The 72,089-nt window shown below is 35.6% G+C and overlaps 3 protein-coding genes and 2 long non-coding RNA genes across 6 annotated transcripts in view; all 5 read right to left on the bottom strand.

Moving 5' to 3' along the window:
• LOC102807781 (uncharacterized) overlaps positions 1-7,649 on the bottom strand; it is a 16,300-nt gene extending 8,651 nt beyond the window's left edge. Inside the window, exons 1-2 of the mRNA XM_085501651.1 lie at positions 7,522-7,649; positions 5,949-6,030 (exon numbers count right to left, since the gene is read on the bottom strand). Coding sequence (XP_085357777.1) covers positions 5,949-5,968 — 20 coding nt within the window. The 5' untranslated portion in view covers positions 5,969-6,030; positions 7,522-7,649. The remainder of the gene's footprint in view (positions 1-5,948; positions 6,031-7,521) is intronic.
• Positions 7,650-12,144: 4,495 nt separating this feature from the next.
• LOC102807670 (uncharacterized) lies at positions 12,145-18,572 on the bottom strand. Its single transcript, XM_006811564.3, has 2 exons — positions 18,413-18,572; positions 12,145-13,722 (listed from the first exon to the last, which is right to left on the bottom strand). Exon 2 carries the CDS (start codon positions 13,708-13,710, stop codon positions 12,970-12,972), a length of 741 nt encoding a protein of 246 aa, XP_006811627.1. The 5' UTR covers positions 13,711-13,722; positions 18,413-18,572; the 3' UTR covers positions 12,145-12,969.
• Positions 18,573-29,058: 10,486 nt separating this feature from the next.
• LOC146740222 (uncharacterized) lies at positions 29,059-34,155 on the bottom strand. Its single transcript, XR_014929969.1, has 2 exons — positions 34,063-34,155; positions 29,059-29,894 (listed from the first exon to the last, which is right to left on the bottom strand). It is a non-coding gene; the product is annotated as an uncharacterized LOC146740222 (long non-coding RNA).
• A 2,433-nt stretch (positions 34,156-36,588) lies between these two features.
• LOC146740221 (uncharacterized) lies at positions 36,589-51,897 on the bottom strand. The gene is made up of 3 exons (XR_014929968.1): positions 51,837-51,897; positions 51,657-51,736; positions 36,589-37,834 (listed from the first exon to the last, which is right to left on the bottom strand). It is a non-coding gene; the product is annotated as an uncharacterized LOC146740221 (long non-coding RNA).
• A 666-nt stretch (positions 51,898-52,563) lies between these two features.
• On the bottom strand, positions 52,564-71,396 carry LOC102810121 (uncharacterized). 2 transcript variants are annotated; one of them, XM_085501035.1, is made up of 11 exons: positions 71,241-71,396; positions 68,724-68,829; positions 68,007-68,287; positions 67,595-67,808; positions 67,057-67,163; positions 64,616-64,711; positions 64,112-64,282; positions 63,693-63,823; positions 63,458-63,607; positions 60,357-60,488; positions 52,564-55,879 (listed from the first exon to the last, which is right to left on the bottom strand). In XM_085501035.1, the coding sequence occupies exons 2-11, from the start codon at positions 68,817-68,819 to the stop codon at positions 54,732-54,734; spliced, it is 2,526 nt and encodes an 841-aa protein (XP_085357161.1). In that variant the 5' UTR covers positions 68,820-68,829; positions 71,241-71,396; the 3' UTR covers positions 52,564-54,731. The 2 variants fall into 2 exon arrangements, with proteins under 2 accessions (XP_085357161.1, XP_085357160.1); XM_085501034.1 differs by having other exon boundaries at positions 68,724-68,826.
• Positions 71,397-72,089: the final 693 nt, after the last annotated feature.

Below are 72,089 nucleotides of genomic sequence, written 5' to 3'. Positions count from 1 at the left end.
TAACAAGCCATGCATGGCACAGTCCCCGTTAGTTATCAAATTTAAGTTATACAGTTTTGTTTATAGTAATATACCTGGAATATAACCATGTCAGGAATATGATTTTTTAACATTAAAATGATTGACATTTGTACCTGATCGTCAAACAAGTACTTGTCCATATTGAGAGATATTGCTCTGGCACAGCATTCAAAATCAGCCATTTTGAATACATATATATATACATATATACATGATGTATAACGAATATATAAAATTTGAACATAATCAGTCAAAGCATGTAAGAGATATGGCTCTCGAAGCCCAATCATTAAAAGAAAAATGGCCGCCAGTCAGCTATTTTGAATCCAATCTGAAAAATAAAATGACGTGCATCAGGAACCTGTAATGTCTAATGTATCACTATGTTATACGTTTGAACAAAATCCATCCATAAATGCAAGAAATGCTTGATATTAGAGAATTTTTTTAGCACAAAAATAGCCACCATTTGTCCACTTTGAAAAGGATCGTCAAACCAATGTATTCGTATATCTATGACATGATGTATAATGAATATTAAAAATTTGAACATAATCAGTCAAAACAAGTCAGACATACATGTATGGGTCTAGAAACCCATTCATTAAAACAAAATGGCTGCCAGACAGCCATTTTGAATCTGATCTGACAAATAAAATGATGTGCATCAGGAACCCGTAATGTCTAATGTATGTACCCAGTTTGAACGAAATCCATCCATAAATGCCAGAAATGCTTGATATTTGATGATTTTTTAGCACAAAAATGACCACCATTCGGCCATTTTGAATAGGATCGTCAAACTAATATATCTGTCTATCTATGACATGATGTATAATGAATATTTAAAATTTGAACATAATCGGTCAAAACAAGTCGGAGATATGGCTCTATAAGCCCATTCATTAAAACAAAATGGCCACCAGACAGCCATTTTGAATCTGATCTGAAAAATAAAATGATGTGCATCAGAAACCTGTAATGTCTAATATATGTACCAAGTTTGAACGAAATCCATGCATAAATGCCAGAAATGCTTGATATTTGATGATTTTTTAGCACAAAAGTGGCCACCATTCGGTCATTGGGCCATTCCAGTTTATATCTGCACCCCACACACCCCCCTGTTGATGTGGTCGGATTTCCAGCACTGTATGATGGGGAAAATACCCAGGAATTCCAACTGTATATGGAGAAACAGAATTTGGAAATCCAGACGAGTATAGAAACAAAATTCCTGGAAATCCAGGCAGTTATGGCTACTAAATAAAATATGGCCTTGTTTATCTCGCCACATACCGGTTGATGAGGTTGGATTTCCAACAGTATGACTGAAAAAATTTGGAATTCTGACTGTATATGGTAAAAAAATTGGGCCAGTATGAAATAGTTATAACTGAAATTAGATAAAGATGGTGGCACTAATGAGCTCATCAACACAGTGAATCAGGACTAGTTTGGATTTCCATTATCAAATATAAAATTTTGAACTTGGTAAATTAGCATATGATGAGAGTTATATTCGGAAATCCTACTCTGTATGGTGGCAAAAAAGAACTCATCAACACCATAAGTAAGAACTATAGTTTTGGATTTCCATTACTGTATGGTGAATGGTGATTTGGAAATAAAACTTTGTATGACTTAGACACCCATGGAAATTATACCCTGTATGAATTAAACACACAAGCTCATCAACAGGGGGGGTGCAGATATAAACTGGAATGGCCCATTTTGAATAGGATCGTCAAACCAATATATCCGTCTATCTATGACATGATGTATAATGAATATTTAAAATTTGAAAGAACTCATCAACACCATAAGTAAGAACTATAGTTTTGGATTTCCATTACTGTATGGTGAATGGTGATTTGGAAATAAAACTTTGTATGACTTATACACCCATGGAAATTATACCCTGTATGAATTAAACACACAAGCTCATCAACAGGGGGGGTGCAGATATAAACTGGAATGGCCCATTTTGAATAGGATCATCAAACCAATATATCCGTCTATCTATGACATGATGTATAATGAATATTTAAAATTTGAAAGAACTCATCAACACCATAAGTAAGAACTATAGTTTTGGATTTCCATTACTGTATGGTGAATGGTGATTTGGAAATAAAACTTTGTATGACTTATACACCCATGGAAATTATACCCTGTATGAATTAAACACACAAGCTCATCAACAAGGGGGGTGCAGATATAAACTGGAATGGCCCATTTTGAATAGGATCGTCAAACCAATATATCCGTCTATCTATGACATGATGTATAATGAATATTTAAAATTTGAACATAATCAGTGAAAGCAAGTCAGACAAATGGCACGAGAACCATATTCATTAAAACAAAATGGCTACCAGTCGGCCATTTTGAATCTAATCTGAAAAACAAAATTATTTGCATCAAGGTCCCATAATGTCTAATGTATACACCAAGTTTGAACAAAATCCATCTGTAAATAGCCGAGAAATGCTTGATTTTTATAATTTTTTAGCATACAAATGGCCGCCATTCGGCCATCTTGAATCAGGTTGTAAAACAAAATAATGTGCATCAAGGTCCTATAATGTCCAACGTATATACCAATTTTGAACAAAATCCATCTGTAAACAGCCGAAAAATGCTTGATTTTGATGATTTTTAGCACAAAAATGGCCGCCATTCGGCCATCTTGAATCAGATCGTGAAACAAATTGACGTGTATATGTATAATATCATGTATGATGTATGTGTGAAGTTTGATTGTGGTTGGTCCAGGCATTTCTATGATACAGGTCTGGACGCATGCATGCACGCACACACGCACACACGCACACACACACACGCACAGACACGGAGACGAATAAGCAGGGATATTAACCCAAAACTTATCAAATGCATTGTCTTATGACATCTATGTACCAGGTTTTATTCTAATGTGACGATTAGTACTTGAGATATCAATGGAAAAGCCAAAAATTGACTAATCATTATTCAAATTAGGTAATTAATATGCATTTTATCTAAAACTAATCTATGCAGCAAGTTTCATTAAAAACTAACATATGGTTCTTGAGATCTCAGTGAAACAGTCGGACACGCATGCATACACACACACACACGTCTTACCATCGTTGTGACGACACCATTGGATTAACTTTTAATACAGTTGAATTAACTTTTAATATAGTTGCATTATGTTTAGATTAAAATGCAACTCTATATAGGGTCTTCATTTAATTGGAGTTTTATGTTTGGATTATGTTTGGAAAATGGAGTGTTATGCTTGGATTAATATGCAACTCTATATAGAGTTTAATTAAACTCAATTACATTGCAATTCAATATAAAATTGTGTTTTAATTCAAGTTTAATTAAACAAGTCATTGTCAATTAAAAACAATGACAGATGTAGATTATAATTAAATGAGTATTCAGCATGTTAATGTGATACTAACAGTTATTTTTTTTATTTTTGGCCTAACATAACAATTCATAGTGATGCATAAAAAATGCATGAATATAAATTATAAACCCTACAACAAACTGTCTGATATGTGATGTATTCATGCAATGGCCAGGCACAGTGGGAGTTTTCAGAACATCAAACTAAATCACTAAAATAAGGTGAATTTATTGGGAATAATTCTCCATATAATTTTGTACTGTAATTGAGCTGAAAACATCATCAACAGACCTAACAATTCAATTTACCACCATAAAAACAATCGAGTATGCAAGCTAATGCAAAAGATGGCGCTGTTGGCAAAATAAAATGGCGACCATATAAATTAGTGATCCCTTCATCGAGCAAATTTTGACACTACACAGAGTCTTTTATTGCAGCCATGAGACACTTCAAATCGTCTTGTAATACCAAATGTATAAATAATTTTCTGAATGCTGAATAGGTGTCAGGTACATGTAATTCATGAACCAAAACTTTAAAATTGGTTACACCAGCTAAAGACGTACAAACTTTCCAGACGCAAGTCGTCGTCATTGTTATTTTCGAACAAGGTACTATAACAAGAACGAACACAAATCTTTTTATTAATATTCACAAACATGTAAATGAAAGAAAATTTATAAAATATTACGGCCACAATCATGTCTCGAAAAGTAATTATTTCATTAATTGCTAGACTAATCCAGGAATAATATATTACTTTGTGTGTACTAGCTTCGAATATCCAGATGATAAAGAATTGAGCTATTCAAATATGAATGTAAATGAAAGAAAATATTACGGCCACAATCAAGTCTCGAAAAGTAATTATTTCATTAATTGCTAGACTAGGTGCTAGATTAGGAAAAATCCAGGAATAATGTATTATTGCGTGTGTACTACTTTCGATTATCCAGATGATAAAGAATTGAGCTATTCAAATATGAAACCAGCATTAGCGTTGATCACAAAACTTTACTAGAGGGCGAAATTTGTTTGAATCACACACAAAAAGTGATGTGCACATGTTATCAATGTTATCAAAATTAACTGTTGGCCGACCAAATTGATCACAAAAATGTATCTGGTGCTGATGTATCTTCATTTATACTATTTATGTAGTAACAGTGAATAAATCTGTAAAAGTGTATCGGGGGAAAAAGGGGGGAAATATATAAAAACAATGGGCGGCGAAATTTATTCAAATCACAAAAAAAATGATGTGCACCTGTAACCTAATATGTATGATCATCGCACCAACTATGATCAAAATCATACTGGTCATTTCTGAAGAAACACCTGCTGACAATCAAAAAATAGAAAATTTTACATCTAAAATGACCACCAGTCAGTCATTTTTGTTCTGATCTTCAAAAAAAAGTCTGTAAAATATGATGTACTGTCTTTATGTTAGATTTGAATGAGATTGGTCAAAGAGTGTCTGAGATATGACTCTGGTCGGACAGACCCTAAATTAATAGTCCTCGATTTCGGATTTTGTTTGAAACTGGGACAAATAAAAATGCAACAAATTAGAAATAACATCATACATCCTTAATATAGAAATGTTTGCGAAACTTAGGGTTAGTAAAGGGGGTAGGTATGGTACAATTATAAAGTGTACCATATCTTGTCATTTTACTAACCCTAAGATACAAAATTAAATTAAATATTAATATAAATTATGAAAAATAGTGAGGGTCATCACTTGGTAGGTTTGTCATAACTTGGTAGGTGTATGGTTGAATGGAAGTCATGACAATGTTGTTACTGAGACAAACACACATACATACAGACAAACTAACTTCAAAAACTTACATTGTGTGTTTCGTAAACACGAGTCAAAAACTTTTCATCAACTATAAAGTAACTGTTGACAGAATCACTCAGGATGTTAACAGTGTACCTTAATTGGGCAGCTCAAAGAACAGATAATCTCAATGGACCAAAAAGCAAATGTGCATTATATGAAGTCTGAAATTTTGTGATAAAAAAATAATTGATGTTTCATCAGCTATTGTTATACATCTAGCACCAAAAACAATAGAATTTGTTGTTCTATAAAAACCTGTACCAAAACATATCGGCACTCATTAAAATTATCCTTTATATGTGGTAAATAAATAACCTCACACTTATTCAAACATTCAGGGATAATGATGTTAGTTTCAAACACTTTTCGGTGTATACATCAAATACAGAATCACAAAACGAGTGACAGAATAAGAATCCTGACACTGAGTGCAACAGTTTGCACAGTGCAAAAAGTTTTCCATTGCTTTCTGGGCTATAATCTTTAAATAATTAAATTATTATTACAAGCATGTAAAAGATGTAGAATAATAATTCAAGTTATCAAAAATAATATCATAAAGTATGCACTCTGGCAGCACACAAGGTGTGTCAGTTTATACAATTTTCATACTGTGTTCATGCATACTTTGTGGTATTCTTGTCTGCTAATATTGTTTTACATTACCAATTCAAGGACATATCCATCTTGAAATATACTCTTGCTAGTCACTTAGAACTGCACACTTGCTTGAATTGTAAGCGAAATACTACAGAAAAAAAAAGTTTAAAAAGCTTTGGATTATTGGCTTGTAGAAACATTCAAAGAATTAAAATCTCAAAAACCCTGGTATGATGTCACACCAGAAAAAGTGGGCAGGCTTATATGATGTGTGCAAATTAAATTAAATTACAACTACCTGTAGCTTTACCGTGAAAGGCAGAATACTGTACATTAGTTATAAACATATTTATAACAATTTTTTAATTACCAGATCAATAGGTTTCATTTAAATTCAAATCTTGATTGGCTCAAGAATGTCTATGTCCATAATGTGACAATCTGATTAATACATGTACCAGATATTTGGTGTTTTTTTTAATTATATATAGATTTTCTCATTTCAATTTTTTTTTTTTTTTTTTTAACTGTGAATGGCCAAAGATCTAAACATCCTTCATAGAAGATCTTGTTTGCAAGATCTCAAAAAAAAAAGATTAGTCAACCAATCAAAGAAAGCCTTGTATGAGGTGATTATTTCATTTGTGCACAAGCGTCAAAGTCCAACCATGAAGTTTTAAGTTTGTGAGAGTTGATCAAGATCTCTTATGGCGGTTGTTCAGATCTTTGGAATTTTGCAATCAGACAATTACAAAGAATTAAAGTTAGGGAAATAATCACACTAAAAAAATGAATAATTAGATCTGATTTTAATCAGATTGATAATGTGTGTATGTGTGTGTGTGTGTATGTGTATGCCTTTACTTGACATAGCAACTAAAACCGCCCACTTATTTAAAATGAAGTACTTGCTGATCGGATAATGTTCAACTTAAAGTAATTATTTTTAATCAGAACGAATGATGATGCAATACTATTTCTGCATTGGTAAATTTAAATTCCACTATACGTTTTTATTTATGAAATTTATATATGGATACAATTCATCAACTTTAAAAGACTTGAAAAGTTATATTCATTAAATGCATGTGCTTTATGGTGTGTTATACATGCATATGGTGACTTCATATATATTCATATGGTTAAATTACATAACAGAATCTGGTAATACATCTGACCATCTTGTATTTAAATTGAGAATATGAACGCCAAACATCAGATCGAGTAAAACAAAGAATTTCTGCTTTTCATTTATTTGTATCAGAGATTCTAAAAAAAATACCCCAATGTCAGAAAATTTTACAATATGAATTTGCGTCGCACTTCGGGTTTTGAAAGCTGTTGCGACTCAATATCTCGTGTCATGGCAAGTCTAAAAGTTGAGACAATGGTGTTTCAAGTAATGCTAAATTGTTGCAGCTTTTCATCTCCGTCGGAACTCTAAACAGTGCAATAAAGTGCTATTTAAAGCTGCATAGCGGTTTATATTAGTAAGTCGAAATCGCATGTCAATCAATGCAGCGCAATGAAATGAAACAGACTACATAATGAATAAAATGATGCACAGTGACATGATACATTCACTCATGTAATTACTCTACTATCGCAGACATTAAAGCGGCAGTTGCATATTACTTACCAAACAGCAAAGATGACCAAGTCTCTAGTTGACAGATATCAGTGGCAAATTCATCTAAATACGATGCAGACTACATTTTCTCTTTTGACGCCATCTTGAAAGTGACGTCACAAAAGTTACATCCAAAGTGCATTGCGCGCTCCACTTAGGAGTTTATAAGCATTGACGCCGCAGTTCGGCGTCTTCTACACCGATGCTGGGACAGCGCTTCCAGTGACGACACAACGAGTTTATAAGTTTTCAAACAACTTTTTTTTTCGTTTCACGCTGCACCACAGTCAGTTGAAATGTTTATTGCTGCGCACTAAAGTAAGGGGAAGTTTTACAACGTGACCGAGTTTTTCATAAAATCGAAAGCAATAGGTAACAATTTATCATAAACGTTGATTTAGCAGTAAAATTGGGACGGCGTGCCGAGTGAGGTCGTTTTTCCTTTCGACCAATGAGCGAACCGCTTAGTTTCATTATGCAGCCTCTACAGCGAAAGGTACAAAGCTAGCAGTTTGCTTATGAACGTGTTTATACAAAATTGTAAATGCCGATCATCAACTTTCTTTCAAATTTAAATATTAAATACTGATGAAATAGCTACATATCATTTTAACGAATTTGACACAATACAGAAATTAATAGAACAGCCACTGGTGGCGCTGTGTACAATCAAAACCTAATTATGCTTGCCAACGCTCATGCCGGCATCAGTATAAAAAGCAGAAATACTTGTTAAATTTAGTGACCAGTTTAGAAAGCGTTTACAGTCTTCAAATAACCACAATAGACAGAGTGGGGTCAAGACCATACATAGGTGATTCCGGCGTTTCATAATAAATGCTTTCTATTAATGATTGCACATTAAAATAATTTTCATAAGATATGACTACATCAGTCATACCCTCGTTGAAGTTATCTAAGTTATTCCAATGCGCATGCGTCATCTCAGTGAGGTCAATTGCAATTTACGATTTATGCAGGTAACGTTCAGCACCGTCAATGAGGTTTGTCAATCAACATACGCAACGCTACCAAATATATATATACCTAAGCTAACAAGCCACACCAACCCAACGACTTCTGAGATTGCAAAGGATTTGTACTCACTCCCACCATGCCATACGCTGTAATATGCACGTTTTCACGTGACCTAGCAACTGCGTCCGTCTACGTATTCGAAATGAGATGCTTGCTGATTGATTAATATTAATTAGAACTATCAATGATGTCATTTCTCGACTGATTAATTTTGAATTCTAACATCCATTATAATTGATGAATATGTATATTATAAAACGTTTATAGCGACCACAGATTTATGCTTTTCTCTGTTATTTCTGAATGTTTTATATATAAATATTTCATATATTTCAGAAGACGACTGTGAATCGGTCAATAATTGAAAAACAGTCTCGTGGGTAACGGACATTGCCAAATGGTTTCTATTTTTAGAACCAACGATTCGAGTGAAGCGTGGGGGTCGTCTGAGTGAATGTTTTATAAATATTGCATGAATTTCCATAAAAAGTACATTCATACCTTCGTGACAAACCGATTTTATTGTTTATGCACGTAGCATTTTAGAACGTGGATAGCTTCTAGGCTGAATGCCAACTAAATTCACAATTTAATTTACAATACCAAAATGAGACCTCTAATTAAGGTGGCTCTCAACAATATGCCAGAGTTGCTGGACTCATATCCACATGCCCCAAATTTTGAAAAATAAAAGGCGTAAACTCTCCTTTTTTTTATGAATTCGGATACTGTTATTAATATTCTGAAAATATTCATTCAATCCTGGACCAGTGAGACTTTTTACCGTAGTGGTAATTTTAATGTATTTGTTTTATCTATAGACAAATACAGATACGTCGGGGTTACCTGACCTCCGGATTGGGTCTTTATTTAATTTCGTTAAATCAAACGAAAATGAGCACGCATTTTCAAAAACAAAGTATTGTAATAAAACATTCTCATCACGCACAATAAGAACGTTTTGTGAATCTGTAATTGATTAATATCAATGACAAGCCGGTAGGCTGGTTGGCGATCCGCTCCGCTCAAAAACAAGCACCATGTTTTTGGCTGTTTCCATGGTGTGACATAAACGTGAAGCTAACGTCGGTTTATAACTAATACGAAGTTCGCAAACACCATTCAGTTTTTGGAAGTCACTTAGTTTATTACTAGGACCACAATCACTCTCCTAGTCGAGTGACTGTGCTAGGACGTATTCTGCTGTTACATTTATTATTTCCAACAGTTTTGCGATAGCATTTTCTAGAATGAAGCGTTTCCTGTAAATGCTGGAAAGCAAATAATGAAATAACGAGATGGTAAATATTTACCTAAAGTACAGTGTGTTGACCTTCATAAAAATATACTTCATAATGCAAAACATTAGTCACAGTGAGTTATTTAAATATACGACTCCTAATCGAAAAATATGACCACAGTCCAGAATTTCAGACGGATATTAAGAAACCTAAGAGCATATCAAAAGCATTTACTCTAAAATATAAAAAAGAACTGCAGTCAAAAGTCAAGAATGCCAGCAAATAAAGGACTCTGTCCCACAATCCTTTGTGCGCGTTATTACGGACACGCGCAAAAAACTGTACCACGCTTGTCAAATCTGGGTCAAATATACAGTACGCTACTATCTTGCCACAGTGGAGTGTTCAGTGACCATTGTATTAGCCCGTGATTCATATTTTATCTGTATTAATTTATTCATCAATTTTCGTGACTGACAGTACTGCCCAAATTTTAGCCAAAAAACGCAACTGGTGAAACGGAAGAGCATTGCCAGGCGATGGACGCGAGGCTCTTTGGCGACGACCGCATAGAGGTCAAAATACGCGTTCTATTTTTACGCGTTAAATATGGCTCTTCCATTTCGCCCCCTCCGGAATGTTCTACTTTCACAGCCTAATGGCAGGTTTTTCGAAAAACGTCGAAAAAACACAAGAATTAGTAGAAATGTTCCTGTTTTGGGCGGATTATTGATGGAGAATAATGTCTTTATTACAAAAATGCTGAAAAACCGTGAGTTGTTGCCTTAGTTATTTTTTTATTGGCGAAAAACTGCGAACTCGGCAAATTTGGTTGCACAACTTCCCTTTATCATATACACCCAGCGACACCGATAAAACTGGTAGGAGGTAATACATTTGGGGTGAAAGTATTCAAAAATCAGTTTTTGGATGTTGCAATGGCAATGGTGGGCCAGGATTGTTTTCCAATTAGTGACGGCACGACCTACCTGTGAAGTATGAACAAAACCGGCCGAGCCGAAACAATCACAGAGGAGTTAAAAGCCGTTGCTGGTGAAAAGTTACCCCAACTTTAGGGTCAAATTTCTCGGTAATGAAAACAGATATCAAAAATTCAAATGGTAACTTTGTGCCCACACTCAAGCTGAGTAGAATGAGCTATGTCTGAAGTGTTTTATCACAAATTTGTAGGAGAAGATACATTTGGCGCGAAGCTATCCAAAAATCAGTTTTTTGGCTGTTGCTATGGCAACGGTGGGCCAAAAAAATTTTTCAGATTTTTCCTTATAACTAGGGTTAAGGTGTGACCTACCTGCCAAGTTTGAACAAAATCGGCCAAGCCAAAAAAATCACAGAAGAAATAATAGTGAACACTGGAAATGTACACACACAGACACACACACACACAAAACGACAAAAGTGATTATAAGGGCAATCCTAGCGGAGCGGATCGCCAACATACAATCAATGAGAGTAACTCGAAACGGTTCTTCTAGTCAAGCCTGCAGCGGTCGCTGGTACAGTAATATGATAAGGTTAATATTCATTCTCAGTTATTTTTGTTAATGACAGTTCTAAACTTACGTGAAAAGCAATATTTCAAAACTTGTAATATTTAAATGCGATTGGTTCCTTTCCTTTTATCACTATTAATTTATGTCCCCAAATTCACGAACATAATTGTATGACATTATCAAGTATTTCTGGATATGTCTTCAGAGCGAAAACGTCGATCGATCTCACGAAACTCGATCTTGGGTTGAACAGAATATAACAATACTAGCGTCAGGTTATATTGAATAATTTCCAAAGACTGTGATTATCTGATACAATTTTTCATATATCCGCGGTTTAGTGGATATCGGTGACAAATCGCGTCCTTTTGTTACCTGATCAGAATGGTACTTTTATTTTCATCACATTATCCAGATTTACGATGATTGCCAGATGCGATGAGGGCATTATTTTTGTGAATTGTGATCAAATCGCCCAGACATTCAGTATTTAAGGCGACGATTGGGCCAGATTTTAAAATTAATCAGATGCAGAACCTCGACAGCTCTTGTTCGATATATAATGTAGTCGTTATAAGACGCTCTTTTTCTGGTGTGCAGCGTTCAAGGAAACGGCTGTTATCCCTCATTAAACAGCGCCATCGGCGACAAGTATCTGAGTGAGTGGATGGGTGTGTAGTTTGAAGGTTGGTCGGGTGGGTAGGTATCTATGGGTGGTATGGTGGGTGACAATTCCATGAGTGCAATACTAATGATATGCTAAATAAAATGCACAGAATTGACCAATTATTATGATGATTAAATAAAAAAAACAGATAAACACTAAAAACAAATCAATATTAGCATCTTCATTCCATCCAGTATGTGCGAGTCAATTTATTTGTCTCTAGGCAGAAATTTCACAAAGATCATGTGAGGGCGCCACCACCCAGGAGTAGCATGATTTCAGGGAAATGTGTGGTCGCCAACTTCAGAGAAAAGGGTGTCTGTACATATATCGTGCAATATTACTAACAAAGTCACAATAGATGGATTGGTATTTGATTCACCTGCTTTTTTCGGAAATTTGTTACAAATAACCAGCATACAACATTTTTCGAATATTTCTTATTCTCGACCGAGAGACGTTAGGATGAAAATTACAACATGTCGGTTATAATATTCTTGCTGAATGTTCATTTCAGATTTACAACATTCCCAAACAATATAAGCAAATACCTGTGTCCTTATAATAAAATTCGAATGAACACCTTATCCAATCGTGTTCCATCCACGAGTTTACCGCACTTTCCTCCTGAACGCCGCTTTGACTTTGATGGTCTAGTTGAAAAGTGGTGACATTATGCCATAGTGAAGAATAAGGTGGGTTTTACGATCTCTTTCAAGTTTCCCGGCTAGAAATGTTTGCGGATATTTTGAGATCATTTACGCGGTAGCTTTATTTGGTTTCACTAAAAATTACATGACTTAAACTTGTTTCAATTCGGGTGAGGAAAAAGTAAATAAAACTGCTCTCACAAACAAAGTTCGCCCACTACGCCGAACATTGTTGTTTTTAACAGGACTGTTATAGAGGGTGCACTTTAAGTTGTACAGGTACTTGAAACACCAGTACCATGGCAGGTATCACGGTGTTATGTCTTTTCGTGGTAAACATTTTACAGTTAAATATCTTGTTCTGTGACTTGAAATTCTTGACTCAGTTCTCGTTTACACATGAATATGCCTTTATTTTCAAATTGTACTCTGCATGAAGATCTATCCTCAGACGTGCATCGAAAACCTTCCAAACTACCGAATATTTCTGGCGCTTCCCCTTCAACGTTTGTGTTGCGTTTATCTCTAATTATAGCCTTAACCGTCCCTTTAACTCGGTATCGAATAGTATAATTGGCAACGTAATCTTCCTCAATGGTTTTTAAATGCACACTGACTTTCTTTTTGGGTTTGACTGTGATTTCCGAGTCAAGTGTACTTGATCTGATTTTCTCGAAAACTCTTTCGTCCCTAGTTTCTTCATGTTTCTGTTTGTCCAGCTGGAACCCAGCCTCCACGCAGTCCCCTGGTGGTTTTAAACTGATTCCTCCCATCGCACCAAACGTGTGTCCGCTCGTCAAACTCCATGAGTACGAAGATCGCATGCTCCTTTGGGTGGTTATTCGGTGTTTTTGTTCACTGCTCGTGTTGTTAACGAAAGTCGTCACGTGGTCCACTTCCCTAGCTTCGGAAGCAGAGTCTTGTATTCGATGGTATTCAATATCTCCAATTTGGGTGAATTTCAAGTCATTTCTAACAATATCTACTTCGCATTTATCACGGGGATGATCTGCGAGAACCCATCTTGTTATGATGTCATCAATATCTTCAATGATGTGAGGAACTGTCATATTATTGTTAGTTGCCATGGTGATGGGTTTCTGTAGAAAATAATAATTAAAAATTATAAATGTGTATACATTCTAAATGCCATGGGATCACTTGATTTGTACAAACATTACTATGATTTGTTTGACGACTTTGCTGAAATAGAAGCTTTAAACACTTAATGGTTATCATGATTTTTTTCTCGCGCGCATTCATTTAAGGCAGAACGCCAAACAGAAAAAAAATATTTTCATTTTCGTCATTTTTACATATTGATATTTCATGCCACAAGGATGAAGAAAATTGAATAAAAATATGCGGTCACCGTACTCGGTTTGGAGAAAATTATGTACAAAATAGAGTGTGATTGGTAGGATCTAGATTGAGCGATATCGTCATTGGTTAATAATGATCGTGATTGAACAAAACAAGTCTGATTAACTGATTATTATGGTGCATCAGTGATCAGTGTTGATGTGTGAAGTGCGCCCTCGAACAGGGCTCGTTCTGTGAAATGAATAATTGGCATAGAGGGCGGGCTTTTGCTCGGAGGAGTAATTAACGTTGCACTCTCAGACGATACTTATCGCATCCAAACCCTTCTCCGAATCTAACATGATGCTATGATGATTCATTCTTGTTTTCATAAATAACCACCATCATAATTAAACAATGCGACTTTTTTGTTGATTTGAATTGCCAATAGAGGTTTACATTACCGTGTGATAATGTAAAGCTGTGACGTCACAAAAACCTCTAATTCTGATAGTTGTGATTTATAATAGTGTTATCTCTCTATTGTGTAACATGTATCGGATGATGGCAGTGTGGGCGTTGGGAATATTTAGTTGTCAATGTGAGTTTCTCCACAATGCAATGTATACAATGTACACTCCATTAGAGTTGAATATTTCGTCTGCAACTCTAATGATTTATTTTATTATTATTACATCCATGTTTGTGACGTTTTCACATGACAATCACGTGACAACTCGGTGCATCTTAAATTTAACAAAAAATCAGCGATCATTTTATTTATTTATTTTATATTATTTTTATTTTATTTTATTTTATTTCGAGAAATCGATGTTCTCGTGATATAGAGATCCTTTCAGCAATATATTTTTTTATATTTCAAATTTCATAATGGTTTATTTTTGCCATCGAGTCCAGTGTATTAACTGCGTCAAAAACACACAATTTTCTTGTAAACGAGATCGATGACTACGCTTTCATTTGTTAATATCTTGTATGCGTAAAATGTCTCCATATGTGTAAACAATAACCCAAAGTTCTCGCGAAAATGGCATTTAGATGCATAAATATAGGCGATATTTGTTTAAATTTGTAATGGAAATTTTGGAACTATTTCTATGGTAAGCCATTTTTCTATAACACACAGATAAGTTATTAATCGATATTTCCTGATAATTCTTGACGTCAGTGTTCATTTGATACCTACAAGTTTGACTATTCCAAACTATCGTCGTAAAACTCCCGACCACTATGCGGCAACTGGTTGTTACCACGAGAAAGCTGTGGTAAATACGCCTATACGCCTTAGTATTCAGTAGCCTCTAGAAATTCACCAATCAACGTGCCCTTCCTTTTCAAAAAAGGTCACATTTGCTCGTGAACTAGAATATGCAAATCATAGCTCCCAAATACAGGCCTTGTCGATAAGTACGTGTGCAGTGGAACAATAGTATAGGGCACGCATGTACCACTCGTAATAGACCATTTTCCGTTTACTGCGAGAATCACGCGTTGAGCGTGAAATCGAACGTAAAAACAGGACAAACAAAGGTCATAGCGTCGTAGTGGCGTCAAACATTGCGTGGGATTCGACAAACGCGAAGTATTTTAGGGGGCATTTCCATGCTTAATAATGTGCTGTTCACATTTCATGATAGGCAATTTCGATTAAGTAAGGGTATTCGAAAGCAATATTCCTCTGTCGAAGATCGGCCGGTCGGTGTGAGTTATGAAATAAAGAAATTCTAGTTCAAAATCAAATCGTTCGACTTTTGCGGCAGACGTTCGACGCGCGTCTTTCATACATCTCGCGAGATCTCGCAATTGTACGGAAAATCACCTATTGTTTGGCAATACGATATATACGATACTGCATCAAACTTGGCAATTCAATCACTGGCAGAAGACTTTACGAGATAACGTAGTCACTTTCCTACTAGAGCTGAACCATTGACCCCCTTGACCTATCATGATTTGACAGAGTAAATAAATACTTCCAATGCATATGATATATGTGATCGAAGCACGCCCCTGGAGACAACGATTACTATTGCCGGCGGAGACAATGCACTTTAATGTCGGATTAGTTACCACATTTCAGACTATGTTATTATCATGGTAATGAGAGTGGGCTTATTACTAACCTTTTAAATTGAGAAGAACAACATTTCCTTTGGGAATTTTCAAATTTGGTTATTTGTCACAGTACCATGCTAGTGCATGTACTGGCCCGTGCGTCCGTGTCTACAGTATGTTGTCAGTTTCCACTGGAGCAGTACCCCCGCGTGAAGTGAAAATCTGCTCTTATTACTAAGTATATAGTGCGTCAGTGTGATTGTCGTGTGTTCGCATTTCCTTCTCCGCGACCACGCGTATATCGAACAGTGCCCAGATACAGAAATCCTCTCTCTCAATCATGTACTGGTTGCCGAATAGAGATAATGGAATAGTACAATATTGAATAGAAATTCACTGATAAAATGAAATTCCCTTTATCCTGTACGCATATGAGAATACATGTACTGGCGTGAAGAATATTACAAGTATCGATATTATTGTTTCGAGAAATTTTTAGTTATAGTATAAAGTTTAGACCTGAAGTATTGTCAAAATGTAGAGATAGATGTAGAGATGTTTTGAGATAGATTAATTATGGAGTAACTGTAATTTTTTACGTAATATTTGGCCCATCTGTGTGGAAAAAAACACAAAAAAAACACAATATTGTTCATTGTTGGACTACTTCCCAAATAAATAGTTATTTACTAAAACTCTTAAAACTTTAAAAATATCGTCTTTACCATTTTCCCTGAGATTTGTGAGTAGAACTCAACACTGTACCTTAAAAAACAAGATTCCTTAGGTTTTGTTAAAACCAGCCTGAGTAAAGGCAATTTGGTTGATGATAAAAATGTATCGCATTTATAAAGTTATCCTCAAATAATGGCGATACGATCAATTGTAACTACATGCTTCACTTTTTTTTCTCGTCGGAGACATACCAGTTGTTATCGTTAATATTTTTAATATGTGACACGTGACACGCTGGCTGCTATTCGAAGCATCGACAACGCAGATGTTGTTGCTAATAATAGCCGCCATTTTACCGTTCACTGTCAGACTTACCACGTGCACAATGGCAATTATAATTATATGTAGTTTTTTATATCATACATGAAAACATGATAATATTACTGGATAATATACGTTAAACTTGTGGATGACACATAGTATCACGTCGTAATGACCAATTGTTGCGGCCACGTGCGATGTTTGACTTATTGATCGATCATGATTTCAAATATATAAAAACATGTACACGTGGCGAACATAGTTATGTGTGTCTAATAATATTTTCATTCTCATCGGGCTACAGTTACCGACAAGATGAAAATATTGAATTGATTTGAATCAGAATACTATGTTGTTATCACTCATCGAGAACTACATCGAACATCGCGGCGAGACCAGGGAACACCGCGGCGAGACCCGGGAACACCGCGGCGACTTACTTGAAGTGGCTGACCGTGCAAAGCAATAAAAGCATTCACAAACAGGAATCACATGGGTGCATATAAAACGCTTCAAAATGACTAAGTATCTGATATGTACTGAATAACTAGTCTGTTATACACGTCATATATTAATATATATGATCACGTATACAGCGTGGTCAATTATAATTTGTGTGATGCGTAACTCGCACCATTAAAACAACTGCACCAGCAATCCGATGATAATTTGAACTATTGTAAATAGAATGAAATCTAGATCGGTAGACATGCTAAAAATATTAACAATTTCAAAAATAGATCATTAACAAGTTCATAACAAGCTTAATAGACATGTAGTGATAATTTGCATACATGAATTATTGTCGTGCGCAGGCGTGCCTTCGTCGCGATTATCACACATACCACGGAATCTTTACATTTTTCATCGAAATTCTCGAGATAATTTCGACATATTTTTTCACTATGAGCTATCACATTAGGCAGAACATCAGTATCAATGGCATATACACATAAATATTGGATGTACTATTCAATCAGCCAATGGAGTGTTTTTTTCTCGTCGATCTCGTTGAAACTGGTCATTGCAACTCGATTTATAGCCAAAATATCACGCGTTCTCCAACGAAATATCAACGTAAAGAGCCCCAGCATGATTTTCACGGCGTCCTATTGTTATATGGCTCGAAATAAATCGAAAATATCCCATTGTCGGGTGGATCCATCGATATACAATATTAAAATCCATATATATGTAAATTAGATGAATGAAATGAAAGCTAAAAATAGCCGTGGAGATACCAGGAATATTAAAGTAGATCGTGTACAATGGATATAGCTTAAAATATGACGCAAGTTAATCTTTGTCTGTACTTTATCCTCTAGCTCAGATGAAAATTCAGAACCCTTCCCAATTCATCTAATAAAAAGCGTAAAAATGAGCTAATTGCGTCAAAATATCAGAGTTTTTACTAACCTCGCCAATACTGCGGCTTTCACGTCGTTTTGTCACCGTAATATTATATGATGAAACATGAACTTGTCTATAATTATGAAACTTGCATCCCCTGGAAACGTTTTTCGTTTGAAATGGTAAGAAATATCCCTGGCCTTAACACTCCGTTCCGTAAAATGTTGGACTGCAAGAAGCATATGAGCTTGTCTGTGATTGGTTGTCAGAAACCACGTGATGTGCGCAGGCAGTAGTGCACCGGCATAATGCAGTACAAAATGTAATTATTTTCTTCATTTTTGCCATTCCTGAAAAACATAATTAATATAACATTTTTTCGCCATTTCTCCATATTTTATTTTGCTGATGTTCAACTTCTTGAGGGATATTGACAAAATTCGGCTTCTAGTTTATTCGCATTTTACCATAACGTTACATATAGCACTATCAAGTTGTTTTAATTCACGTGTTACTCCTTTTTCAATGTGTTTCAATTATGCAAATTAGTTATGCCATGGCAAGCGAGCTGACGCATTGAAAGCCCTGTTCACACTTGCCACAAAATAGGCCCGGGCTATGTCGCTGTATAGAAACCACGTGGATGAGTAATATCGCTCGGTTCAAGTATTTGTATTCGGTTCGTGTTATTTTGAATGAATATGAAATGTTGATTTTTGCTGAAATCCATATTTATTTATTCATATTTAATTAATTCAGAAAATACGACGACACCACTGTCTCACTGATTAATTGAGACTGTCAACATTGTTTTCCCGCCAGGCAACGCAACTATGTGTGAATACGCTATTGTATAACATTATTTTAACGCAATTAAACAAAAGTAGGTTCTAAGGTTAATATTTGACCACGCCCCGTCACGGATTGGAAGAGTAGTGAGTGTAAATACGGGTTGAAAAATATACGGATGTAAAACGGGTTTCAGCCGACAACATTCGGAAATATATGTGCAAAATTTACCCTATTTCTTTTTATTTCTGATAATTGGACAAACTGTCGAGTTGATTGAAAATTACAGATCTATGGTCAACGTTCGACTTGCACTATGAAACAAGAATGCAATACGCAGACGGACACAGTAAACATACTCATATTTGTTTCTGTAGAATGTTTTTCCGTGTGATCGTCGCTGTTTATTTATTCACATCATGAAAAAATTAACAAAATAACAGTTTCCCATCACGCAATATCGTCTTATTATCACAATATTTCTTTATAGAATAAAATGGTGATATATAATACCCAAAACAACGAAAAACAATACTGCTAAATATTTCAACGCATTTCCATAGTGTTCACTAAGCATCATCATAGTAGCCACCCAGTTCTGAGTTCTGATCTTTCTTCAAATTTGTTTACGGGTTAAAACGAAAAATCGCGAACTTTAAACCAAATTCGCAGGTCTTTTAAACCACCGACGTACATGAACACTTTATATCGTTTTCATTATTTCACCATGTTTTCTGCCAACACGTCGTTTTTAGCTTGCTAGAAATTGAACTGTACATGACATTCTACTATTTTTTTAAGCTTTCATTTGTAAGTGTTTTTTTTTCGACATCCACTTTCTCCCATGCTCTTTCAATTATGCTGATAACAATAATGAAGAATACAAAGTATATCAATACAACTAATAGTGAGCTAATGAAGTTCAATACAACTAATAGTTAACTAATGAAGTTCAATACAAAATTGACGTAAGAGGTGAAGAATGTGCATGGAAACCAGAAAACGTAATTCTGATTCTAACAATTTTTCTTTGTGATCTAAGAAGAGGGCGGAGAAATGTGAGATTTTCCCCAGATTTCAATGCAATATGTTAGTATCAATGTATTGTATAACAATATTCGGGCTGATCGTTTCACATAGTGGTAGATGCGTAAAATTATGCCAAATTGTGGGCTAATAGCCTTTTATTTTTTTTAAATATTATTAATATTTTGGTCCGAATATTACTATATGTTTTATATTTATTTGCTAGTTCAGCGTTAATAGCGGGCGCCTTTTCATTTCAGCGAGTGTTTTGATTTGTTGTTCTTTTCTTGCAGAAGTTACTAATCCTTTTGGTATCCATGGTTTCCGGATACGGGATCTTGCTTGTACTTTTATAATGGGAGATATGTTTCAAGGCAACATTAGAAACAGATACAAAGCAATAAAACCTCTACGTGATAAATACAAATGTCGACGTATTAGTTTGAAAAGTTAAGTCTGGAGAATTCTGTGTTTTGATCGACGATATTTTTGTTTGTATTTGAAAATGTGGAATAATGGTTACTAATATCAACCACATTCAATAAAGTCGTCAGCGTCCTTTAAGCTAAGAAAGTAAAATGTAATAATAAAATATTTAAAAAGATTTGTATCCTTTTCTTTCTATCCCTCGCCCTTACTTTTTATCACGAAACCTTTTACTTCTATGTTACCAAAGCTTGTTATCAGCAGTTAAACAAAGTTATAGATTTACATCTAACGAAATAGCCAATAATTATGTTCACAGGATTTTAGAGCAATTACGTGCAAACATGATAGGACATATGATTCGATAGCGGGCATTTCAATATGTAATGTAATGTAATGTAATGTAATGTAATGTAATGTAATGTAATGTAATGTAATGTGATTTTTGATTTACGGATAACTAAAACGAAATTACATTAACGTATGTGACTGATAACTTTTACTATGAAAACCTTAGCATCCCGTGGGCAGGCCAGTCACGTTGGTTCTCACTACAACTTGAAGAGGTTACGATCCCCCCTTTCAAATACTAAGGAAAACTGAAACATATATAATGTACATATTTACATGAAATATTGTCCACCTATGCGGATCTGTTTGTGCAGGAATTTTACGACCGTATGCCCTTACTGACGTCAGCCAAACTTATTACGTGGGAAGTTGGCACCCAAGGCTGACAGGTACTACACCTTGCCCAAGAGTGACCTGGAGGTAGTTGTGGCAAAGGGTAACCTCATTCTCCCAAGTCCATAGACTCCACAACCGGATGTAGTTTAAAATCTTATCCAGGACAAATATATACAAATATAAATAAACGTAAACGTTGCCATTACCGGGTACTACCTCACATGTGAGGTTGAGTTGACGTCAACCAAACTTATGTGGGAAGTTGGCACCCAGGGCTAACAGGTGCTGCACTTTGCCCAAAGGTGACCTAGATGTAGTTGTGGCAAAGGGTAACCTCATTCTCCCAAGTACAAAAACTCCACAACCGGATGCAGTTTTAACGTCGTACCCAGGACATAAAAATATGTTTTAAAGCTGAAAACCGACACGACTAAGTCTTGAGGCCAAACCTGTAATAATTCGGGGAGCGCTGAAAAGCACCGCGTTCACCCGCGCGTTCAGTGTGTTGAGGAAAATGAAAAGCCAAGAGGGTGGCAATTCAGTGTTTGTGTGTGTAGTGTTTGTGTGTGTAGACTGATATCCACCATGAGAACAAAATCCTCTGACACGACTAATGTCACGAAACCAGGGATTAACACAACAATTACCAATTTAAAGCGGATAAATAAAGACCAGATATGACTCAATAGAGCAAAAGCCCTAAACAGCGAAGTGGACAAGTATAACCAAGGTGGCAGATTACAAATGAATTTGAAGTGCTGGAACCTTTTTTCTGCCTCTTGTTTCGACGACTGGTGTGTGGTGTGAATTGCAGCTTTCACCAAAACATTTGTTGTGCCTGTCGGGAAAGAAAACCCTTAAAACGACGCGGTGGCAGAATTAAAAACCACCAGATTGGCATACGAAAGCCTGTTTGAAGCAGACCAGACATGATTATTTTAAATGTATGTAATAGTTCATTATTAGATGGGCATTCTATAAAGTTGTGTTCAAGTGTATCCACCTCGCCACAGAAAATACACTTATCCGACCTTCATAACCGAGCTTTGAAAAGGAAACTACCAGTTACAAAGGCGCCATGGGATATGCGCCACTGCATATCTCCGTTATACGTCGTAATTGATGTTGCATAACAGTCCTGAAAATTGCGTTTAGTTGTTTCAGGCAGACTAAGTATGTCACACCATACGTTTCTTGGTTGTTGTTGACGACCACTAGTACTGGGAACTTCAATTAATTATTTATATATTGCACCCTTTTCAAGTTTATAAAGCGCTAGATTCAGCTCATCAGAAAAGTGTAGCTGAAAACTGAGATGAGAGAGAGCATGAACACGCTTGTTTTTTCTTTTGAAATAATTGTTCACAGTATCCTTCCATTTGGTAGGCATGGAATCATGAATAACCTTGAGACTGAGCTGCAGAATGCGTTCAGAATGTATATGAAAATGTAATGTAATGTCACTTCCACTTCAAAGTATTTTTGTGGTAACATGGGAACAATGTGGGTGGCTATGACAGTCGAGACCCCCCCCCCCCAACCCCCATTGACGCTGCAACCGGTTTCTGTCTTCTTTTTGCACATGCCGGTCAGTCTCCGAAACCTTAATTGGCCGGAATATCATGGCTTGGATGGGTTTCCTAAGGTGATTAAATGTCTAAAACATATTTCAATCCTCGGAACAACCCATGGTGACAGTACATGGTAGTTTTGTTTTTTAATACGCGATAATTAGCGTAATAAGACAACTGTAAAATGTTGACATTCATATTGGGGATATTTGCTACGTTTACACGGCACCATTTTCCCGGAGCTCTACGACTCGAGTCAGTAACAATGGCCGTGTATAGAATGCTGTCGTGTAAACTTAGCAATTTATACTAAATTGCAATTTCAGAACTCAAAGACATTTCAATTCTCAAAGCAAAAAAGTTGTTCAAATTAACCTCACAACTTAGCATATAAGTTACTAATCTCTGAAAAACCTTGACAGTTTTGCAAAACTCACTCACTAAATTCTTGACCATGAAACTGAATCTCATGCAGCTAGGGATGATAAATTACATTATTATAGCAAACTAGGGAGGATTCATGATGTCTATTGTCGAGATTATATATATTGTAAATCATTTAACTAAATTTTACAACATCTTGTTTACAAGCCTCGGGATCCGATATATTTAAAATTTATAAATTACTTTACTTTATAAATTACTTAATTCTCCCCCGACCTCTTATCCGTTCCGCTTAACTTCACTCAACTATTCACTCTCCTATTCTCTCCTCCCTTATGCAATACACATATGGTATAGTTCTCGGCATAGACCTTAGAATGAGATATCATTAAAAAATCTACGTCCTCATATATAATTATCCCAATATATATACGTATATGGTTGGAGTTTTTTAGCTGATATGTTCGCTTCTACGTCATGGTACATTGGACATCAATTCACACAGCCAGTCTGCCAGAAACGGTGTACTCGGGCATGGTGACCGCAGCTGACCCAGTCATCGTAACAACTTTCCTAAATATAACAGGTAGCACAGAGTACACGTCATTTAATAACACACTCGATTGCATGTCCAATAAAAGACGGTTGTTGTGAAGCAACTTTAACCTATCGTAGCTATGCCAACAGCTTAGTCTACTATTCGGCCGAGTAATACCAACAACAACGCACAGAGGACTGCTTCAACTATCAGGTAAGAATACTGTTTATTCTTTTCTAGCGCCAATTTGTCAAGATGACGCCATACACCATGATTACACCATGATCCAGTCAATATACGCATTCATTTTATCCGAGTCGATAACGACGGTTAATTTCAGAGGCTACGTGTTAGAGCACATAGTACTTGTAATTACGGACATAAATTTTCAGAATCTACCAACAAGTGTTACGTGCTCACAGGTGTTTAGCCATATGGGTTATATTTGAAATGGCACTTTTATGTAATTGCAGAAACAATATATGTCGGAACTTTGTTTTCAAAATTACAAAAACCTACGTTTTGCGCACGTGCACACAAGTGTGCCAAATTTTCCAGTTTTCAATAGCATAATTAAATCAAGAATGAAATCTCTCCGTCGTTGTATAGTTGTTGCGGTAGATGTCCCAAGACCCAAACACATTTGTGTCGCTTGTTTATTTCTACATCTGAAATATCTGTCATATACAAGCCGACATAAAAAAGTAACCTGTGCTGTTGGATTGTTTTGATTAGTGATTGATTGCAATTCCCCATCGACCCACTCCAATGCCCACGTCGATAACAGGACGGTTTACAATTGTGCTGAAATGCGTTTATTGTATCGTTTGGTACATTTCTCGTTCATAAAGTCCTTAACAGCACGTGATGTCATCCTCTTTATTACGCCATTTGCCACTTTGTCTCTAGCTCAGACAAATAATGTTAGTCCGAGTCTCTAGGAAGCGCAGCTCATTGACAGATCTGTATATCCGTTGTGTCGTATTGTAACTATAGCATTATCAGCAAATGTGGTGAAACGATATTGGAATCCAAATAAATTAGAAAACAAATTTCACTAATAATTACCATTGTATTATACCCATTTGAACATTACATATATATTTCGTTTTTAGAATTTTGCGTTGGAAAACGACGACATTACAACTCCATCTCTGTGTCGCGTTACTGAGTGATTACAATGGAGGTTTCCATGCCAGCTAGGTGCCTTGTGGTAATCGTCATGTGGTTACTCCCCAGTGTTGCTCTAGCAACAGCACAAAACGAAACTTTTCTGCGATGCAATAAAGATTCGGACTTCCTTTTCAATGATGTCACCACTTCCTCTGCTAACGTTTCCATAGCAAGTGAAGACCAGCTCATACCTGAGAACGCGACTTTTCTAAACTACCTAGTAGAATACAATGCCACTTATCGTAACATTTTTAGAGATAATGGGATGCTTTCAGTGAACAATACAACTTGGCACGAGTTCAAAGACCTTTATCCGTGGCCGGCCCAGTACAAACTTTGTCTCGAGATTGAGTACTCCACCAACAACGGAACAGTGAGAGTTAGAGGCAAACACAATTGTGGATACCTGTGTACCAAACTGGACACGTGGGATTACTTTGCGATCACTGCCGGCGCATGCGCGGGAATGATATTATTTTTCCTCGTTTGTAGCAACGCATGCATGGCTGTATGTGGAGATGTGTTTGTAATGGACAAAGACGAGATTGTGAGAATGAACACTGACATTAAACGTGAACGAAAACGACGTAAAAGAAAAGCGAACGCCAGAAATGCATAACATAATAAAATCACAGACTCTATAGATCTCTGGAGGTCTATGATGGAATGTGACATTTAAAGTCGGTTTAAAATTGATTGAAATACTGTACATTACATATTATATATGAAATGTGTTTCAATAATTATAACACATGGTAGCTCACGGAAGTGATGAAAATCAAAGTTTAAACGTTCACACTGATGAGATGATTTATAGATTATTGGCCCGGATGTGGGTACTCCCTTACTTATCACTGTTTTTGTTCCACTTTCACGACGATCATTTTGGATCCTTTTTTAATTGGCTACTGAGCACTCCCACCAAAAATCAATGTATGTATTCTTCAGGGGTCATTGGCTACGAATGAGACAGCAGATTAGATAACAATACAATACCACCTGGTACTGGATCTCACGAGCATAACCCCGGGCGGCCCATTCCAGCGTTGCCCTGGGTCGTTTCTAACATACTCCCGGGACGATTCTAATACTCCCGGTCCAATTCTAACATATTCCCGGTCCAATTCTAACATATTCCCGGTCCAATTCTAGCATATTCACCGGCCAATTCTAACATATTTCCGGTCCAATTATAACATAATCCCGGTCCGATTCTAACATATTCCGGGTTCAATTCTAACATGTTCCCGGTCCAATTCTAGCATATTCACCGGCCAATTCTAACATATTTTCGGTCCAATTATAACATATTCCCGGGCCAATTCTAATATATTCCCGTTCGTATTTTAACATTCAGGCCCATTCAAAGTCAATATTGATTACATACTAATTCAACATGTTTAACCAGTTGTACGTGAATTTAGCGCCTCGGTTTTCTGTCATGTTCTGACTCAAACATTTATAGTATTGTGCTTATATATATCTTGTACGTATTAATAACAGAACAGTGTAAACCCAACATCGAACGAACATTTTGCCACTTTATATTATCATGTTAGACATCGAACAAACCAACTTCAAATGGACTTAAAATCAGTGACGCCAATGTACACGATTTCATTACAGTGCTGTTGATATTTCTTTATTGTATGATTCTATGTTGCTGTGAGTGTTGCATTTATATATTGCTTGACTTGGTCATAAAGTACAATTATAGTACTACATAGTATCATTCAAGATTATGTTCAGAGCGTACTTTGTACAATACATCTGTAGCACAATTGTTTTCACCTTGAGACAGATTAACGTACGAGTGTAATAAAGTTGTGAGTGATACAGGTCGTATGATTAACACAAGTGTTTTCTCGATGTATGTTTACCAGAGCCATTCCCCATTTACCGACACCAGAGGTGCATGTGTGGAACCGGAATTTGAAGACACGAGGATTTTCCACGACAGCTTGATAAAATTACTGTGAATTCGCCCCCACAATACGTCATCACAGAATACATAGTGTGCCATGACAAAATATATACATGCACCTTGATCAGAACAAATCTTTTTCGTAAAGCAGGAAAGCAAAACAACAAGCTACGAATGATGGATACTTCATATGCAACGTTATAATGTAATAAGTTACTTATTGCTGAGCAAGTGTATCCAAGCAACCGACGTTAGCAACGCAGAGTGTATACCTTTAGTGTTGCATTATGGGTAGTTTGTTACAAAGATACTGTGGAACGTACGGCGTACGTTTCAAACAATGGCTTAGTTAGTGTTTAAACAAAGTTAGAATCTGCATTATTAATATGTAATTGTGACAGTGAAGCATTACAAAACGAGTTTAGTCAACCCCGTACCTAATTTAGGCTACAATTTAGTGGACGAACAACTAACGGAATAACTGATCAAAACGACTTCAATTATGTGTCTCACAATAAAACTTAAATTTTAGGGCATAATTGATTTTATGAATTTTTAAATATGAAGATAGTATAATTTAACGTATATATAATAACATCTTCATCTACTTCGTCACATTGATAGTAGTATTTTTCACAGTTCAGCACCCTTCCCCCTTCACCATCTGCTGCGCCGTCCATTCAGGAAACTTGACAACTCGAAATAGGAGCTCCACCACTTGTTTACAAAATTCTATACAGACACCGAACGGTAGGCATATGACGAAAACGATCGACACAAAGAAAGCAACAGGCCAGGAAATAAAGATGAGACAGAGGAACCAAAGGATTGTCCAGAGTGCGTTACCCATGGTTAAGTCGAAGTCGGTGTGTATTCAACTGTAAAAACAAATATGAATATGAAAATAAAATGACTAGCATCACGATCACTGTCCTCCCGAGTCTTTAGGTTTTGTTTTAACAGTGTCTTCAAATGACAATACTCGTCTCATTGAGGTTGATATGATTTTACTTATAAAGCCAATGAAAAACAACAGTTTGGGAGAACAAGAAGCATATCTTCACAATTATATTGTAAATAAAATAATAAGACGAATTTGAAGAAGAAGTAAACGCTTTGTATTTCTAAATGATGCACCAACTTCCTGTTTTGTAAATAACTGCACGTAATATAGTTTGCCTCCAATCGCACCTTGCGCGTTTATCCTTACAATACATTATACCAATTTCCGTATCCACTATGATAATCTCAAAACATCAAATCAAAATGCAGAACGAATACACTAGAACTACTACAATTTACTTCCTTATACGGGTACTTTTAACAATTCTTTTTTACAAAATGTTGCTAAGAGTTATTTGTAGACGTCTGCAGAGTATTATATGGGCATTTTCCTGTCAGAAAAAAAAATATTTTTCGATGATTGAATAACTTGTTTTAAGTTTGTTTCTTTTTATAAGTTCAACAACAAGTTTTGTACATCCTTTTAATATTGAATGTTGAAAATCCTCTCAGTATTTACCGTACAGAATCGATATTATAAAAATAGGACAAACATCATTACGTGTCCAACTGGGTGCAGCGCGTTGTACACAACCGCTGCACTCGAGGGCGTGCTCAAGTCCAAAGTGCACGCCAATTTTGAAAATAAACCAAATCATTATTCAGTCTGATATGTTGCTAGATCTACCCATATTTGAATTAAACCAGCACTACACTATGTATGTATGGTCGCAATCATCATGTCCGGCATGTCCCACCGCAATTTGTCGGCACGGCTTGTCCCTGTGATTCTAGCAATGTTATCGCTATGAGATCTGGGGTTATGAACTGTGACAACGAATTTGGAGGAAGTATTAGTTAATTCTAAAAAGAAAAAAATCATCAGAATAATTTCGTGTTTTTGCACTGTTACCATATATACACCACTCACCTGTACTAAACAGTGAACTTGAACTTTTAGATACGTGTATCTAAAGCATCAAACTTGCTGGTGTCAGGTGTAGTAACGAGCCGGCCACGTTCGTTCGGGTTAGTTATAATAAGCCAGACATCAAGTAATGATAAATTGGCCACACTGAATGTGTCATTGCGCATAAATACATACCCCATTGTACAACACCCACCACCAGAGGGCGTCATGTAAACATTCCAGATACCTTTTATTTTTCTAGAAGTAGCAGTACTCATTAAATGTCATACTAATATAATTTTATTTTTATTACTTACTGAGATGTGTACATTGCAATGTGTATATGATATGTTTGTGAAAACTAAGATAAATAATAAAGATGAGTCAATACGTGATTGATTTCATGACTGTACGGGTCCAATGAGTGCAATCAGTTCCCGATCGCTCCTAAAATGACAATTTTTTCACCTAATAATTTGCGAATTTATATTTGTTATTTATTCGTGAGAATGATAAAAGTACGCCTATGCGCAAACATATAATTCATCAACATGCCTACTGATCATTTTTGAAGTTGACACTAGATACAAATAAATTATTTACCCTTAATTATTAGGAAAATATTATTAATTTAACACTTATAACTAAATGCCCCAATAAATGTAAAAGTTTACTATTAAAGCGGGAGGGTCGTCACCTGCGCATGCGCATGAATTGAGTCCCAGGCGACGATAACACACATTAAAAACGCAAAGGCTCACGGGTAGACGCTTGTTTGTAAACAATGACACACTACGGCCATATGACGCATGCGCAGGCGACGACTCCCCCCGCTTTAACTTCACGAATATCGTCCAAGTAGTTGTTACTATAGAAACCAGCGATTGCCTTTTAAGAACATCCTTCTCCTTTAACAATCTTCTTTGCCGTCCATTCGGGAAACTGCACCGCTTTCAGTAAAAGTTCACACAATTTCTTGCATAGGTCTATGCAAACACCGAACGGCAAACACAGTACGTATGCCCAGGCTACAAAGGAAGCGACGGGCCAAGCGACGAATATCAAACACATAACCCATAGTATGGACCACATTATTTGTTTTCCCTCCATTTTTAAAACTGTGGACAAGAAACATGATTGTTTTATATGAAAGAGCAAGAAAATATTTACGAATAACAATGATACTACAGAATTGTAAACATCACAAGGTACAAAACGAAATATTAATCGACATGTCAAGTTTCATGGTGTAGGGGTACTCGGTTTCTCCTGACCATTGGTCCAAAACTAGCTAGAAATTTCGATTATACGCCAAACTAAAAATGTTTTTAAGGTAGCGAGAAGGTTTTGTGACGTTTTTAAATAAAACATTCTCTGTCTGTTGTCTCGTTCAGAACAGTAATTTAGGTTATATATATCAAAAGACTAAGTATAGAGGTGCAAGTTCGCACAAACTGGACAGACATTGTTTACATAATTATCACGTGACATCAAAAATGGCGAACCTTGTAAAAATGACTAAGTACGCGATTGCGAGAGCACACTGCGGAATTTCCTGGTGAAATTTAAGTTATGCATTGTCCGTAATCAAGTCCATTGAAATGCGTCTCCGATTTCTATGCAGGTTTGTTTTTTTGTCCCCAAATTATTTCATACTTGGCACCTTTAACAGACTATTATTCTGTGACAAAGCATTTTCTTTAAAAACCCAGACATATTTTGCACCATCATTATCTTTTGAACGATAACTGCGAGTTTGAATGTCCTAGTCCGAACGCACTTGATTTGGCGGCGGTCCCAATGAGTCGTTCTCGATCAAAACTTCAACTCGAGAAAAACGCGAAAAACAGTTTTGGTTAATAAAACACTGTAGATTTGCTGCATTATTATAAATATATACTAAACATGGCCAAACATATTACCCACTGATATCATAGAACTCATAAAGAGTGTCAGATAATGAATAATTTCAAGCTCGAGCGTGAAAAATGAAGAAAACTGCTGGCATTTGAGTCCGTACTCCAGGAACGTTCGGGTTTTCCATTGTTATGCAAACGAACAACGAGGGATAATCCTCTGACAAACATTACTGTCCCACTGTACACGCTGACAGTTTACAAACAAGCTAATCCTTCAAGTGTCTCAGATAAGACATCTAATAAAACGGTTTTCATGGTGAAACAAAATGGCCGATGTTTGAAAAAAAATTGCTGTGTCAGAGTGCGACACTGAGTGGCAGATTTTTCTTTGCCTCGTCTGTCAACGCTTTCTTTCTTTTCTTCGCCATTGCGTTAGAAAAAAATGTATTAGTAAAATAGAATATTGACTTGGAAAATAAAACGATTTAAAAGAAAGTTGTGCAAAGTTACAGTACTCCTTTCGCACAACCACCGTCCCTCAACACCGGGACGGTGGCACAACCTCCCGCCCGCTTCCGCTTTCCAATCACCTTTTTCTCTCGCTTTTGCGACCGCTTGTTGAATTCAACCGGACAATTTCCGCTTTTTTTCGACCGCGCAAACCCCGAAATATCACCGCCCACCTGCTCGCTCGCGCGCATTTAAAATTCGGACTAACAGAATAATTTCCGAGATTCACATTGTCCTTTAATTGTCTTTCTGGTTTTTATAGATGTTGAGCAGCTGACAAAAGTTCAAATACTTTTTGTTTTAACTGTATATAATTATATGCACGCAATCTGACCCTTTGACCTCGATTTGGCGTGGACTGAATATTTTATTTTAAACAATATTCTGACGTGAAATACAAAATGTATTTCAACACAAGTACGACATGGTTGTCTGGGGTTTCTTTCCTGATTGTTGAGTCTTCGCAATGTGTTTTGTATAATTATTGTTGTTTTCCCCCGATGCTGAAGGACCGTAAAGCTAAATGGCAGTTACATGCATGGGCTGAGTGAAAGAAAATATTTCTAAGCCTAAAATAAAACCTAATATTACACCTCTTTGTGTATTTGTTAATTTTACATATGTTTGTCATGACAGTATGTTTGTAAATATCTAGAAAAATCTCGTCTTTCGTTGATAATTTCGATTGTTTGTTTGGAATGTCGATCCCCATTGGTTTCTCCATACTGAGTTTAGGAAGGGCGTCGATCAACACCGTGACAATCAGCCGAGAGAAGACAAACATTGACCGTAATTCATGGAGATCATGTCCGTAATTTGTGGGCTGAAACCCCAAATAATTAATCAAGTATTATTATTTTAATATATATTTTATTTTACATTGCAAAACTAAACCATGCCCAAAACAGAGCTAGAGTTGTTCGCGGTGAAACAACCGCATTGAAGACGATGCAACTTCAACTAGCCATTTCTTACCTTGAAATAAAAAAAATAAAAATTCGGAGAGCATCGGGAAAAATATTAATAATCATCCTTATCAATCGCTTGCTTTATTTTATTCGAATCCATGAAATTCACGATTTTTTTTACATTTGTTGGCAACTTCCGCGCTAAAAAAGATTGAAAATGTGGGTGTGGTTATCTTGCAAAGTCCTGTTGATAATACGGACAAATATGGTTCTGTGACCCAGTTCGTGCTCCGATCAGGTGACTCTCAGCCAATCAATGATGTTGTAACAAAGCATATTTGACGCTAATTGAAGGGTCGTCGTACAATCCAATCACCGGCGTCGATTCACATAGTTGTTTGTGCTGTGACAGGCTTCAAAATTATTCGCTGAAAAACATATATTTTGACAAACTGATGGAATTTGACCTTAGTTCAAAAAGAAAATACTAGGCTAAGATACATTAGAGCTCACGCGAATCAGTTTTCTCTGCAAGTTGTGAAATAAAGTAAACCAGAGTAGCGTCGATGATTTTCAGCCCTGAAGGACATTGAATTGTTCATCGACTGGCCACCAAATAGTTATGGCTATAACTAAATTTGACACGTTTTTCTTTTAAGCCCAATACATTATTCATACATGTCAAACTCTGTTCGATTTTTTCAGGGCATGTGGCCGTTTTTAGTCGAAAATATTTTTTGTGGGAACACTTTTGCGGTACGTATACAGTATAGACCGAGCTCATTCAATGATCGTGACTTAATTTTAAAAATTGAATGTCAAATTTTACCAGACGTGGACCGATGTGGATTCGATATCGTTATTTTTGGAATTAATCACTAACATTTCCTCGTTTCTCTGCTCTGTCAAAAGGAGTTACCTAGGCTTTTTTCACGTAACTGTCTCATTAAAATAAAAATAAAAATATTACATCTAGAACAAGCACCCAAAACACGTAACAAGAGGTCCCAGTTCAGTTGCTTTCACGATACAAGTGTAATACAGCTATTAGATTTGAAGTGTCGTTCAGAATGTAATAATAGTTAATACTAGTTGTATGTTCACACTTCACTATCAAAACCACCATTTCGACCACCCATGTGCCAGTTTTCAGTGTTTGGGCGAGCGGTCAATGTTTTCAATAAGCGAGCGAGCGAAAAAAAAAAACGCGATTAAAATGCGGTCGGTTTCCGGTCGAACAAGACCGCGTGGTCGGAAATTAAGCGATAAGCGGTCGATGTAAAAGCGGAAGGTTGGGCGAAATGAGTACTGTATGACCATGATTCTCCGACGAAGTCTCGACTGACAATAATGCTGACAATGGACGTTAGATAAACTGGAAGCTTATCACCCGTTATATCAGAATCGTCAACAACAGAGTATACAGATAAGATTTTATCATTTAATTCCTTCCAAAGATAAACACTATGCAAATATCCACGAAACTGCAGTTGTAGTCTTTTCTGCTAGTGTTTTAAAACACTAATTTGAGCAACGTTATTTCGCAATTTCGATCTTTTGTAAACCTGGGGTGATGTATCAAGGTCTAAAGTAACCGTTTTATCAATTTTTGAAAAATCAAGAAAAAAGTGAAAATTTCCCTTCTCGCTACCTTAACTTGAATTTTGATGAATTAAAATTCAGTAAACATATCCATACAATTATATCATTGGGTGGGAGAACGTCTCCACAGAGTGCTGCGTCACAGAAAATATTCAACTTTTCCAAATTCAGAATTATCAAAAACGTAGTTTCAATTCACAAGTCATCGCTAGTATAGAAGAATATTTATACATCCGGGTATTATCACGGTATGGGCAATGTCACCTATATTATCAAAAATCAGAAAATTTTGAATATTGTGAATAATTTAAAGTATAACCCTCTTTTCTCCCAGGTACGTCCGGCAACTCTACCCAGTTGTCGAATGCAGTACGGTAGTAGACATGTTAATGTTGAAATCAACTCACATTGATGACGCTATTGGAGAATGCGACAATCCGACAAGATTCACCGACACTTAAGGTTATGAACGGCTGAGCCTTCACAGGTTTTAACAGAATAAATGCAGTGGAATATTTATATATGTATATTTTGCATGTTTAGTGAGGATTAGTGAAAAACAGTCTGTTTATAGACAAATATCTTCTGCACACGTGTTATTCTGCCGGTACGAGTTATCGTGGCCAAGCATTGTGCACGCAAATCATTTTTCACTGGGCAACCGCTGTTGCTAAGAATGGAGTTACTTTAATACACGTAAAAAATAAGACCAATTCAGTACTCAACACGGCGGGTTCTGGATAAGAAATCTACATTTCAAAATAAAAATAATATGGAGTCACCCACCATGTGATCTGCAGTTCTTCTTGTTCAATAAACCAGGATATCTAAATGTAAATTTCACCCTGTATTTAAACTAAAAATAGAATTTCATGCCGCCAGCCATATTGCTGATTTCAACTAGAGTTTAAAAACATGTTGTGGAGTGATTCGGTAGTCCCTTGAATAAAGAATAGAATATTGTATTTGACTCGAAATAATGTAAGAAATTACATAATTTATGGCGAACAAAGTAAAACGAACAAAATAACACACATTGTCACAGACAACAGTAATACATAAAACAAGAAACACATTTAACAATTAGCATTAATTTCTAAAATTTTGTAAATAAAGACTCTTAGACATTTAGCAATGAACTTTCGAACTTAAGTTTCTTAAACATGATCTGCTTAGACAAACTCTGAAATTCTTCATTGTGCATTGAGAATGTTCTCATAAATTAGCACCATCTCTGGGTTCTTGATCATCACATAGCTTGCACTATCTTTAAGCGAGGTAGTCGTCACCTGCGCATGCGTCAGATGGCCTTAGCGTGTCATTGTTTACAAACTTCTACTCCTGAGCGTGCGTAGATGACGACCCCCCCCACTTTAAATATAAATATCCTAATTTCTCTATTGATGGTTTATGTGCAGGAATTCTGAACTTAGTGATGGCAACTCTGTGTTTGACATTATTTACATATTCCAAACATGGTTCCAAAGAGTATTCAGATGTGAAATTGTTATATGTACATATTTTATTTTTTATGAGACTATAAATTTTTGCTCTAATTTATTTTCAAACTGTCAACATCTTCACTGGTTTCAGTAATTTCTTATGGTTCACATACAAAATTTGTCCATGTGTTGCCGATAGCTTTGCTTTCATTGTTGTAGGCAGAATGCACTAACACATTAAATTTATCAGTTACAATTCTGCCATGGTACCTAATGATCTGTCTGCAAATATCAATGATAATGGGGTAGCTTCCTAATTCAGCTATTGTCGCAATGTTGTTGGATTTTTTTTGTGAACTCCTAGTATGGTTTTACAAAATTTAATGTGTAGTTGTCCAAAACAAGTTTTATCGTCAAATAATTTTTTAATGAATTTTTCACTAAGAATTTCACCATTAATTTTGTGCAATTTAAACATGAAAGCTCCCAGATTTCAGATCCATACATTAAGATAGGCAGAACAGATCTCTTAATGCTTATGTAAATTGAGTGTTTGTTTGAGGACACCTATTGCCCGTTGTGCCTTCATTGCTAAATTTCCAATTGCCGATATGAAAATGCCACTAGTTTGGAAGAAACGTCCAAGGTAATTAATTGTATTTACTTTTAACTTCCACAATAGTATTAAGATTGTCTAGACTATTTTGAAGCCCATTACTCTAATTTGACATCTCGTCAACTGGCGACCAACTGATGTAAAAATGAACAAATAGAAAATATAGGGGGTATTTACAATGCACTTCACATTAGTCAGCAGAGGGCCCAGAGGCTTTGACGTGATCACCACCCATTCACACGACAATATAAAGGGATCCTTCTATTGGCTGACAAAGTACACTTGCTCAGAATTACCAAGTAAAGGTAATATAAAATTGAAATGATCTAAATAAAACAAAATCTAAGATGTATTGTAGAATAACAGTGCACATTAGTTGTTTCTAGACTAACAAAATTTTGCTTTAAAATGTTTCCCCCATGCAGCTTGGACATACTGAGTATTGAATAAGAATTGATCTCTACACTATACTGACCTCATTAGATAGAGTAGAAGATCAACTCGATCACGGTCCTGGGACGTGTTCCACTTGTGTGGGGGCAAATTTTAATAGGACACTCTACTATACATGTCAATAAACTTGTGTATGTAGATCAATGCCCTTTTTACACATCATATGACCCAGATTTGATAAAATATTTCATACACTTACACTCCAACAAGACTTGCAATCTGTTATCCATAGCATGTCTGTTATTATTTGGTTGTAGCTAGAAAACAAAGACAGGTGAAGAAAAAACCACGGCACATTGCCTTGCCTACAAACAATTTGGCACAATTCAAAGATAATTAGCATAACTGAAGTGTTAAAAAAAAACTGTGTTTTCAATAATGAAATTGGTGAGACTCTCAGTGTATCATTCAATCAGCATACATTGCAATTAACATGAACCTTTATTAATAATTTGTCCCAGAATCAGAATCTACAATGTAATAACAAGACAAAATACAATATATTGCCGCAACTGTCAAGCACCTCAGATTGTGCCCATAGGTTGATGAAGACACACCAAAGATGCTATACGATTCAATTCAGACTTTTCTCAACATATTCAGTTTAATAATATAGTCATCTGAAGTATTTAGAAAACCCACATGACTTTGAATATAGATCTGACATAATTAAAACTAAGTGTGAACTGCACCTCCTACTTCAAGTAACTCAATGAAACATAGTTGTGCTCTTTAAGTGGTCAGTCATTCCTTGGAAGTAATAAACTTGCAGACTCTAGATATATAAAGAAATACCATGGAAATGACAAACCATGTTATACAGTATATTTATTATTGGTATAATTAACTTTTAAAAGCTTTTGCCGTGCTTGATAGTTATAATCAGAGCAACAAATATTCAAGCAGCAAAGAAATGTATTAAAAAATATGACAAGACGCGATGCGAGTATTTTTGAGGCTGTTTAAATAATTTTGTTTGATATTTTAACTTGATAGAAACATTAGTATGATTTATCACAAATGTGCATACTTATACAAATAGGTAAGTACACATGTACTAGTATTTTCAATATCATATCAATGATTATTGCTATATTATTTTATCAAGAAGCATATTGAAACAAAATTTAAAATATGATCAAAAATATCCACATTGCTTCTTTATAAAACTGAACTGTAAAAACAAAAGACCTTTAAAATATAAAAAAATGGCCTACTGTATGATGATTCTAATTAACAACAACTTCCATTCAAAACATGATATTATTTCACATAATAATGTCAGATTTATTTCCCAGACTTTTGATTTCAAGTGACACCTTATGAAAACATGCCACAAGTCAGATAAATGCTAATCAATTACATTACTATGAAATTAAAATAAAATAAATATCCCATATATTTTAACAGCTATTTGTGTCGCCCATCTAACAACCCTCTCCTTTCACCATCTTCTCAGTAGTCCACTCAGGAAACTTGACAACCTTGAGAAGCAACTCACAGAAATCTTTGCAGATTTCAATACACACTCCAAATGGTAAACAAATGATGTAAAACCAGGCACAGAAAAATGATACAGGCCATGCAATGAAGATAAGGACAAGGAACCAGAGAATGCTCCAAAGAATCTCCTTGCAACCCATAGTTCAGGCTTCAATGTACAGCACCCTGCAAAGATATGTAAACAAATTATAATGTTACTTTCTTACTGGTCAAAACATCAAAGTCAAAGTGCTTTTATTTCACACAGACACTGTTGCAGTTGCAATTTACTAATCTGCATAATGGCCAACAATATGTGTGGCATTAACAATATAATAAAAACAAGGGTAAGACAGTAGTTATGTAACATGACAGACATGATTCAATCACTAACACGTTATAAGTGACAGGACAACCTCAATTATTGTTGTAAAACAACAAATATGTTCTTAAAGCACACCACAATTTCTTAAAGGAATATCTCCCAAAATAATTGCAGAAGTAGCTCATTGCAAAAAAAAAAATCCCTAGTTGTGCACCAAATTTTTTCTGTTTTATCATTTAAAAATTTAAATAATCTTGCGTAGAATGCACTCCTGCAAAAAACTAGTAGCACAAACTGGTTATTGATTAAATTGTTTTCCAATAGACACAATTTTCAGGTCTGTATTCATCTGTAAAGAAATCACTGAAATAATTTCATTGTGAAAGGGACTCTGTCACTTCGACAATGGTCTACGAGTGTACGACTTCAAAGCCCCCAAATCGGACAACACCTTCTTGAGCCAATCCCAAGTTTAAACAAGTTAATCTTTTTGTATCTATATTATTTATATATCAATATCAATATCATCAGTGCTATCCAGAAAGCACACATCATACTATCAGATATATTGAACATTTGGAAACACAAATCTGTTTACTGAACTTGACATTTACATGATTTTACCTTGAGATATACAAGTAGAAGTCATGTTTGCATAAGACCACTTTACACACACCTACACATGTAGTAACATCTGTGTGGTGCTTGTTTTTATACTTAGCAACAATTTAACCATGGGAAATGTTACTTAATCTCTTATCATAAATATCAGATGTTTGAGCCACACCTACAATACTTATTATTTATCACATGTGTAATATTATCTCCTTTTTCATTGCAATAGCAGAAGGTTGTCCCGAGATTCCAGGTATTATATATGATCTGATAACAACAGATTGTTACGAAATGAACAAATCTGAGAGATGTCCACATGTACCGTAGTATCCATATATATGTAATATCAAAGCAATTGGACTTGCGTTTTTTAACAAGAAGTCGAAATTATCACTTTTTACCAAAAATGACAAAAATATTCATCAAAATTAGAGAATTGAAGATCTCATTACAAATAGAACACTGTGACGTCAACAAAATTAGCACAAAGCATAGCAAGGTGTTTGTATGAAATAGAACACTGTGACATCAACAAAATTAGCACAAAGCATAGCAAGGTGTTTGTATGAAATAGAACACTGTGACGTCAACAAAATTAGCACACAGCATAAGCAAGGTGTTTGTATGAAATAGAACACTGTGACGTCAACAAAATTAGCACACAGCATAGCAAGGTGTTTGTATGAAATAGAACACTGTGACATCAACAAAATTAGCACACAGCATAAGCAAGGTGTTTGTATGAAATAGAACACTGTGACGTCAACAAAATTAGCACACAGCATAGCAAGGTGTTTGTATGAAATAGAACACTGTGACGTCAACAAAATTAGCACACAGCATAAGCAAGGTGTTTGTATGAAATAGAACACTGACGTCAACAAAATTAGCACACAGCATAGCAAGGTGTTTGTTTGAAATAGAACACTGTGACGTCAACAAAATTAGCACACAGCATAAGCAAGGTGTTTGTATGAAATAGAACACTGACGTCAACAAAATTAGCACACAGCATAGCAAGGTGTTTGTTTGAAATAGAACACTGTGACGTCAACAAAATTAGCACACAGCATAAGCAAGGTGTTTGTATGAAATAGAACACTGTAACGTCAACAAAATCAGCACACAGCATAAGCAAGGTGTTTGTATGAAATAGAACACTGTGACGTCAACAAAATCAGCACTCAGCGTAAGCAAGGTGTTTGTATGAAATAGAACACTGTGACGTCAACAAAATTAGCACACAGCATAAGCAAGGTGTTTGTATGAAATAGAACACTGACGTCAACAAAATTAGCACACAGCATAGCAAGGTGTTTGTATGAAATAGAACACTGTGACGTCAACAAAATTAGCACACAGCATAGCAAGGTGTTTGTATGAAATAGAACACTGTGACATCAACAAAATTAGCACAAAGCATAGCAAGGTGTTTGTATGAAATAGAACACTGTGACGTCAACAAAATTAGCACAAAGCATAGCAAGGTGTTTGTATGAAATAGAACACTGTGACGTCAACAAAATTAGCACAAAGCATAGCAAGGTGTTTGTATGAAATAGAACACTGTGACATCAACAAAATTAGCACAAAGCATAGCAAGGTGTTTGTATGAAATAGAACACTGTGACGTCAACAAAATTAGCACACAGCATAAGCAAGGTGTTTGTATGAAATAGAACACTGTGACGTCAACAAAATTAGCACAAAGCATAGCAAGGTGTTTGTATGAAATAGAACACTGTGACATCAACAAAATTAGCACAAAGCATAGCAAGGTGTTTGTATGAAATAGAACACTGTGACGTCAACAAAATTAGCACACAGCATAAGCAAGGTGTTTGTATGAAATAGAACACTGTAACGTCAACAAAATCAGCACACAGCATAAGCAAGGTGTTTGTATGAAATAGAGCACTGTGACGTCAACAAAATCAGCACTCAGCATAAGCAAGGTGTTTGTATGAAATAGAACACTGTGACATCAACAAAATTAGCACAAAGCATAGCAAGGTGTTTGTATGAAATAGAACACTGTGACGTCAACAAAATTAGCACACAGCATAAGCAAGGTGTTTGTATGAAATAGAACACTGTGACGTCAACAAAATCAGCACTCAGCGTAAGCAAGGTGTTTGTATGAAATAGAACACTGTGACGTCAACAAAATTAGCACACAGCATAAGCAAGGTGTTTGTATGAAATAGAACACTGACGTCAACAAAATTAGCACACAGCATAGCAAGGTGTTTGTATGAAATAGAACACTGTGACGTCAACAAAATTAGCACAAAGCATAGCAAGGTGTTTGTATGAAATAGAACACTGTGACATCAACAAAATTAGCACAAAGCATAGCAAGGTGTTTGTATGAAATAGAACACTGTGACGTCAACAAAATTAGCACACAGCATAAGCAAGGTGTTTGTATGAAATAGAACACTGTGACGTCAACAAAATTAGCACAAAGCATAGCAAGGTGTTTGTATGAAATAGAACACTGTGACATCAACAAAATTAGCACAAAGCATAGCAAGGTGTTTGTATGAAATAGAACACTGTGACGTCAACAAAATTAGCACACAGCATAAGCAAGGTGTTTGTATGAAATAGAACACTGTAACGTCAACAAAATCAGCACACAGCATAAGCAAGGTGTTTGTATGAAATAGAGCACTGTGACGTCAACAAAATCAGCACTCAGCGTAAGCAAGGTGTTTGTATGAAATAGAACACTGTGACATCAACAAAATTAGCACAAAGCATAGCAAGGTGTTTGTATGAAATAGAACACTGTGACGTCAACAAAATTAGCACACAGCATAAGCAAGGTGTTTGTATGAAATAGAACACTGTGACGTCAACAAAATTAGCACACAGCATAAGCAAGGTGTTTGTATGAAATAGAACACTGACGTCAACAAAATTAGCACACAGCATAGCAAGGTGTTTGTTTGAAATAGAACACTGTGACGTCAACAAAATTAGCACACAGCATAAGCAAGGTGTTTGTATGAAATAGAACACTGTAACGTCAACAAAATCAGCACACAGCATAAGCAAGGTGTTTGTATGAAATAGAGCACTGTGACGTCAACAAAATCAGCACACAGCATAAGCAAGGTGTTTGTATGAAATAGAACACTGTGACGTCAACAAAATCAGCACTCAGCGTAAGCAAGGTGTTTGTATGAAATAGAACACTGTGACGTCAACAAAATTAGCACACAGCATAAGCAAGGTCTTTGTATGAAATAGAACACTGACGTCAACAAAATTAGCACACAGCATAGCAAGGTGTTTGTATGAAATAGAACACTGTGACGTCAACAAAATTAGCACAAAGCATAGCAAGGTGTTTGTATGAAATAGAACACTGTGACATCAACAAAATTAGCACAAAGCATAGCAAGGTGTTTGTATGAAATAGAACACTGTGACGTCAACAAAATTAGCACACAGCATAAGCAAGGTGTTTGTATGAAATAGAACACTGTGACGTCAACAAAATTAGCACAAAGCATAGCAAGGTGTTTGTATGAAATAGAACACTGTGACATCAACAAAATTAGCACAAAGCATAGCAAGGTGTTTGTATGAAATAGAACACTGTGACGTCAACAAAATTAGCACACAGCATAAGCAAGGTGTTTGTATGAAATAGAACACTGTGACGTCAACAAAATTAGCACACAGCATAGCAAGGTGTTTGTATGAAATAGAACACTGTGACGTCAACAAAATTAGCACACAGCATAAGCAAGGTGTTTGTATGAAATAGAACACTGACGTCAACAAAATTAGCACACAGCATAGCAAGGTGTTTGTTTTAAATAGAACACTGTGACGTCAACAAAATTAGCACACAGCATAAGCAAGGTGTTTGTATGAAATAGAACACTGACGTCAACAAAATTAGCACACAGCATAGCAAGGTGTTTGTTTGAAATAGAACACTGTGACGTCAACAAAATTAGCACACAGCATAAGCAAGGTGTTTGTATGAAATAGAACACTGTAACGTCAACAAAATCAGCACACAGCATAAGCAAGGTGTTTGTATGAAATAGAACACTGACGTCAACAAAATCAGCACTCAGCGTAAGCAAGGTGTTTGTATGAAATAGAACACTGTGACGTCAACAAAATTAGCACACAGCATAAGCAAGGTGTTTGAATGAAATAGAAAACTGATGTCAACAAAATTAGCACACAGCATAGCAAGGTGTTTGTATGAAATAGAACACTGTGACATCAACAAAATTAGCACACAGCATAGCAAGGTGTTTGAATGAAATAGAAAACTGATGTCAACAAAATTAGCACACAGCATAGCAAGGTGTTTGTATGAAATAGAACACTGTGACGTCAACAAAATTAGCACAAAGCATAGCAAGGTGTTTGTATGAAATAGAACACTGTGACATCAACAAAATTAGCACAAAGCATAGCAAGGTGTTCGTATGAAATAGAACACTGTGACGTCAACAAAATTAGCACACAGCATAAGCAAGGTGTTTGTATGAAATAGAACACTGTAACGTCAACAAAATCAGCACACAGCATAAGCAAGGTGTTTGTATGAAATAGAACACTGTGACGTCAACAAAATTAGCACGCAGCATAGCAAGGTGTTTGTATGAAATAGAACACTGTGACATCAACAAAATTAGCACAAAGCATAGCAAGGTGTTTGTATGAAATAGAACACTGTGACGTCAACAAAATTAGCACACAGCATAGCAAGGTGTTTGTATGAAATAGAACACTGACGTCAACAAAATTAGCACACAGCATAGCAAGGTGTTTGTATGAAATAGAACACAGTGACATCATCAAAATCAGCACACAGCGTAAGCAAGGTGTTTGTATGAAATAGAACACTGTGACGTCAACAAAATTAGCACACAGCATAAGCAAGGTGTTTGTATGAAATAGAACACTGACGTCAACAAAATTAGCACACAGCATAGCAAGGTGTTTGTATGAAATAGAACACAGTGACATCATCAAAATCAGCACACAGCGTAAGCAAGGTGTTTGTATGAAATAGAACACTGTGACGTCAACAAAATCAGCACACAGCGTAAGCAAGGTGTTTGTATGAAATAGAACACAGTGACATCAACAAAATCAGCACGCAGCGTAAGCAAGGTGTTTGTATGAAATAGAACACTGTGACGTCAACAAAATTAGCACACAGCATAGCAAGGTGTTTGTATGAAATAGAACACTGTGACATCAACAAAATTAGCACAAAGCATAGCAAGGTGTTTGTATGAAATAGAACACTGTGACATCAACAAAATTAGCACAAAGCATAGCAAGGTGTTTGTATGAAATAGAACACTGTGACGTCAACAAAATTAGCACACAGCATAAGCAAGGTGTTTGTATGAAATAGAACACTGTGACGTCAACAAAATTAGCACAAAGCATAGCAAGGTGTTTGTATGAAATAGAACACTGTGACATCAACAAAATTAGCACAAAGCATAGCAAGGTGTTTGTATGAAATAGAACACTGTGACGTCAACAAAATTAGCACACAGCATAAGCAAGGTGTTTGTATGAAATAGAACACTGTGACGTCAACAAAATTAGCACACAGCATAGCAAGGTGTTTGTATGAAATAGAACACTGTGACGTCAACAAAATTAGCACACAGCATAAGCAAGGTGTTTGTATGAAATAGAACACTGACGTCAACAAAATTAGCACACAGCATAGCAAGGTGTTTGTTTTAAATAGAACACTGTGACGTCAACAAAATTAGCACACAGCATAAGCAAGGTGTTTGTATGAAATAGAACACTGACGTCAACAAAATTAGCACACAGCATAGCAAGGTGTTTGTTTGAAATAGAACACTGTGACGTCAACAAAATTAGCACACAGCATAAGCAAGGTGTTTGTATGAAATAGAACACTGTAACGTCAACAAAATCAGCACACAGCATAAGCAAGGTGTTTGTATGAAATAGAACACTGACGTCAACAAAATCAGCACTCAGCGTAAGCAAGGTGTTTGTATGAAATAGAACACTGTGACGTCAACAAAATTAGCACACAGCATAAGCAAGGTGTTTGAATGAAATAGAAAACTGATGTCAACAAAATTAGCACACAGCATAGCAAGGTGTTTGTATGAAATAGAACACTGTGACGTCAACAAAATTAGCACAAAGCATAGCAAGGTGTTTGTATGAAATAGAACACTGTGACATCAACAAAATTAGCACAAAGCATAGCAAGGTGTTCGTATGAAATAGAACACTGTGACGTCAACAAAATTAGCACACAGCATAAGCAAGGTGTTTGTATGAAATAGAACACTGTAACGTCAACAAAATCAGCACACAGCATAAGCAAGGTGTTTGTATGAAATAGAACACTGTGACGTCAACAAAATTAGCACACAGCATAAGCAAGGTGTTTGTATGAAATAGAACACTGACGTCAACAAAATTAGCACGCAGCATAGCAAGGTGTTTGTATGAAATAGAACACTGACGTCAACAAAATTAGCACACAGCATAGCAAGGTGTTTGTATGAAATAGAACACTGTGACGTCAACAAAATTAGCACAAAGCATAGCAAGGTGTTTGTATGAAATAGAACACTGTGACGTCAACAAAATTAGCACACAGCATAAGCAAGGTGTTTGTATGAAATAGAACACTGACGTCAACAAAATTAGCACACAGCATAGCAAGGTGTTTGTTTGAAATAGAACACTGTGACGTCAACAAAATTAGCACAAAGCATAGCAAGGTGTTTGTATGAAATAGAACACTGTGACGTCAACAAAATTAGCACACAGCATAAGCAAGGTGTTTGTATGAAATAGAACACAGTGACATCAACAAAATTAGCACACAGCATAAGCAAGGTGTTTGTATGAAATAGAACACTGTAACGTCAACAAAATCAGCACACAGCATAAGCAAGGTGTTTGTATGAAATAGAACACTGTGACGTCAACAAAATTAGCACAAAGCATAGCAAGGTGTTTGTATGAAATAGAACACTGTGACATCAACAAAATCAGCACACAGCATAGCAAGGTGTTTGTATGAAATAGAACACTGTGACATCAACAAAATTAGCACACAGCATAAGCAAGGTGTTTGTATGAAATAGAACACTGACGTCAACAAAATTAGCACACAGCATAGCAAGGTGTTTGTATGAAATAGAACACTGTGACATCAACAAAATTAGCACGCAGCATAGCAAGGTGTTTGTATGAAATAGAACACAGTGACATCAACAAAATTAGCACACAGCATAAGCAAGATGTTTGTATGAAATAGAACACTGTGACGTCAACAAAATTAGCACACAGCATAGCAAGGTGTTTGTTTGAAATAGAACACTGTGACGTCAACAAAATTAGCACGCAGCATAGCAAGGTGTTTGTATGAAATAGAACACTGTGACGTCAACAAAATTAGCACACAGCATAAGCAAGGTGTTTGTATGAAATAGAACACTGTGACATCAACAAAATTAGCACGCAGCATAGCAAGGTGTTTGTATGAAATAGAACACAGTGACATCAACAAAATTAGCACACAGCATAAGCAAGGTGTTTGTATGAAATAGAACACTGTGACATCAACAAAATTAGCACGCAGCATAGCAAGGTGTTTGTATGAAATAGAACACAGTGACATCAACAAAATTAGCACACAGCATAAGCAAGATGTTTGTATGAAATAGAACACTGACGTCAACAAAATTAGCACACAGCATAGCAAGGTGTTTGTTTGAAATAGAACACTGTGACATCAACAAAATTAGCACAAAGCATAGCAAGGTGTTTGTATGAAATAGAACACTGTGACATCAACAAAATTAGCACACAGCATAGCAAGGTGTTTGTTTGAAATAGAACACTGTGACATCAACAAAATTAGCACAAAGCATAGCAAGGTGTTTGTATGAAATAGAACACTGTGACGTCAACAAAATTAGCACACAGCATAAGCAAGGTGTTTGTATGAAATAGAACACTGACGTCAACAAAATTAGCACACAGCATAGCAAGGTGTTTGTATGAAATAGAACACAGTGACATCATCAAAATCAGCACACAGCGTAAGCAAGGTGTTTGTATGAAATAGAACACTGTGACGTCAACAAAATCAGCACACAGCGTAAGCAAGGTGTTTGTATGAAATAGAACACAGTGACATCAACAAAATCAGCACGCAGCGTAAGCAAGGTGTTTGTATGAAATAGAACACTGTGACATCAACAAAATCAGCACTCAGCGTAAGCAAGGTGTTTGTATGAAATAGAGCACTGTGACGTCAACAAAATCAGCACTCAGCGTAAGCAAGGTGTTTGTATGAAATAGAACACTGTGACATCAACAAAATTAGCACAAAGCATAGCAAGGTGTTTGTATGAAATAGAACACTGTGACGTCAACAAAATTAGCACACAGCATAAGCAAGGTGTTTGTATGAAATAGAACACTGTGACGTCAACAAAATTAGCACACAGCATAGCAAGGTGTTTGTATGAAATAGAACACTGTGACGTCAACAAAATTAGCACACAGCATAAGCAAGGTGTTTGTATGAAATAGAACACTGACGTCAACAAAATTAGCACACAGCATAGCAAGGTGTTTGTTTGAAATAGAACACTGTGACGTCAACAAAATTAGCACACAGCATAAGCAAGGTGTTTGTATGAAATAGAACACTGACGTCAACAAAATTAGCACACAGCATAGCAAGGTGTTTGTTTGAAATAGAACACTGTGACGTCAACAAAATTAGCACACAGCATAAGCAAGGTGTTTGTATGAAATAGAACACTGTAACGTCAACAAAATCAGCACACAGCATAAGCAAGGTGTTTGTATGAAATAGAACACTGTGACGTCAACAAAATCAGCACTCAGCGTAAGCAAGGTGTTTGTATGAAATAGAACACTGTGACGTCAACAAAATTAGCACACAGCATAAGCAAGGTGTTTGTATGAAATAGAACACTGACGTCAACAAAATTAGCACACAGCATAGCAAGGTGTTTGTATGAAATAGAACACTGTGACGTCAACAAAATTAGCACAAAGCATAGCAAGGTGTTTGTATGAAATAGAACACTGTGACATCAACAAAATTAGCACAAAGCATAGCAAGGTGTTTGTATGAAATAGAACACTGTGACGTCAACAAAATTAGCACACAGCATAAGCAAGGTGTTTGTATGAAATAGAACACTGTGACGTCAACAAAATTAGCACAAAGCATAGCAAGGTGTTTGTATGAAATAGAACACTGACATCAACAAAATTAGCACAAAGCATAGCAAGGTGTTTGTATGAAATAGAACACTGTGACGTCAACAAAATTAGCACACAGCATAAGCAAGGTGTTTGTATGAAATAGAACACTGTGACGTCAACAAAATTAGCACACAGCATAGCAAGGTGTTTGTATGAAATAGAACACTGTGACGTCAACAAAATTAGCACACAGCATAGGCAAGGTGTTTGTATGAAATAGAACACTGACGTCAACAAAATTAGCACACAGCATAGCAAGGTGTTTGTTTTAAATAGAACACTGTGACGTCAACAAAATTAGCACACAGCATAAGCAAGGTGTTTGTATGAAATAGAACACTGACGTCAACAAAATTAGCACAAAGCATAGCAAGGTGTTTGTATGAAATAGAACACTGTGACGTCAACAAAATTAGCACACAGCATAAGCAAGGTGTTTGTATGAAATAGAACACTGTGACGTCAACAAAATTAGCACACAGCATAAGCAAGGTGTTTGTATGAAATAGAACACTGACGTCAACAAAATTAGCACACAGCATAGCAAGGTGTTTGTATGAAATAGAACACTGTGACGTCAACAAAATTAGCACAAAGCATAGCAAGGTGTTTGTATGAAATAGAACACTGTGACATCAACAAAATTAGCACAAAGCATAGCAAGGTGTTTGTATGAAATAGAACACTGTGACGTCAACAAAATTAGCACACAGCATAAGCAAGGTGTTTGTATGAAATAGAACACTGTGACGTCAACAAAATTAGCACAAAGCATAGCAAGGTGTTTGTATGAAATAGAACACTGTGACGTCAACAAAATTAGCACAAAGCATAGCAAGGTGTTTGTATGAAATAGAACACTGTGACATCAACAAAATTAGCACAAAGCATAGCAAGGTGTTTGTATGAAATAGAACACTGTGACGTCAACAAAATTAGCACACAGCATAAGCAAGGTGTTTGTATGAAATAGAACACTGTGACGTCAACAAAATTAGCACACAGCATAGCAAGGTGTTTGTATGAAATAGAACACTGTGACGTCAACAAAATTAGCACACAGCATAAGCAAGGTGTTTGTATGAAATAGAACACTGTGACATCAACAAAATTAGCACAAAGCATAGCAAGGTGTTTGTATGAAATAGAACACTGTGACGTCAACAAAATTAGCACACAGCATAAGCAAGGTGTTTGTATGAAATAGAACACTGTGACGTCAACAAAATTAGCACACAGCATAGCAAGGTGTTTGTATGAAATAGAACACTGTGACGTCAACAAAATTAGCACACAGCATAAGCAAGGTGTTTGTATGAAATAGAACACTGACGTCAACAAAATTAGCACACAGCATAGCAAGGTGTTTGTATGAAATAGAACACTGACGTCAACAAAATTAGCACACAGCATAGCAAGGTGTTTGTTTTAAATAGAACACTGTGACGTCAACAAAATTAGCACACAGCATAAGCAAGGTGTTTGTATGAAATAGAACACTGACGTCAACAAAATTAGCACACAGCATAGCAAGGTGTTTGTATGAAATAGAACACTGTGACGTCAACAAAATTAGCACAAAGCATAGCAAGGTGTTTGTATGAAATAGAACACTGTGACATCAACAAAATTAGCACAAAGCATAGCAAGGTGTTTGTATGAAATAGAACACTGTGACGTCAACAAAATTAGCACACAGCATAAGCAAGGTGTTTGTATGAAATAGAACACTGTGACGTCAACAAAATTAGCACAAAGCATAGCAAGGTGTTTGTATGAAATAGAACACTGTGACATCAACAAAATTAGCACAAAGCATAGCAAGGTGTTTGTATGAAATAGAACACTATGACGTCAACAAAATTAGCACACAGCATAAGCAAGGTGTTTGTATGAAATAGAACACTGTGACGTCAACAAAATTAGCACACAGCATAGCAAGGTGTTTGTATGAAATAGAACACTGTGACGTCAACAAAATTAGCACACAGCATAAGCAAGGTGTTTGTATGAAATAGAACACTGTGACGTCAACAAAATTAGCACACAGCATAGGCAAGGTGTTTGTATGAAATAGAACACTGACGTCAACAAAATTAGCACACAGCATAGCAAGGTGTTTGTTTTAAATAGAACACTGTGACGTCAACAAAATTAGCACACAGCATAAGCAAGGTGTTTGTATGAAATAGAACACTGACGTCAACAAAATTAGCACACAGCATAGCAAGGTGTTTGTTTGAAATAGAACACTGTGACGTCAACAAAATTAGCACACAGCATAAGCATGGTGTTTGTATGAAATAGAACACTGTAACGTCAACAAAATCAGCACACAGCATAAGCAAGGTGTTTGTATGAAATAGAACACTGACGTCAACAAAATCAGCACTCAGCGTAAGCAAGGTGTTTGTATGAAATAGAACACTGTGACGTCAACAAAATTAGCACACAGCATAAGCAAGGTGTTTGTATGAAATAGAACACTGTGACGTCAACAAAATTAGCACAAAGCATAGCAAGGTGTTTGTATGAAATAGAACACTGTGACATCAACAAAATTAGCACAAAGCATAGCAAGGTGTTTGTATGAAATAGAACACTGTGACGTCAACAAAATTAGCACACAGCATAAGCAAGGTGTTTGTATGAAATAGAACACTGTGACGTCAACAAAATCAGCACACAGCGTAAGCAAGGTGTTTGTATGAAATAGAACACAGTGACATCAACAAAATCAGCACGCAGCGTAAGCAAGGTGTTTGTATGAAATAGAACACTGTGACATCAACAAAATCAGCACTCAGCGTAAGCAAGGTGTTTGTATGAAATAGAACACTGTGACGTCAACAAAATCAGCACACAGCGTAAGCAAGGTGTTTGTATGAAATAGAACACAGTGACATCAACAAAATCAGCACGCAGCGTAAGCAAGGTGTTTGTGTGAAATAGAACACTGTGACGTCAACAAAATCAGCACACAGCGTAAGCAAGGTGTTTGTATGAAATAGAACACTGACGTCAACAAAATTAGCATACAAGGTGTACACAATGATATATATATAGTTTTGGTGTTATTCAGCAATAGTTCCAGTTTCAACACTCCACTATTTCACTTTTTCAAAGTGTGGAAATATGCATTGGATAAATATACAGACACTGCAGCTCAGATTTATACAAAACTCACATGGTAATCACTGTAGATGTTAACCTAAGAGACCATAATGTCACAGTCTGATTATTATAAAAACTGGCACATGAACATTTACTGGAAATTACATGTAATTATACAATGTTGAATTTTTCTCTTGTACTTCTATGTGTTCAAAGTAACAATAAATCCCATGAGCACAGAATTGGAAAATCGAAAAACTTATTAAGTTGATCAAATTACATAACACACAGAGAGAAGGAGGTATTTTTTTGCAGATTTACTCGGCATATTCGAAAAGCGAAGTGTACTCACAAATGAAATATTCACTCGACAGGACAATTTACTGTATCATATTATTTAGATAAACACATGATTTGTAAAGCTCTTGTATATCTCATGTAAAGATGCATTACAGTATTTTCTTTATTTGTTTCTGGTATGTTGTCAAGACGACACAAAATCTCATAAAACTAGTAAGTATGTATGACATTAAGATTAAGGACACATACCACGGTTGTCTAATAACTGTCTACACTATTATGCATAATAATTATTTTAAATATCCTTAAATTTGTAATTACTTTTAATAAATGAGAAGTACTTACAAGTATATATCAAAATATCAAAGACAGTCACAAATTAACAATGGTAGTAAACGGAAGGAGATTAAACTTAGCTGCACACACTTCTGTAATAGGTAAAACAGAATAAAAACAGTGAAATGAACAGCTGATTGATGCGTAACAAGTGAAAATTAATAACAGTGTTGATTTCTTGAGTCTTACCTTTGTAATCTGTGAATATGAGGAATCCAAGTATCTTGTCGTGCACAGCGAGGCAGGGTGTGACTGACCAAAGAACGCTATTTTTAATGAGCAACTTTTGAAATAAGTAACTAACCAGTAGACTCATCAAAGCGTTACAATTGGACAGCTCTGATACAACGATTAAACATTAACTAAAGGTTCAAAGTACCAAGCATTGTGTGTACATTGTGTTGTTTTAGATACAGGTTGCTATATGACTATACAGATAAAAAATATGTTTAGTGTGTCTAATTGCATAGCAATCTTCACTTTATCAATGTATAATCAAGTACCTGAACTACACAGTCTTTATATTTTTGTAGCATTTTTGAATATTCACCTTAAATGAATACATGGGAATACTAATAATAATCTGGATAATATTCTGATGACATTGCTTTTAATGGCCAGCATATAGATACTAGTAGTCACAATTTGTTATAACTTTTACCAAATATTTGCAACAAATATGCTTAAACTACAACCCTTTTTTTATAGACTCTATAACACATCCACACATGCAGGCATACATGTATTTTCAATTCTTTGAATGCCTAGCACTCAACTTGACAGCTTTTTGACAGATTTTTCTTCGATTTTGATCAAACCATTGCTCAAAAAAAAAAAAATTGTAGCCAGAACTATGGTATTCAAAGGTTTTGTATAAAGTTGTAAAATTTCAAATAAATACCTCACCCAATCTATGTTGGTTATCAACAAATATTTTTACTTACAGTCCTTCACATTGGCAAACAAATATACAAGACTTCATTGATAAGTACAATATATCAGATTCAGAAACACTACATATGTCTCAATTGACATAATGGTCAGGTTGATATATGCAAAATTGTCTGAATTGACATAGTGGCCAGGTTGATATATGCAAAATCGTCTCAATTGACATAATGGTCAGGTTGATATATGCAAAATCGTCTCAATTGACATAATGGTCAGGTTGATATATGCAAAATCGTCTCAATTGACATAATGGTCAGGTTGATATAGGCAAAATTGTCTGAATTGACATAATAGCCAGGTTGATATAGGCAAAACCATCTGAATTGACATAATGGCCAGGTTGATATAAGCAAAACCATCTGAATTGACATAATGGCCAGGTTGATATAGGCAAAACCATTTCAATTGACATAATGGCCAGGTTGATATAGGCAAAATAATCTCAATTGACATAATGGCCAGGTTGATATATGCAAAATCATCTGAATTGACATAATGGCCAGGTGGATATATGCAAAATCGTCTGAATTGACATAATGGCCAGGTGGATATATGCAAAATTGTCTGAATTGACATAATGGTCAGGTGGATATATGCAAAATTGTCTGAATTGACATAATGGTCAGGTTGATATAGACAAAATTGTCTGAATTGACATAATGGCCAGGTGCATATATGCAAAATTGTCCCAATTGACATAATGGTCAGGTTGATATATGCAAAATTGTCTGAATTGACATAATGGCGAGGTTGATATATGCAAAATCGTCTCAATTGACATAATGGTCAGGTTGATATATGCAAAATCGTCTCAATTGACATAATGGTCAAGTTGATATAGGCAAAATTGTCTGAATTGACATAATAGCCAGGTTGATATAGGCAAAATTGTCTGAATTGACATAATGGTCAGGTTGATATAGGCAAAATTGTCTGAATTGACATAATGGCCAGGTTGATATATGCAAAATCATCTGAATTGACATAATGGCCAGGTGGATATATGCAAAATCGTCTGAATTGACAAATTGGCCAGGTTGATATAGGCAAAATCATCTGAATTGACATAATGGCCAGGTTGATATATGCAAAATTGTCTGAATTGACATAATGGCCAGGTTGATATATGCAAAATTGTCTGAATTGACATAATGGCCAGGTTGATATAGGCAAAATCATCTGAATTGACATAATGGCCAGGTTGATATATGCAAAATTGTCTGAATTGACATAATGGCCAGGTTGATATAGGCAAAATTGTCTGAATTGACATAATGGTCAGGTTGATATAGGCAAAATTGTCTGAATTGACATAATGGCCAGGTTGATATATGCAAAATCATCTGAATTGACATAATGGCCAGGTGGATATATGCAAAATCGTCTGAATTGACAAATTGGCCAGGTTGATATAGGCAAAATCATCTGAATTGACATAATGGCCAGGTTGATATATGCAAAATTGTCTGAATTGACATAATGGCCAGGTTGATATAGGCAAAATCATCTGAATTGACATAATTTTTCACTTACTGTGTGTTATTCTAGTTTGGAGTCTATTTCTAAACATAGAAAACGTCCTTAAATTAAAACTACCTTCCATTCAATCACAATTGTGTGTTTGCAGACTTAAAACACTGATGAAATAGTTTCAACAGATCTTCTCACCTAATGTCATGCAACTTGCATGTAAGAAAATGTTAATTCAAACAAAGTTCACGAGCATTAAATAGTAGACACTTTATAATAACAGAATTGTATTTCTGAAATTCTCATATTTTTCACAATTTTCTGTGATTTGAGAAAAACTTATATTAACCAAATCTTTCCAATCAGATCAACAATGATGTGTACAGAAATGTTAAGATGAGTATGAAGGAGATGTCAACATTTCAAGAAGAGAATGTAGATTTAAACAATATCAAATAAGCTGCCAAATATTTTTGAGTACAAATAAATATAAATAGTTTCATTTAGTAATGACAGAATAGAAAAGAAATACACATGCACAATGAGACAGTGAGACCAGTATTATGACATTATTAAAATAAAAAAAATATGCGGTAATATCAGCTTGTGATATCCACTCAAAGCAAGAGGTGATTTTATTTTATTTTTGTATTACATACAATATTAATCCGTGTGGTCCTTGATATTCATATTGATAACGTTAGTGATTGAGGAAGATGTAGTGACTGGGACTGTGGGTGGAATGAACGGCAATGAAGTTGCTGTCATCATTATACCCCGACTGACATGCTGACTAGCGTTTATCTCCACCACTGCTTCGGCACCCATGAATTCATCCGATGATTCAATGATGTCACTAGTCTCAACATCTTCCACCTCAATCAGATTGTCCTCAACCTCGATAATTTCACTGCATTCAGACGGTGTAATGATTTCACCACTGTCTAATGTGTCAATGACTCCATCATCAGTGACAACACTTTCACTAGTTCTTTTATTACTCAATGATTCAATGACACCACTGTTGACTAATGACTCAATGACTGCACAGTTATCCAATGAGTCAACAACAGTAGTCTCATTATCAACAGTTATTTTACTAACATCAGCATTATTGTTTATAACTTCATCAATTTGGCTTCCATGATTTGAAGCTTGTATCTGTTGCACATCATTAACCATCAGCTGAGTTACTTTCATACCTGACAGAGGGGTAGTCTCTATTCCTGCTGCAGCTATATCCGGTGATGTGACCAATGCACTAGCGGCATTTCGGGCATTTGGCGTGTGCACAATAACGATATTTCTGCTGCTGCCAGAACCAGGGTTATGAATAATCACAATGTTTTCGCCTGCCGCAACAAGGCTACCCTGAGTATCACTTCCCGGTGTTTGCGCATCATTTATTGTTTCTTTATGAACTGTAGGAGTATCCTGTTTCTCCTTGTGTGAGTCACTAGTATCACTGGCAACCGACGGTGAAGCATATTTATCAAATTCATTAGCAGTTTTTTGTGTCTGCAGTGTAGGTACTGCTAATATGCTGCCCTGGGGAATATCCTTGGCACGACCTCTACGTTTCCGTCCAAGGCACTCTGTATTTACTGTAAATGATTTAACAATTTTTGGCTGTCTTCCAGACCGTGTGGGTTTACCCAAAATGGTATTAATTTCCACATCTTCCTCCTCATTATCATCACCATCTTTAGATTCCGCTTCTTCCTCCTCATTAGACTCCATAGCAACATCAGCATCACTTTCATCATCATCCTCTTTATGTTTTTGTTTACTAGATGTCTTTTTCTTTCTACCTGTACACAGGAAATAAACAGACCGTGAGCAGAGGGACACGTCTGTGAGCTGAGGGACACGTCTGTGAGCTGAGGCACATGTCTGTGAGCTGAGGCACACGTCTGTGAGCTGAGGGACAAGTCTGTGAGCTGAGGGACAAGTCTGTGAGCTGAGGCACACGTCTGTGAGCTGAGGGACAAGTCTGATAGCTGAGGGACACGGCTGTGAGCTGAGGGACATGTCTGAGCTGAGGGCCATGTCTGTGAGCCGGGGGACATGTATGTGAACTGAAAAACATATCTGGACATGTCTGAGCTGAGGGACATGTCTCTGAGCTAGAAAAAGCATTTGATACAGTGGAATGGCACTTTATTCACGAGACACTGAAAACATTTAAATTTGGTCCAAATTTTAGGGAATGGGTTAGAGTTCTGTACACAAACATTACTAGCTGTGTCATGAACAAGGGAACCAGCACCGGGTACTTCCTCTTGGGAAGGAGGGTCAGGCAGGGTGACCCTGTGTCACCAATGCTTTTTATTCTGGCTCTAGAGATATTTATGTGTTCACTACGAGCTGATCCAGACATCAAAGGATTTGAAGTGCCAAATCAAGGGGAGATTAAAGGAGTAGCATATGCAGACGATCTAACTTGCTTTGTTAGGAACCTGCCATCTGCCCAAAGGTTATTTGAAAAATTAAAGCATTTTAAAATTATTTCAGGATTGGGGGTTAATAAAGAAAAAAGTGAGGCTTTGTGGTTGGGTAGGTGGCGAAACAGAAAAGACAAACCACTTCAGGTAAAATGGCCAACTGTACCAATAAAAGTTGTTGGGATCTATATCGCTTATAACCAGAAGCTGGCAGACAAAATGAATATGGCAGCCCCTTTGGAGTCTCTTAATAGGTCTTTAAATTTCTGGAAAATGAGAAATTTGACCCTACTAGGTAAAGTTCAAATAATTAAAGCTTTGGGAATTTCTAGAGTTTTGTATGTGATGAATCTCTCTGAACCTCAGATGGATGTTTTGAAAAAGATAAACAGTTTGATTTTTAAATTTATTTGGAATGGCCCTGACCGGATGCCTCGAAAAACAGCTGTTGGGGGTATTGACAAAGGTGGTTTAAATATACCTGATATTTTTGCCATATATAAATCCCAGAGAATAAATTGGATGCGCCGTTATTGTGACAAGAATGTGCAACACCCTTGGAAATGGTTTTTGCAAAACAAGATAGACAAATTTGGCAAGATTGAGGATTTACTGGATAGCAATTTCGATACAATGAATATGGCAATAAAACTTAATAATTTCCATGCTAGTCTATTAAAGTCCTGGCAATCAGTAAAAGATCACGTCCCTGAAAATTATATTCTTAATCAGATAGTATGGAATAACAAGCACATATTAATTGCTGGGAATAGTTTTTATTTTCAGGAGTTCTCTGAAATTGGCATTAAATATGTTGGTCATCTCTTTAAAAACAATGGTAGACTTTTAGAGTGGAGAGAGGGAGTCTTGAGCAAATTGCCTGAACACTTGTTTTTGAAATGGTATGGGATAATCTCAGCTCTTCCAAATGAGCTGAGAAAAGGTGTGGATTTGTCAAAATTTGATCTAACAAACCAAGGAAAACAGATGATAGGGGTGAAATTCACAGACTGTCATATCCATATAAAACAATGTACTGCAAAGCAGGTCACTCCAGGTATTATTGCTCAGGGCTTCATCCCTCCTAAATCAGAAAGTATTTTGGCTGATTGTTTAAAAGAGACAATATATGAATGGGAATATATATATTGTTTGCCATTTAAATTAACAATAGATACAAAATTAAGAGAGTTCCAGTGGAAGGTTAATCATAACCTTCTCACTACAAACATAAGATTACACAGAATTAGACCTGAAATTTGTGAAACCAAGCTATGTACATTTTGCAAGGGGGAGGATGAAACATTAATACATCTCATGGGTGATTGTCCATTGGTAATTATTTTTTGGACAAAATTCTCAGAAAATTGGGGCAGGAAGGTTGGGCTAAGAAGCTCCCTTAACGCAATGTCAATACTGTTGGGAAACCCACTGTTCCCAATATTGCTAAATTTTTTAATATTAATAGCAAAGAGGTATATTTACATATGTAGATGTCAAAATAGAATTCCCTATTTTAGATCTTTTGAACCATTTGTACACAATATACAAAAAATAGAATATATAATAGCTAACAAAAAAGGGGAACTTGAACAGCACCTTAAAAAATGGGGCAAGTTCCTTGCAGTATTGGCAAAGTAATAAGACCACAATTGTATCAATCACATTTTAATGTCTGACATAGTGTATGAACAGTTACTTTTCTAAGATGTAATTTTTCCATGAAACAATGTATGTGCTACATGTAAGTTGTTGTACTATTGTACTAAAACTCAATAAAAGTTTATAAAATATAAAAAAAACTAATAACTTGTACGTTGCATGTACGGTGTATTTGTATTTATTAACTAATAACTTGTACGTTGCGTGTACGGTGTATTTGGATTTATTAACTAATATATTGTACGTTGCATGTACGGTGTATTTGTATTTATTAACTAATAACTTGTACGTTGCGTGTACGGTGTATTTGGATTTATTAACTAATATATTGTACGTTGCATGTACGGTATATTTGTATTTATTAACTAATAACTTGTACGTTGCGTGTACGGTGTATTTGGATTTATTAACTGATATATTGTACGTTGCATGTACGGTGTATTTGTATTTATTAACTAATAACTTGTATGTTGCGTGTACGGTGTATTTGGATTTATTAACTAATAACTCTACGTTGCATGTACGGTGTATTTGTATTTATTTATTTATTAACTAATAAATTGTACGTTGCGTGTACGGTGTATTTGTATTTATTAACTAATAACTTGTACGTTGCATGTACGGTGTATTTGTATTTATTAACTAATAACTTGTACGTTGCATGTACGGTGTATTTGGATTTATTAACTAATAACTCCACGTTGCGTGTAAGGTGTATTTGTACTGCATATAACGTCGGCAAAAACAAAATGGCATAATTAACAATTACGCATGCCAGTGCATGACGTGTACGTGAACAGTTAGTTGTTTGGATTTTTTGTGCTTATTAGGCGAGTCAGTAGTGGGCTAACCTTAAATCTGATGAATCGACTTGTGGGACGAATCGACTTTGGGACGAATCAACTTTGGGACGAATTAACTTGTGGGACGAATCGACTTGTGGGACGAATCAACTTGGGACAAATGTGAATTGGGACGAATCGACCGCCCACCGTCTGTAAGCTGAGGAACACATCTGTGAGCTGAGGGACACGTCTGTGAACTGAGAGACACGTCTGTGAGCTGAGGAACACGTCTGTGAGCTGAGGGACACGTCTGTGAACTGAGGGACACGTCTGTGAGCTGAGGGACACGTCTGTGAGCTGAGGGACACGTCTGTGAGCTGAGGGACACGTCTGTGAGCTGAGGGACACGTCTGTGAGCTGAGGGACACATCTGTGAGCTGAGGGACACATCTGTGAGCTGAGGGACACATCTGTGAGCTGAGGGACACATCTGTGAGCTGAGGGACACATCTGTGAGCTGAGGGACACATCTGTGAGCTGAGGGACATATCTGGACATGTCTGTGAGCTGAGGGACACGTCTGATAGCTGAGGGACGCGTCTGTTAGCTGAGGGACGCGTCTGTGAGCTGAGGGACACGTCTGTGAGCTGAGGGACATGTCTGATAGCTGAGGGACATGTCTGATAGCTGAGGGACATGTCTGATAGCTGAGGGACATGTCTGATAGCTGAGGGACACGTCTGTGAGCTGAGGGACACGTCTGATAGCTGAGGGACGCGTCTGATAGCTGAGGGACACGTCTGATAGCTGAGGGACACGTCTGATAGCTGAGGGACACGTCTGTGAGCTGAGGGACACGTCTGAACTGAGGGACACGTCTGAACTGAGGGACACGTCTGAACTGAGGGACACGTCTGTGAGCTGAGGGACACGTCTGTGAGCTGAGGGACACGTCTGTGAGCTGAGGGACACGTCTGTGAGCTGAGGGACACGTCTGTTAGCTGAGAGACGTCTGTGAGCTGAGAGACGTCTGTGAGCTGAGAGACGTCTGTGAGCTGAGAGACGTCTGTGAGCTGAGAGACGTCTGTGAGCTGAGAGACGTCTGTGAGCTGAGAGACGTCTGTGAGCTGTGGGACACGTCTGTGAACTGAGGGACACGTCTGAACTGAGGGACACGTCTGAACTGAGGGACACGTCTGTGAACTGAGGGACACGTCAGTGAACTGAGGGACACACCATTTTAATTATCAACAGTTTATACATTATTCAGGAACACAACTGGGTTAGCTTGATTATAAGCAAAGCAGCACCTCATTCGAAATAGTACTGTGAGAGTGACCAACTGACTGCACATTCTCAAAATGTTAGCTGTACGAAGAACAAGATATTAAACTGACCTCGTTTTTGTCTAGGTTTGTAACTTTTAGATTTTCTTTGCTTCTTATCTCTTTTTCTTTGTTCTTCCTTCTCAGCTTCAATATCTGATTCAGTCTGTTCAAAGACCGACATATCAAAATGCTTCCTTAGCTCTGTAATGTGTGAGATTCAAATAGAACGGCAAAGCAATGGCAATTTATGTTTTTTCTAGTAAATCTTGTTATATCACAAAATTACTATGGTTTGTCTATTCTGAGGCATATTTATTGCTATTAATTATTCATGATATGCAATTAAAATTACCAGAAGTACAGTTGTATACAGAGAACAGGGGAGATTAAAAGTTTACAATTCATGCTACTCATTAGCATAATTATCTAAAAAAACAGCTGGTAACTATAGAGGGCGCAGCAGTACAGTACAAGACCAGAGATTTTACAAATTCATTTTCAAAAATCAATTACTAATAGAAAAATGAAATTGCCTTGGCTGGACAAGTCTACTTAATAATAAAAAACAGATTTTTGTTTTGTAAGATATCTTGGTATTCATATGTACATTGTAAGATATCTTGGTATTCATATGTACATTGTAAGATATCTTGGTATTCATGTGTACATTGTATGATATCTTGGTATTCATGTGTACATTGTATGATATCTTGGTATTCATATGTACATTGTAAGATATCTTGGTATTCATATGTACATTGTATGATATCTTGGTATTCATATGTACATTGTAAGATATCTTGGTATTCATGTGTACATTGTAAGATATCTTGGTATTCATGTGTACATTGTAAGATATCTTTGTATTCATATGTACATTGTAAGATATCTTGGTATTCATATGTACATTGTAAGATATCTTGGTATTCATGTGTACATTGTATATCTTGGTATTCATATGTACATTGTAAGATATCTTGGTATTCATATGTACATTGTAAGATATCTTGGTATTCATATGTACATTGTAAGATATCTTGGTATTCATATGTACATTGTATATCTTGGTATTCATATGTAATGTAAGATATCTTGGTATTCATATGTACATTGTAAGATATCTTGGTATTCATGTGTACATTGTAAGATATCTTGGTATTCATGTGTACATTGTAAGATATCTTGGTATTCATATGTACATTGTAAGATATCTTGGTATTCATATGTACATTGTAAGATATCTTGGTATTCATGTGTACATTGTAAGATATCTTGGTATTCATGTGTACATTGTATGATATCTTGGTATTCACGTGTACATTGTAAGATATCTTGGTATTCATGTGTACATTGTAAGATATCTTGGTATTCATATGTACATTGTAAGATATCTTGGTATTCATATGAACATTGTAAGATATCTTGGTATTCATATGTACATTGTATATCTTGGTATTCATATGTACATTGTAAGATATCTTGGTATTCATATGTACATTGTAAGATATCTTGGTATTCATATGTACATTGTATATCTTGGTATTCATATGTACATTGTAAGATATCTTGGTATTCATATGTACATTGTAAGATATCTTGGTATTCATATGTACATTGTAAGATATCTTGGTATTCATGTGTACATTGTAAGATATCTTGGTATTCATGTGTACATTGTAAGATATCTTGGTATTCATATGTACATTGTAAGATATCTTGGTATTCATATGTACATTGTAAGATATCTTGGTATTCATGTGTACATTGTAAGATATCTTGGTATTCATATGTACACTGTAAGATATCTTGGTATTCATATGTACATTGTAAGATATCTTGGTATTCATATGTACATTGTAAGATATCTTGGTATTCATGTGTACATTGTGAGATATCTTGGTATTCATGTGTACATTGTATGATATCTTGGTATTCATATGTACATTGTATGATATCTTGGTATTCATGTGTACATTGTAAGATATCTTGGTATTCATGTGTACATTGTGAGATATCTTGGTATTCATATGTACATTGTAAGATATCTTGGTATTCATATGTACATTGTAAGATATCTTGGTATTCATATGTACATTGTAAGATATCTTGGTATTCATATGTACATAGTAAGATATCTTGGTATTCATGTGTACACTGTAAGATATCTTGGTATTCATATGTACATAGTAAGATATCTTGGTATTCATATGTACATTGTAAGATATCTTGGTATTCATATGTACATAGTAAGATATCTTGGTATTCATGTGTACATTGTAAGATATCTTGGTATTCATATGTACATTGTAAGATATCTTGGTATTCATGTGTACATTGTGAGATATCTTGGTATTCATATGTACACTGTAAGATATCTTGGTATTCATATGTACATTGTGAGATATCTTGGTATTCATATGTACACTGTAAGATATCTTGGTATTCATATGTACATTGTAAGATATCTTGGTATTCATGTGTACATTGTGAGATATCTTGGTATTCATATGTACACTGTAAGATATCTTGGTATTCATATGTACACTGTAAGATATCTTGGTATTCATATGTACATTGTAAGATATCTTGGTATTCATATGTACATTGTAAGATATCTTGGTATTCATGTGTACATTGTATGATATCTTGGTATTCATATGTACATTGTATGATATCTTGGTATTCATGTGTACATTGTAAGATATCTTGGTATTCATGTGTACATTGTGAGATATCTTGGTATTCATATGTACACTGTAAGATATCTTGGTATTCATATGTACATTGTGAGATATCTTGGTATTCATGTGTACATTGTAAGATATCTTGGTATTCATGTCTACATTGTAAGATATCTTGGTATTCATGTGTACATTGTGAGATATCTTGGTATTCATATGTACACTGTAAGATATCTTGGTATTCATATGTACATTGTAAGATATCTTGGTATTCATATGTACATTGTAAGATATCTTGGTATTCATGTGTACATTGTGAGATATCTTGGTATTCATATGTACATTGTAAGATATCTTGGTATTCATATGTACATTGTAAGATATCTTGGTATTCATGTGTATAATATAATACAATATAATAAAGCACAACCTCCCAAGTGCGGTAATTTTAAGTCCTTGTGTTAGTATTGATATATGGATATGACTTACTTATAGCATGGTCAACTAGTCCACGATTAATTCTTTCTTCTTTTTTGAATTTATTCTTAATTTCATGTCGTGTTCTGTTTGGTAGAATGGCATTGATGAGGGTGAAATCAGTGCCAACAGTGCTCAGAGCTTTGTAGAATTTGTTGGTTTCTGCAAAGACATGTGAAAGAAGCATCTATAAACATTCATAACATCATGTGCATTCAAATACAAAAAAAAGTGTTATTGTTATTACCTCGATCAGTCCATGCTGATGTATGTGTTTTCTTTTTAAAACTTGCATATGTTGTATATGATGCCTTCTCATACACTACTTCACTGTCACAATGGTCATGTGTCTTGGGTGGAGAGGCTTCTACTAATAAACTGCAAGGTAAACAATTAATAGTAAAAAGACAGTATGTGAAAGATTGAGTTCAATCATAGTAGATATCTATAAGGAATCTCACAGTCGAGACAAGATGGTGAATACATGATAAAAAAGATGGACACACTACTATATGGATGATAATACTACTATCACTACTACTACATATATAGTTGTATATAACTACCTTCATGTGTATATATATATATATATTTAGTTAGACAGGAACACTGTATATATTCCCATGAATTTACACCATCTATTTTGGAACTTAAGATGACACTGACCTTGCTTCATTAACAACTATCGTACCGTCTTCACTTATTCTAACCTGAGGTACAGGCATTGCATTATCTCCCTCCTCCTCTACTGCTTCCTTCTCAACATTTTCTTCATTCTCTGGAGTATTATCCTTTCCAACGTGATCTTCGTCCATCACTTCATTCTCATCCTCATTCCTAGAATCAATTCAGAATGAGAAATACATGTATATTCTGGTCAAGAAATGGTCAAATTTAATTTTTAAAGTAAACTTTCTTTAAAATTAACACTGTATATTAATGTTTCAATTTTGGGACTACTTTATTTGTATCTCAAAGTAGATACTTCTGAAATGCTGTTATATACCACCTCATCACCTAATCATGTTGATATGTACTAAGTAAAAGTCGTACAGTTGACACTACAAGGTGGCAATGCAACAGAATAAACAAACAGAGATAATTGTAAAAGCTAAGTTTCTTTAATGTTAGTTTTAACACAATAACACAGTGAACTTTGATAATACTTACGGAATTTGATTAACAGAGCCCAGTACAATTTCATCCCCAGAATCTGCAGTACCGGTATATGAGCTTTTTTTTGCCTCTAGATCTGCTAATGATGATCTGTTAAATATGAATTAACAGAAAAACTTTGTAAATATGTACTGTGCTAAAATTGAAACATGTCAGAAGAAACAACCATGTGTAATGGACCTCCTGAATTACCACCCCAACTCACGCACTTATTTTCCCCATTTTTAGTATATTTTTTGTCAACAAGTCATTGTCAATGACATAGTCCTTGTTCAGCTTTCAGTAACTGTGTCAATTATAAACAATGAGAAATGGGGTAGAATTCAATTACACTGTACATGTTGGAGGAGTTACTTCTAATGGCAGTTTATCCAGAATTTGTTCCGACAATGTGACACCAGTGACCTCCTAGGAATAAAATGAATCTCATATCACACAACATTGTATCAGCCGAACTAAACCAGTTGAACTTTTTATCAGTGTCTGAGAAATGATAAAGAACACACGAAAATAAAACTAACATGGTCGTCTGTTTACAATTTCCAATAAAATCACATGTCAAACTGCCATACATCAGTGACTTACAACAAGTGATGTCAATGCCAAGTTTTATTTAAATCAGTGATAATGATTTTTGGTGACAGTTTTGGACAAAATGGTCAATTCAAAGATGTCTCTGAATCAATAAGAACTGCACTAACTGCAAAGACTCCCATTGTGTGCTTCACACACAGGATTCAGAAACAACAAGAAAACATAAATCAAAGAAAGCTTAGAAAGAACTGCACTAACTGCAAAGATTCCCATTGTGTGCTTCACACACAGGATTCAGAAACAACAAGAAAACATAAATCAAAGAAAGCTTAGAAAGAACTCCTGTGTGCTGAGAGTATTGAAGGCACATTAAAAATTAATTCAAAATTACTTGTACTTGAAATATTGATGGAATAGCTGAAAACTAATTATGTAAATCAGGTAAACTGATATGAACAGATTTGAGTGTAAAACTAATAAGGCCTGCGTAATGTAATATCTATGTACCAAGTTTCATTGAAATGTGATTAAAACAAAAAAACTATGAATTATTATTAGAGAATTAATATGAACAAATTTCAACCCAAAATTAATCGGCCTGCCTATTGTTCTAGAGCATTCATGTATCAAATTTTATTCAAATGTGATGATCAGTAATTGAGATTATCAGTGTTAATTAATTATTTTAATTAGGTGATTAATAAGCATAAATATTTACCAAAAACTAATTGGATCTCTGCATAGTCCTAGGTTCATTGAAATGTGATGATGAATACTCTATAAAAGTTTCAATAAAATCCAATTAGTGGTTCTTTATATATCAGTGGAACATTCATGGACAAAATTAACTAATTATGCGAATTAGGTAATTAATATCCACAATTATTTACCCTAAAACTAATCAGGTCTCTGCATAATCCCAGAGGATCTATGTAGCAAGTCTCATTGAGATATGATGATCAGTTCTTGAGTTATCAAGCGAAAAGCTGAAAATTAACTAATTATGCTAATAAGGTGATTAATATGCACAAATATTTACCCCAAAACTAATCAGGTCTCTGCACAGTCTTTAAGTAACTATGTACCAAGTTTCATTGAAATGTGATGATTACTCCTTGAAATATCAAAAGCTGAAACACAGACAAACACACAGACACACAGACAGACACACTAACTGCAAAGACTCCCTTTTTGTGCTTTGCACACGGGAGTAAAAAATTGTCACCAGCCATTATAAATCAAATCGCGAAACTAAATGACAAGAATTAGTAACCAACCATGAGCAAAGATCATACTAAAAATTTGAATGAAATTCAGCACAGGTATGCCTGTGAAATGAGCACAATCACAGAAACAAAACAATGTGTACCAGTAACCAATCATGAGTGATGTCAATGCAAAGTTTGAATGAAATTAGTCAAGGTATATGTATGCCTGATTCTTGGTGTTTTGAGGGACAAAAATCGCCACCAAATATAAAACAAATTGACATGCATAGTAAATATATTCCTTTATGATTTGTCTTTGTCCAAGAAATAATGTTGGATGGACTCACACATAGACACGTACAAAAACTGAACCTTAAACACGTAAAAAAACTTGGATCACAAATTATGATATAAATTACAGTTATTAGTAAATAAATATTAGTCATAAATATTTAAATGGCATCTTCTTAAAATATACTTCCTAAATATTTGTGTTCACTGTGAAAGATTGTTTTATCATCAAAATGAGTATGTGGAGTAAAATGAATGTACAGCTGCTGGTAACAAAGAAAAATTGCACTTTGTATGTGAGCCCTAGAGAAATAGACGTTGAAAACACAGGGACTCAGAAATCCCCCCCCCCAATCCCCAGTGAAGGGGTAGATTCTTCTCTTCCACATTGTAGAAACTTACTTCATGGGATTATTTTTGGGATTATAGTAGATTAGATCAGACATTGTCATCTTGTTTCTGTCAGGACACTGCGATTTAACGTAACGCTTTCTTCTTTTTGCTGGTGTCTACAAAAAATCAAAACAAATCAAACAATTGGCCAATGTGGTATGCCATCATGTTAAATTACATTGCATCACAATCAATCCAAATTTAACTTTCAATTCAATTGCCATTATATTGTCATTCAGCAGATCAGTGACAAGATTACTCACAGACTGGAGATGATGAGAGAGCCAATCATCCCGTGGAAATCTGACACTCATTTAATATTAACATTATGCTGATATACACACTAAGTTAATTTAAGCTAGCTATCAAGTCTAACACGCTTACGTAAAAAAAGACAATCCAAATCATTCATTGATCCATCATGTGACATGGACACAGACATAGACCAGGAATGAATGCATAGCTAGCTTTACTTAGATATTTTTCAGTATTTTAACAACTGTAGCATTAGCTTACAATCAATCATTAAAGAGCTAAAATTCCATACCTCCTGTTCTTTTTCAATGTCCCTCATGTCTCGAATTCTTCTATCATGGATAATCGGCGTGACGATCCGCTTCTCACTGTGTCTCTCTCCTCTTGTTGGTGTCGACGGTGGTCTCATGCTACCCACCTGCATAGATGATGTACTGGACGGCACTACTAATTTTTCTATACTTGCTGATCGGACAGCTTTAGTTGTACTCGTTTTCTCTGATGGCCTGTGAGTACAAAACATTTATACAATCTCAGTATGATCAAAAATATTTTTGATTATATGACCAACTTTGAGCATTGAAATATCATTTTACACTAATTAGGCATGATGTTCAAGTGGGTTTGTGGATGCACATTTGCAGCTACAGTTGCCAATGGTTACCAATAATCAGCAGAAATATTACCCTGTGATATACATGTACCTCACAATTGTCTTCGCTAATCTAGTTACTGGAGGGGGATCTTGTAAGCTATTACTCTCATGGCAATTTTTCTCTTCTTTGTCAGCAGTTAGAGGTTTTTCCGCTCTCTGCCTTACTCTTGGTTTTCCTAGATTTGGTACGGCTGCCGTCCTTCTTCTTCTGGTCGGTGTAGCTACAGGTTTTGGTGCTGAGCTCTCCTGGTAAGCTCCATCTTTAGGTGGAACAGGTTCTATTTTCTCAGCTGAACTAGTATCTGCAGCAGCGGGTGGATCTTGAGATGGCTGGCAAGAGGAAGGTAAATGTGAAAGAAAGAATCTGCGCTCAATGCTACTTGGTAGTTTTAAGTAACTATGTTTGGAATTGAAATGTTACACGAAAGTGTATTTACTATTACATTGGGGGGATGGAGTTTTAGGGTCAGGTTCAGGGTTCAAGTTAGGGATGGGGTTCCTAAGGAACTATATTGACTTGTATATTTTTGAGAGCAGCTCACAGAGATAAATTTCAAACTCTCATGAATAATACCAACAATGTGGTTTGTCTTGGCTACAATTCTACTAATGTGACCTTAAATAATAATTATGGATTGAAGAATTAGACAGTATGATAAAGCAATGAATGCTAGTACACGACACAGTAAGAAACAAATTGATACTGCAGAGTAACAAACTGACGGAGGCTTTTATCCTGGAAAATATTTATGAGAAAATTGCTTACTTCATCAGGTAGTTTATTTTGACTGTTGTCTTTTTTTGCTGATCTTCTTGCTGTACCACATATGATGGTAGGACGGAATTTATTTCTTCTCAACATACTGATTCTACTAGGACAAAATAATAAGATGTATCATTAGTGAGAGAAGACATTTTTTTCTCCCAACAATTACCCAAAGATTCCTAGCGAAATGTATCAAGATTTAAAAGTGCATATACTGGTGTGATATTATGGGATGTTCAAAAAATTTAAATTAAGTAAAGCATATATATACAAGGCAAATGTAATCCATCCAACAAACATGGTGCGTTTTGATTGGTCTGTTAGTAGTTAGGTAGCCAATAAGGGTTGTCTAAAAAACCTGGAACCAGAACCGGAGGGTGAAATTAAAAATATTTGGGCGTGCCTTTCTGGCCAGGGTTCGAAAAGCATTTTACCCAATAGTGCTCCAAAAGAGCGCAACATATTTGGTTATAATGTTGTTGCTATATGCCAAATAAAAATCGTGATTCACAACATGCATGCGGAAATGCTTTTCCAGTGTTTTCAATGCAGTAGGGCGTTGTTCTCGCTGTGACCACATTAAATTAATACACATTTGGGTCGTTAAAAATGAATACGAAACATAATTTATCTTATATGTTTTAAAGACCAGGAAGGTTGTAACTTTGTAGCAATTAAGCTAATATACCAATGTGACAAAATCGGATCAATTTAACATAATAACATGTGTCAAATAGTATGTCTGATAATTAACATCCATAGAAATAAAAACCAACTTAGATTTCTACTTTTGATCAGTGCGAGGAGCACTTATTCAAACATAACTTTTTACCGACAGCTCTTGTTTTTAACATGCCACTTTCTATATAGAGTTGCTAAACAAATGGACTGATAGAATACGAATAAACAGTGGGAATACTTTTTAGTAATAGGTTTTAATACACTAAAATTGGCAGACTCCACCTAGGGATTGGAAAAATACGTGGGAAAACACCTTTTCTATTGACGCACAAAATCACATTTGTCGCAAACACACAAAAGCAAATCCGAAACCTCGTCTGAAGTTATTATTATGTCATCCCAAAGGGGCAGCAATTATGTAGCTTGTTATGAAACGAATATGTACATTGTAAGTATTACAGCATTATGAAATTAATACGTACCTTGTAGCGATTACACTATGAAATACATACTTATCTAGTTAGGATTACACCATTATAATGCATACAAACGTTGAATTGATTGCACTATCATGTAATGAATACGTATATTTCATTATAAAATTAATACGTACCTTGTAACGATTACATTATTATGAAATAGATAGTACTTTGAAACGATTGCACCATGAAATAAATACGTAATAATTATTACATACGAAATTGGTAAGCATATTGTAACGATTACATTATTATGAAATGAATGCTTTTTTACTTACTTCACTACAAAATGAATATATAGTATTGATTACATTATTAAATAAATAAATAATCACTTCACATATGAATGAAGGGGGTTACATTTATTTTAGCTTTATTATAGTCTTATTTTTATCTTATATCTGTTCTTACTTGTATATTCAGTCAACTAGCTTTTATTATATTTATTTGAGCCCATTACTGTATTTCATTGTTTTATTGTTTTGTATTAGATTTGTCTTTTGTTTACTATACACTTTATTACACTTATTTCAGCTTTTGTATTTATTATAGTCTTTTAGCCATTTTATTATCATAATTTCATACATGTACAATTTATTTTACACGCGATGAATCTCATTAACAACTCTACAGTCACACGATTCGACATATGGGTTGTTTAATATAAGTGATATTGCATTAATGGACTTAGTTTGTATATTATTAATATTATTGATTTTGTTATAATTGTAGTATTAATTTGTAGTTGTCAGTATACTCATTCTAATAATGTGGATGAAATAATAGGCAGATAGGGTTAGGGTTTGAGTTAGAGTAAGAGGTGAGATACATGGGAAGGTCTTTCCTGATATTGTTGGCACTTTAGTTAAATTAAGATTGTGTTATTGCATGCATTTGGTCAAATATGCTAAAATGGCATTTAACTCTTTCAACATTGAGCGAGTCGGTTAGTGTTCGTCTCAGCAGTTTTGCCTTTTTTAATAACACACTCAGTCATGGTTTTAATAAGTGGACCTATTACGTTTGTGATGTCATTGCATGCTCAGAAATAATTCGATTGACCTGTTCATGCAACTCGTATCCCGGTTACTAACATAAGTATTCAACTCAATCAAAGTACATGGATATCAATAATGTCACAATGGAAACGAAGAACAGTAGAGTTCCGTGTTGTTTTGACCGTAACGTTACACACAGACCTGTACACTAATTAACACGTGCCGGTTGACCGTTTGGTGATGGTAATCAATTTCACTGCCAGCTTCATCACTACTAAATGTCACCCAGGATAACAATCGACGGTCTCCTACCGTAAATGTCAACCAAGATCATTACAAGTTTTGTGATATTTACTTACGTTTTGTAGTTGTTGACTTCATACAAACATGGTGACCTCTAATTGGTCACCTTCATCCACGAACCAAGTAAAAAGGGTAAACTATCACGAAAACCATGTGTCAGAATGAACACCGGTCATACGTTCCACATACTTGCGATACGAAAAGACATGCGAGTATATCTAGTCACATTATTCAGTTTCCAAAGTATCTTCGAAAGAATCTACTGCTGGAATGCATAGATTACTGCTTCCAAAAGTTGCTATTTCACAACAACTATTGTTCAGTTTATATTAGTCATAAATAAATGATATATAGTAGTACTGATAGACATACACTTCAGCAATGATTAATAATATTTACAAGTATTCGTAGGTACAGTTTGAATACTGAAGTCAACCTTACAGCCATGTTGAATTGTTATTTATTTACTCGTGTGAATAGCCATAGCGCCATCTCAGCACAATTGGATAGATACGTGACGAACATTGGTGAATAAATAAACGAAGGCTTTATCAAAAGACACACGTTGGGCAGGGAAACTATCCTTATTGAAGGACTATAAAGTAAAGTTATAATATTAATAAAGGAATAATCATACTATCATAAGAGAAACATAGAGTACACCAGAAAATGCAATCGGAATCTATATATAGGAAAGCAAATTAATTACAATTTAATTAAATTCATCTAAATTTGACTACAATTTAAATAAACACAATTAAATTAAATTAGTAAAATGCAACCCGGTATGAAAATAATTATAGTTTAATTAAACTTTATCTAGTTATCTAATTTTAAATTTAGTGAAATTCAACCCTTAACCCAAGTACTAGAAGATACATTCAGTTCGTCTGTCGGATCGACAA

The sequence above is a fragment of the Saccoglossus kowalevskii genome, chromosome 7 (assembly GCF_978046115.1).
Source record: "Saccoglossus kowalevskii chromosome 7, keSacKowa6.1, whole genome shotgun sequence".
NCBI lineage: Eukaryota > Metazoa > Hemichordata > Enteropneusta > Harrimaniidae > Saccoglossus > Saccoglossus kowalevskii.
This window is presented reverse-complemented; position numbering and strand designations above follow the sequence as displayed.

Excerpts from the sequence above, each read along its gene's own strand:
- LOC102810121 (XM_085501035.1), bottom strand. The coding sequence starts at position 68,819 with ATGTTGAGAAGAAATAAATTCCGTCCTACCATCATATGTGGTACAGCA. Across the intron at positions 68,288-68,723 it reads AAAATAAACTACCTGATGAA|CCATCTCAAGATCCACCCGC; the intron begins GTAAGCAATTTT and ends TCCTCTTGCCAG. Across the intron at positions 55,880-60,356 it reads CAAACCTAGACAAAAACGAG|GTAGAAAGAAAAAGACATCT; the intron begins GTCAGTTTAATA and ends TCCTGTGTACAG.
- LOC102807670 (XM_006811564.3), bottom strand. The coding sequence starts at position 13,710 with ATGGCAACTAACAATAATATGACAGTTCCTCACATCATTGAAGATATT.